Source organism: Phalaenopsis equestris, unplaced genomic scaffold (genome assembly GCF_001263595.1).
Source record: "Phalaenopsis equestris unplaced genomic scaffold, ASM126359v1 Scaffold000002, whole genome shotgun sequence".
Taxonomy (NCBI): domain Eukaryota; kingdom Viridiplantae; phylum Streptophyta; class Magnoliopsida; order Asparagales; family Orchidaceae; genus Phalaenopsis; species Phalaenopsis equestris.
The window spans coordinates 14841012-14902983 of record NW_018164444.1 but is presented as its reverse complement, the minus strand read 5'-3'; the positions used below and the strand labels follow the sequence as shown (position 1 = coordinate 14902983).

Genomic DNA, 61972 nt, shown 5'->3' with positions numbered 1-61972 from the left:
TATATATATATATATATATATAGTAATTAGAATGACTCATTGATGGATTATTGCGTGATGTTGAAGAATAGGAGGACCTATGATATTTAATTGTATATTTTGAGGAGTTGGGAGCTTATTGCGGTTTGCTGAATTGCCCAAAAGGTATAGTCTCCAAATTAGGTATGGGTTGTGAATTTGTGATGAGGATATAGAGAGTTATTTTGTTTGGAAGATTTACATACATAACAGTCAATTCTTATGTATTTACATATCCAACACCTAAACTTCAATTTTCACATACATATCATCTTACATATGCATGAAAAGATGTATTTCACTTTTTAAAATTAAAATGATGGTATCTTTTATATGATATGAAAGATTTTGGTGGCATACATGTAAACTGTTGGGTGATGTGGAGACCCGGTCCACCGAATTTAATTAGCTTCTTAATTAAGTATCTCACCTACCGCTCACATACCGCTCACCTACCACACCTACCTAACCTACCTACCGCTCACATACCGCTCACCTACCACACCTACCACACCTACCTACCGCTCACCTACCACATCCCACCTACCGGTCACCTACCTCCCACCTACCGCTCTCATGATTTCTATAAATAGTCTCTTTTGGTTTAAAGAAAATGCAAGCCAAGCAAAGCCAAGCCAAGTCCTCTTGAGAGCTAAGAGAAATAGAGGAAGAGGGAGAGAGGAGAGAAGAAAATAGATATTTTCTGGTAAATGTTGAGGCGCTCGACGGTGTAACTCCTCGAAGAAATAAATCCTCTGCAGCTCCGTGAACGTAAGCAAATTTGCCGAACCACATAAATCCTCTAGTAAATGTTGTGTCGCTCTGGTGTTTTGCGTGCAATTTTTTCTCATTCAGTTTTTCACTTTATTGTCGTTGTTTTTCACAACAATTGGTATCAGAGCTTTGGTTCGGATCTAAAGAAGAACGATCTAAGGAAGCTAAAGAAGAACGATGAGCGGAGACAAAGTGATGACATCGGGGATCGAGAAGTTCAATGACATAGATTTTGCTTATTGGAGGATGCAGACAGAGAACTATCTCTATGGGAAGAAACTTCATCTTCCGTTACTGAAAAAACAACCAAAAAAGATAGACGAGGCGGAATGCAATATGTTGGATCGACAGGTTCTGGGGGTTATACGATTAACTTTTTCGAGATCGGTTGCCCACAACTTCATCAAGGAGAGGACTACTGCAGATCTCATTGTGGCTTTATCAGGAATGTATGAAAAAACATCGACGAATAACAAGGTGCAATTGATGAAAAAGTTATTATTCAACTTGAAGATTATTCAACTTGAAGATGATGGAATGTGTCTCTGTTGCTCAACACCTGAATGATTTCAATACATTCACATCGTCTGTTGAAATTGATTTTAATGATGAGATACGTGCGCTAATATTATTGGCTTCATTGTGAAATATATGAGAAGCTATGAGGATGACTGTTAGTAGTTATGCAGGTAAATCTAAGCTAAAATATGATGATATTCATGATTTGATTTTGGTTGAGGAGGTGCGCAATAAAGATTATGGTGAGACCTCGGATTCAAGTTCAGCGCTGAATGTTGATTCTAGAGGGAGATCACATGACAAAAACTCAAACAGAGGAAGATCAAATTCAAAGTCTGGTCAGCAAGCAACCTATTGGAATTATGGCAAGACTGACAACATAAAAAAGAACTGCAGGAATTCTAAGAAGAAGGAGAATGATGGCGCTAATGTTGTAACTGAAGAAATACATGATGCATTATTGCTGACAATTCACAGTTATGTTGATTTATCAGTTATGTTGATGATTGGATACTGGATTCAAGGGCTTCCTTCCATACATCTTCCCACCAGGAGTTAATGCAAAATTATGTTGCAGGTAACTTTGGGAAGGTACATCTGGATGATGGAAAAGCTCTGAACGTGGTAGAGATGGAAGACGTTGAGCACTCCCTAATAAGAACAAATGAACAATGCAAAAGGTCAGACACATTCCTGAGTTGAAGAAAAACTTCATCTCTGTTGGGCAGCTCAATAAGAGTGGTCATTCAGTGATGTTCTCAGATAGCACCTGGAAGGTTACCAAATGAGCATTAATATTAGCTCGGGGTAAGAAAACTGACACACTATATATACTACAGGTTTACTCAGACGAGGACACATGAGTCAGATATGCATTATGAGGAAGCAGAATAAGGTCAATTTCCTGAAAAGTGTAGAGCCCCAAAGACAGGAAAACTGGACCTTTTACAGACAAATGGTGGAGAACCATAGAGTTATGAAGAAATCTTGCAAGATGAGAATTCGAGCAAGTGAGAGCTTTTAAAAAAGGAGGAGACGAATTCCCTATTAGGGAATCAAACTTGGGAGCTAGCAGTTCTTCCACCAAGAAAGAAGAGCTTGCACAACAAGTGGGTGTACCGGGTGAAGACTGTGCTTGGTGCCAGTAAGAGGTACAAGGCTAAACTTGTTGAAAAGGGCTTTCAACAGGGGCAGAACATTGCTCATGCAGTGGGAGTTATAAGCAGATACAAGAGTAACCCAAGAAAGAGGTTGGAGGTATGGTTGGAGGTATAATGTTACGTTGACGGTGATATGTCAACTGAGGGTGTTACTAGTAAGAAGCTGAAGTTGTGCTCAACTTCAGTTGGTCTTCTAACATGAAGATAGAAGCTTCGAGTTGCAGATGTGGAGGATATCATGTTTGAGGAAAATGTCGGTATAGCTAGTAGGTGATGCATTCAATGTCTCAGTCTCAAAGTGGTAGAATTGTTGGGTAATGTGGAGACCCGATCTACCGAATTTAATTAGCTTCTTAATTAAGTATCCCACCTACCATTCACCTACCACAACTCACCTACCTGTCACCTCCCAAAAGAGCCCTTATGGGTGGTGGGCAGCCCAGAACTTAAATACTGCTTTTCGACCCTACACCTAGCCAATGTGGGACTATTTGTCCGTGACATTCTCCTCCACCCAATCACGTGACGCCCTCGTCACGGATCGGCTCCACCGAGGGTCCCACTGGACCATGGAGAGTCCACACACCTGGCAGGCAGTAATCTGCTCTGATACCACTTGTCACCTCCCAAAAGAGCCCTTAAGAGATGTGGGCAGCCCAGGACTTAAATACTGTTTTTCGGCCCTACACCTAACCAATGTGGGACTATTTGTCCGTGACATACCACTCACCTACCACATCCCACCTACCGCTCACCTACCTCCCACCTACCGCTCTCATGATTTCTATAAATAGTTTCTTTTGGTTTAAGGGAATGCAAGCTAAGCAAGGCCAAACCAAGTCCTCTTGAGAGCTAAGAGAAATATAGGAAGAGAGAGAGAGAGAGGAAGGGAGAGAAAAAAATAGAGATTTTATTGTAAACGTCAAGGCGCTCGACAGTGTAATTCCTCAAAGAAATAAATCTTCTGCAGCTCCGTGGACATAGACAAATTTGCCGAACCACTTAAATCTGTGTGTCGCTCTGATGTTTTTTTACGTGTAATTTTTTCTCATTCCATTTTTCATTTTATTATTGTCGTTTTTCACAACAGTAAACAAAACAAAATTTTGCGCTTAGATATAAATGCATAAGAATTGGGTCATGTGTATGCAAGAACCCCCTTTTGTTTTTACGATGTTTTATATTACTTAAGCAATAGATGCAAGAAAACAAAGAAAATAATCTGCAGTTAATACTTAAAAAGCATTGTTTCATGCTGAAAATTTCACGACATGAGAGTGAAAATTTTAAATCTTAGCGTTGCTTGAAAATCTAACACATATAAATACTAGAAAAGTAGCACGATGAGACATTATAATTTTTATGTGAAAAAATCCATAAAAGAGAAAAATCAACGGACTTAACTCATTCAGAGTATTACACCATGTGATTGTAAGTATGCAGATCTATTATTCTCCTTAATTAGAGAAGATACAATTACAATGTTGATGAATACAAATGTGCAATAGTAGATCAACTATAATAGCCATAGTTTGGATATAATAAATGCAATTGATCATGAAAGTTGTAGTCTGTGTCTATAATAGTGGCAGTTGGTCATAGATATTGCAATTATAAGTTATAACAGTAGTCATTAGCCATAAAGGCTTTAATTAGTTGATGCACAAACAATAATTGGTCACAAAAGTCATGGTTGGAAGTTGTAGTCGTAGTGGCTGCCATATAAGCCGTAGTTGGTTACAGTAATACGTCAGCTGACCACAAAAGCAATAGTTAAAAGTTGTAACAGTACCAGTTAGCCACAAATGTTGTAGTTGGTTCATGTACAAGTAGTAGTGGGCCACAAAGGGCGGAGGCAGTGAATGTAATAGTGTCAATTGGCTACAAAGGTTGTGGTTGGAAGATGATTCAATAGCAGTTTGCCACATAAGCCATAGTTGGTGGTTGAACACCTTATATTAAGACGAGGGTATAATTTGATACCAGAGACAATATTTGTTGGTACAAAATAAAAAAAAGATACATATATTTAAAAAAAAACATCATATTTTGGCTACGTTGGTCATTAAAAGTGGTGGTTGCTAGCAGATGGTTGACGATGGCGGATGGAGACGGGCAACGACCATTATATGTTACAACCATATTTAAGACAACATTTACAAGTAATGGTTAGTGATAAGTAGTGACATTTGACGGTGACTGATAGGTGGCTGACGAGCGGTGGTCAATGGTGGTCGGCGGGTATAGAGGGCATAAGTTATATATCGTTGGATCATATGTTACAACCACATTCAAGATACAATGTTAGCAAGCAGGGGTCACCAACAACGATGAGCAGGAGCGGCCAGCCAACGGTGGTTGACTGTGAGTAGTGATTACGGGGGTCAAAAGTTATCGTCAGATTTCTAGTCTGGAAGACGCTCTATAATTCTTTCCCTTCTTCTCGCCCCCTCAATTGAAGAGAGAGGGTTTATTTATAGGCTCTAGGGGAACAACATGTTGGTCCTTTTGCAAATAATTTCCCGACTCAACTATTTAATCAAACAATCCATATTGAACCCCATTGATCATAGGGTGTATTTTAATGATTTGAGAGCCTTCATGACATTGGTTTTAAGCGAGCTTAGGTTATTTAGATTCCTCTAATCGATACAGTCGATTTAAATATAAATATGTCAAATTCATGATTCATTTGACGATCCAAAACCTCCAAATTAGTTTAATGACTTGATTTGGGCTTTGATTGGACTCATTTCAAACTAATTTGGGTATCATCGTGTTTGCCATGTATAAACGATCAACTTGATTATTATGAACTTCCCGAAGTCAGAAACTTAAATAATTCTGAATTTCAATATGAAACATTCATTTCTTAAAAGTGCTTCAAGATTCATGCTAGATGAAAAAATATTATTGATGATGCATCAATTATTATGCTAATTAAATAAAAAGTTTGATCTTGAATAAAACATAAGTTTTTTTGCTTCTTTAAAATAATAAAAATATTTAAAATAGAAGAAATATATATTTGAAATTCTTTTTTATAAATAAATAAATTGATAAATAATAAATAAATATATGCTTGTATATGCACACCCATACGATCACACAAACCATAAAATTGTGAAATGATGATTTAATCAAACAGCTCAATGTGATTTAATATAATATTATACAAGATTACTAAGTTTCAATATATCGCACAAAAAAATTGCTAAAATTATGCTTGATTAGCATAGTTTTGTACATTAAAACAAAAAGAGAAAATTAAATGCATAAAACATACCAATATACCATACAATTTTGATGTATATAAGATACTTATATTTGCAAGATGTCATAAATTTATCCATGTAAACATATATATATATTTAAAAAATAATCATAAAAGATTTAAATGCTAAATATAAAAAATTAGGTGTTAGATACAGAAATATATAATAATTATACGGTGAACATGTGAATGGTGCTGTAAAAGTATATGAATGTGTAGGATAATTATACGATGAACATGTGACTGCTGCTATAAAAGTATATGAATGTGTAGGCATGGAGTTCAATTTATACTAAGGAAAGGTTCTCCAAGCTGGGTAAGCTTGCCAACCATAGGTGCTGGACTGGAACGTTGTGAGATAGAGACAGCTGAGGCAAAGAGACAGAAGACTGTCTCAGCTGATTTTCTACTTGCATAGCTAGTTAATCTCAGCCACACACCTCTATCAGGCCTTCTCAAAGACAGATTTTGCTGATCCATAAAACTAAAAGTGCTAATAGTGTTTCATCTCTCTAACTTCTGCCGTCCTTCTTTTCTCCTGTTCTTCTTGGCCTTAATCCTCTATTTATGCAATTCCTCTGAAACTCTTTTATTGATACTTCGGTACCCAATGAATCTCTCCGCTCTCTTTTATCCATGCCAGCTCCCCGCTGGAAGCATAGTTTCTGGATGCACGAGCCAGTCTCCACTTTCTTCCTCAAGATTACTCCGTGGTTTTCATTCAGAAACTTATCAGCATCAACATGGGAAGGTAAAGGTAGGGTTTTTTTTTTCCCCTTCTTTTTTAACTCAGAAAATGTATTTCCATCTTATATCTTTTTCTTAGTTGTATCGCCATCATTGGTACTTCAATTTCTGCTAAGAAGTCTCCTTTCTCTCCAAATTGGAGAATAATGAGGTGGCTTTTTCATTTTAGCTGGAAAATAATGGGTATCAGATAAGCTATTGAGAATTGTGATGGTTAGATGGGTTTTTTCCTTTTGAAATTCTGATAAATATGGATTGGTTCTTCTGGCTACCAGGAAATGAAAAAGGCGTATGTCCGTGCAGCACTGTCAGATTCAGGAGAATACTACTCGCAGAAGCCACCCACCCCCCTACTGGATACAATTAACTATCCCATCCATATGAAAAATCTTTCCATGAAGGTCAGACAAAGATCCTCTCAAACACCTTTAAAGAGTTTTCCTCTGGTTATGTGAGAGGTAATCTTAACTGTTTTTTCCTATGATTTCAGGAGCTCAAGCAACTATCAGATGAGCTAAGGTCTGATGTCATCTTCAATGTATCTAAGACAGGCGGCCACCTCGGTTCTAGTCTTGGTGTGGTGGAGCTGACTGTGGCTCTCCATTATGTCTTCAATGCTCCCATGGACAAGATAGTATGGGATGTTGGCCATCAGGTACAGTTAATAATAGTAGTAGGAAATCTAGTTACAAAACAGTAGCCTTGTTTCCAGGCCATTGTTTGATCTTAAATATATCTGTATGTTGGATGTAGTCCTACCCACACAAAATCTTGACAGGTAGGAGGGACAAGATGCCGACTTTGAGGCAGACCAATGGATTATCTGGATTCACTAAGCGTTCAGAGAGTGAATATGATTCCTTTGGCACCGGTCATAGTTCTACCAGCATTTCAGCAGCTCTTGGTAACATGCAATTCTGAACCCCTTCTTATATGCAGTTCTATCAGTTATTTTTTTTCAGCATTTTTTGAAAAAAAAATATTTATCTTCCTTTATGAGAATCTTTTTATTTTTGCATTAGGGTTGCAATTCTTTACAGGAAAATCATAGTGAAATATGAACAGGTGATAACTTGGCAGAGCCAGCAATTGGATGAAATTGTATATTTTTTTGTATTGGTCTTCTTTTCTATTTCTCTAATATTTTTCACACTCATTGCTTAATTAAGTTTTTGCCTATTCCTCAATATAGGATGTTTTAAATCATTTTAAAAAATTACTATCGCTCTATGCAAAAGGAGATGAGGGGTTTTGACTGCTTGAAGATGAGAAGTGATGGAATAAGAAGAACAATGCATATGATCTAATCCGAAGTTTATTTTTTATTCATTGTATTTAGTTTTCTGAGCAGGGATGGCAGTAGGAAGAGATCTAATGGGGAGGAAGAACAATGTGATTGCAGTGATTGGGGATGGAGCAATGACGGCAGGGCAAGCTTATGAAGCAATGAACAATGCTGGGTATCTTGACTCTGACATGATTGTTATACTTAATGACAATAAGCAGGTATCCCTTCCCACTGCTAATCTTGACGGACCAATACCACCCGTAGGAGCTCTAAGCAGTGCCCTCAGTAAACTGCAATCAAGCAGACCTCTTAGAGAGCTGAGGGAGGTAGCCAAGGTAAGTGATCTTTGAATCAGTAATCTTAGGCGAGCTAAGCTCATTTATTTTGTACATGATTTCATACACACCCAATTAAAACTTAGCTTGCATCATCTGGTTAGAAGACCATGCAATCTAATTTCCAATATACATGAAGTATGATTAAAATGTTAATAAAACTGTTTAAAGAGGATATAATGGTTTGTAAATACATGGATGTTGAATAATGCGCTCACATGTGTCTCGTGATAGTCAACATATTTAATCTCTAGCAAATGCATGCAAATGCTATCGCCAATCTTGTATGCGGCAAGTTAGCTTTATTAGTACGCATGGGCATTTATGATAGGCATACTTATAAAAAAGGACTTCTAAATCAGCAACAAGTCCCATAACCTGGTTTGATACATTAGTTGGAATATTGATTTCCCATACTTGTGATCCATTGCATCTTTATATTCTATGATCAAGTCGTGCATTTTGTGCTTTGCTTGGGCATCAAAACTAGTTGTCGGTGTTTTAGCATGCTACCAGAAACTACTATAATTTTAGTGAGTTTAAATTCCTAATGAAAATTAGTATTAGAGCTTAGTTGGATATTCTTTGTTGGTTGAGGGTTTGCCTTTGGTCCATGCACACCACAAGACCATCTTTACCTGGAACCTTTATTATGCCAAATGGGTGGGAACACTACCCATTTTACTGTTGATCTGGAGCTAATAGAGGTGGCGGATTAAGAGAAACTTTTACTAGGAAGGAAGCATCTGAAGCTTGTAGGTGACCACTAATTATGGCTCTGTTTGGCGCAACTGCAGCTTCTCAGCTTTTCAGCTGCAGCTGCGCTGCCCCAAAAAGCTGCTGCGAAGAAGCAGTCTGGTTGTTTGTTACAGCTGTGTGACAGTTGTTTCTGGAAAAATGACTATTCTGCCACTGTTTAGTTAAACTGTTTGGAACAGAACAATGACAGTCTTATATATGATATAACAGAAATAGAAATTCACTTTACAAGATAAAAATGTAAAAAATAGACTTCTACAATTTTTAGCTAATCCCAGAAGCCATAAATTTGATACATATAAGGAAAAAGTTCAAATAAAAATTGGTGCATTTCACTTTTAAAATATACATTTATAAAATATGCATGAAATGGTGCATTTAAATTTTAAAATGTAGGTGAGATTGATATTCTTCCTATAATATTAAAGTTTTGAGTGTTATGCATGTAAATATTAGAATTTAGGTGTTACATATGTAAAAACGTAAGAATTGTGTGGTATGCATGTAAATGCCCCCAAATAAAAAACAACACGAAACACATGGTATAAAGAGCCGAAGAAGCTAAAACACATCTCCAGGATCACATCCACATTCCCATAAAAATCCATCAAATGAAAGATCTAATTTTATGCAACAAAAAATGCCTCTTTGAGTAACAATTCGATGCATAATCTACAAAGAGTATTCCTCCAAGTGCAATAAAATAAATTGATGCCAATTCCTTCATGCATTGAATTTTTATAACAAAGTTTATATCACAATTTTTAATTAAGAACTACTAACAGAAACAATGTTGAGCTCAATAGCTTTGAAAACATGAGTAATATCAGCAATGGAAGACAGAATAGCTGATGTGCTGAAGCCCAATATCATAAAAGAAGCCCACCAAATAACCAAGCCTATTTTAATAGTTCCAACAAATAATATGAAATAAAAATAATATCAAATATAATGAAAGATTAAACAAGCACAAAAGAGATGTGTATAAGAAAATCAGGTGGTGCATATATGAAAGGACAGAAATGGGTATAAGGATTTTGGTAAAAGAGGAGCTTAATGGTTGGAGCCCTAACAATTTTCGAGGGACATCCATCGGCAACCGTCAGTATCATGTACGGGAGACCCAACACATGGTAAAAAAACTTACAGCAGGGCAATCAGGAGGATAATTCTCAATGCATATTACACAATTCTTATATATTTACATATCTAACACCTAAACATTCATGTTTGCATGCATACCACACAAATCTTTAACATCATATCAAAAGCACTGCCAAAGATTTGTGTGGTATGCAAGCAAACATGCAATAAACCAAGCATAGTTCATAAATTCCCAGAGAAAACTTTTTCCTGTATGTCAATCTAAATAACTACACGTAGCCATGCACATCTCCAAGGGCATATGGTGCAGTTCCATTGAATTCATTCCTGAACATTTCTACTTACCCATTACTCCACTAGGCCCGAAATTGAACAAAATAAAACAGAGAAGCCATAAAAAGCTTCTCCTATTCAGCAAGTTTGGTGCAGTCAGATATCCATTAAACAAATGAAGACATTTCTTAAATATTAATTCAATATTAAACAATCAACATTAGCTCATTAAAAAATCAGATATCCATTCATTCCACCACTGTTTGGATCAAAGGAAAAGATTGATAGATAAATATAGAAATAAGGACTAAAGACTAAAGGCTCACCAAATAATCCATTTTTATACATCAAACTTCATACGTGTATGACAATTTAGAAAGCATTCACTAAGTGTTACATTGGATACAAAGAAAGCCTAGTGTCAATAGGAAACCACATTAAAATTCATAGCTAAAAATGCCTTAGAACAGATGACCAATCATTTCAGTGGAAAACAAATCAATTTTTCATAAATTTTAGCTAAGTCCAGAACAAATGGGTTGTTAGCAAAAGTAAATTTTCACCTGTCAACTTTCAGCTGCAGCAAAAAACAAATTTACATTTAGGAAAGAAGGTCCTAAATATATACATTGAAATACCAAAATGTCACCTACAATTAGGAAAACTAGAAGTGCACCAAATACTTTGAAAGAATGTCATACTTTGAAAGAAGGTCCTTTTATGATGTCCATAATAAATGTTTATTCAAATCCAAAATAAACATGATTTATCATCCATAAACGCTACTTTAATCCAATCATGCTCCTACTATTGCATCAGTTATCCGTTCCCGCAATTCTGTCATTTCGCTTTTCACTTGCTCCTTCCCCGTCTACAGTACAGGTGGTGGAAGCCTCATTCTCCACTTCTGTGAACGACTGACCTATACGATATTCAAAAACTTCTACAGACACATTTTCGTCATACTCTTCCGCCAAATGAAAGTCGATATCGTAAGTCGATATCGTTACGGATATCGTTACGTGAATGATGTCTTCTAATGTAATTATGGAGGGTCATTGTAGCAAACACAATTTGCACCTGCTTGGAGAAATTGAATGGAGGCGTATCACGGATTATCATCCATTTCTTTTTTCACACACCAAAAGTCCTCTCAATTACGCCACGTAACGATGAATGTCTTTTATTAAACATTTTCTTTCTGCCTCGTGTAATGTTGTTTGTACGTGCAAAATCTGGTATGTGATATCTCGTATCAGGAAATGAGTTTAGATACTCTCGTTGCAATGGGTAACCAACATCGACCAAATAGTATTTGCCTGATAAATCAAATAATTAATATTAAGATTCAAGTTGGTAATTCAATGATCTCAATCCCGAGCATACCTGTAGGTGGATGTGAAAATTTGGTATTTGGATTTCGCGTCGCAGATTTAAAAACTCGACTGTCATGTGCACTGCCCTCCCAACCAGCCTTAGCAAAAGTGAAACACAGATTGAAGTCACAAACGACCATGACATTTTGGGTGGGGCTACCACAACGACCGATAAATGCAACCTTATCATTATTTGGGATACGTGCGTCAACATGTGTTCCATCAATCGCGCCGATGCAGTCCTATTTGAGTTAATGTTAGTATCGACATATCATTGGAAACTCTAACAAAATTAACTATATTGCATTTGATTGAATACCTTGAAGAAGGGCATATATCGCGCATCCTTCGATATCTCAGCAGGTGTTTGCTCGAACTTATAATCTATGGGTCTAATGACATGATAGGACATGCTAACAAGTGCGCTCAAACCAATTGAGAAGTACCTGCTTATTGTTTCGATGAGTGCTGAAACCGCTTCATCGCTCCTCGCATTAACTCATTGTGGGATAATATAAATAGTGTTATTGCGAGCACCTCATGTGGAGTGGTCCTCGAAGATCCATGAAGACCGTGAGCTCCTACAAGTAATTCCAGGAGATCGATAAATATTGTCTTTCTCATTCGAAACATATAAAATCTTGTTGGGTGCCCCGTAAGCAACTCTAAAACACATTTATCGCCAATATATGAAGATGTCATGCATGGCGACCGATCAATGTACGTGTTGTAGTACTCGTGCATCAAACATATTACCGTCAGAAACATGTCTCTCCGCTTTCTTCTTCGTGAGTCCATGTGATCCTCTATTTTTCTTATTCTATTTGCATCCATGGTGATCATTATCCCTAAATATAAATAGGATGACAAGTGCATGAGAGTTTGAGACAAAAAAAAGATGTTTGCATATAATTAGAAGGGTACAACAAAGTCCACAAGTACAACTCTAGAAAGAAATAAACAAATAATGCAATGAAAATATTCTAGTTAAAATAAAATAAAATAACTTAAATGCTCAAGTGATCATAAAAGATAATGCAGTAGAAATGTTCTAATGATGAAAAATATAAAACATCTCAATTGTTCAAGCGATTATAAAAACGCCGAATAAATGCCACTCTGCGGACGGCAGACATCTTCACAAAGATATCTTTACGAATCGGGTCCTCTATTAATTCTGCTGCGAATAGATATAAATCATCTGCATAAATTTCGGCTGTAGCGCTTAAGATTTCAAGTGCCTCCTCGATAGTGCTTGAATGAGAAGCCTGACATTCTGCCTTGAAACAAGAAACCACCTCGGATAGCTCAATTCTGAGGGAAGAAACATCAGATTTTCTTTTACCAAAAACCTTTGGACGTTTGGAACGGGAAATTGTTTCATATTCATTCTGATCCGGGTTGGGGACGTCAATGAAATCAACTGAATCTCCGGGGGTTTCCAAATTCACGACACTGCTCATAGGTCCCTGTGGAAACCACGCCTTCAAACATGCGATCGAGTTTCTCCTCAAATTCAGGTTCTATACTAGAAAACTTAAACTTCTTTGCAGCGGGCACCACCTACATGGAAATTGATAAACACCTAATTAATAATAAACATATGAAGATACAAAATTACAAAGTGTATAAAAAATTCTCACCGCAAGTCTGTTAGCCCACCATTCATCAGGTGCATCAACTGTTCGTTTCACTGGATCCCAACCCAGACCCATAGATCCCCTCTTCAATTCTTTTCAAATTTTACAGTCCTTCTTCAGTTGGTCTCACTTGTTCTTCATTTGCAACTTGTCGTACTCCCTGTCTGTACATTCCTTGAAACATCTGATAATATTTTGCCACCCTTCTTTATTGAAAAAGGTCGTAGGCCTATTTCTCCATTCAATCTCTTTAAGGCAAAGATCGCAAAATAGTATTTTTGTTTCTTTTTCCCACAATGCCAGTGTAGCAACCTCTTTAGATTTATTATTTATGTTATGACTAAATCAAAACAAAGCCATAAAACGTAAAATTAAAATCAATTACAAAGTAAAAAATCAAATCAATCTTGTGCAAATATCAATTACTATACTTCTGTGCAACATATCAATGAGAGAAATATAAGAAATGTCCCATAAATGGGAAGCTCTCAAAAATAGAATATAGAATATGTCAAATTGTAGAAAAACATTGGTTATAATGTTAGTCCAAACAATTTATGATCCAATAAATGAGAAGCTCTGCTCTAGCAGAAAGAGAAAAAAAACTAGTGTTTGTACAAAAACTATTCAAATAGAAAAATTAAATTATGTGCAACATATCAATGGTAGAAATATAAGAAATGTCCATGAGTGCAAATTTCAACTGGAATCAGGCATGAAAGGTTTGTGAAACTAATAAGAGTTATCAAGGATAAAACATATTGTAGAGAAGGTAGATGGGATAAAATCACAATCATGCTAGCAATCCAATACCATTTAAATTATAAAAAAAAAGATAAAATAAATACATAAACAAAAGACTTGTCCTGTTTAGCGGATCCATATAAGTACCAAAGAACTATAGAGAGAACATATCTAGCACTCTATCATGCAAGTTTGATAAATTTTGAAATTAGAGTAAAAATCATAAGTTCTAGTTCATGCAAGTATATATCTAATATTTTCTTTTGATGTTAATTGCAGCTGTTATTCATCCATTTTGCAGAGCACATTGTCTAAATAAAAGAACAACAACAAAATATGGGCTAAAAATTTGGGAGGAGAAATACCAGCTTCAGGTTTCGGTTTTTAGCGGGGCGGAACAGGGCAAGCTGCTTCCATCTAGGGCTGTTAATTTGGCTCGTTGTTCGTGAACAGCTCGTGTTCGGCTCGTTAAGCCGGCCGCGCGTGCTCGGCTCGTTCGTTAAGTCTAACGAGCCGAACACGAATAAGCTCGAAATGTAAACAAGCCGAACACTAACAACAATTTGTTCGCTCGTGTTCGGCTCGAAATGGCTCGAAAAAAAAATTATATAACAATATATTACTTATATTATTTATATAATAATATATTATATATATTTATGTGTAAGTTTAAATCATAACACCTCATGTGACAATGTGGTTAGTGTATTCTTTTGTATATATTTAATCCAGGTTCGAATCCCACACTTTACATCTATTTTTCTCAATTTTAGTTTAACGAGCCAATTTCGAGCCGAACACGAGCCGAACACGAACACACTGTTCACGAGCCGATTTCGAACACGAGCCGATTTCGAACACGAGCTATTTCGAACGAGCCGAACACGAGCCAAGCCTGAGCTCGCTCAAGCTCGGCTCGTTTACAGCCCTACTTCCATCAGCACAAAACACCCGAGCGACGACGGTGGAAGGCGAGCAGCGGCCGGCCTAGCAGAGGGAGGAGAAGGGGGAGTCTTCGCGAAGGGAGCAACGAGCAGGGGCTTCAGAGCGGGACGATCGAGAGGGCCGATCGAGCAAGAAGGGGTGATTTCCCGAACAGGAGGAGGAGAAGGGGAGTCTTCGCGAAGGGAGCAACGAGCAGGGGCTTCAGAGCGGAACAATCGAGCGGGGCGGCGGTTTCCCGAACATGGGGAGGAGCAGGGGGAGTCTTCGCGAAGGGAGGAAGAAGCAGCGGTTTCCCGAATTAGGTTAGGGTTCATTGCGGGGATTTGGAGCGGGGCAAATGAGCGGGGATTTGGAGCGGGGCAAACGAGCCTTTACTGCTCGACTTTACTCCACGAGAAAGCCAGGCCACGGGGTCGACCCCGCGGCCGGCTTTCTTCCTTTTTAGCGGCAATCGAACGCTGCCGCGGAAGAAAAGCACGCAAATTTTTTTTTAACATTCCGGTTTGGGGCCGCGACGCTCGAAAAATGCAGCCCCAAACAGAGCCTAATTCTTGTTATTTAGCAAAGCCCCAGTGTCTTCTATAAATACCCATTGCAATATCATATGAATAATTCTTTTGCTATTTTCTGAGGCCAAGACCCTTTTGCAGAGATCTCTGACAACTAATCCAATATGCCTGAGCTTGGTGAAGGCAGGCCTTCCTATTGGAGATTGGCTAATGTCTCCCGATCTACCTTATTAGAAGCATCTCATCACCCTAGTTTTTATGTAACTCGTAGATGCAGAAAGCTTTTGGTATTAGCACTAAATACTTGTTCAGCTGATTTGAAATAAGTCAAAATGGACTTTGACATGGGACATGTGAGGTGCCTTCAGATACATGCATGTTTTGTGTTAAAAAACAAAGTTAATTTGTTGGTGATTTTATGCTTCCAACCACGATATGATGATGCTACAAATGCCTTGAATGCTGCATTCCCTGTTCTAAAAGCTTCTCTTTTTTTTTTCTTAAACCTTTCCAGTAAGTGAATTATAAGTCCAATCTTTCAATTCTTTCAGGGGGTCACAAAGCAGATTGGTGGATCTATGCATGAATTTGCGGCAAAAGTTGATGAATATGCTCGAGGAATGATCAGCGGATCCAACTCATCCCTGTTCGAAGAGCTAGGGCTCTACTACATAGGACCAGTTGATGGCCATAATTTGGATGATCTAATCACCATTCTTAAGGAAGTGAAAAGCACCAAAACAACTGGACCAGTTTTAATTCATGTTGTGACCGAGAAAGGAAGAGGGTATCCTTACGCTGAGAGAGCAGCAGATAAGTATCATGGTATTGTCGCCAAAGAAGTTTAGTCAATATTACTTTGATTGGAAATATGCAATGACAGCGCCATTTCTTTCTTTCTTAAAGGTGTGGCCAAATTTGATCCAGCTACAGGGAAGCAATTCAAAGGAAGTGCCAAGACTCAGTCTTATACCAATTACTTTGCTGAGGCTCTTATAGCAGAAGCAGAAGCGGACAAGAACATTGTTGCAATACATGCTGCTATGGGCGGGGGAACAGGACTCAACTACTTCCTCCGCCGCTTTCCAAACCGTTGCTTTGATGTGGGAATTGCAGAGCAGCATGCTGTCACTTTTGCTGCTGGCTTAGCTTGTGAGGGATTAAAGCCATTTTGTGCAATCTACTCTTCTTTCCTTCAGCGAGCTTATGATCAGGTTAAGGGAACCTTCTCTTTTCTCCACAAATTAGTTCTTCCTATGTTCATCAGTTGTTTCTTAATAAATTCAACTGTGGCAAGCAACATAAACTTGATTTATTCTCAAAGAAAAAAAGAGGTCAAATAGACAGATCTTGCTGTTGTTATAGGTGATACATGATGTGGACTTGCAGAAGCTCCCTGTGAGGTTTGCTTTAGACCGTGCGGGCCTTGTTGGGGCTGATGGACCTACACATTGTGGATCATTTGATGTAACTTACATGGCATGTTTGCCGAATATGATAGTGATGGCTCCTTCTGATGAGGCAGAACTGTTTCACATGGTGGCCACAGCAGCAGCTATTAATGACCGACCATCGTGTTTCCGATATCCAAGGGGAGATGGCATTGGAATTCCTCTGCCACCAGGAAACAAAGGTGTGCCGATTGAGGTAATTCTTAAGGAGAATCATGCAACTATTCTTCATCATTTATGTGTCTGAGCTTTGGCTAATGAGTATTTTGAAGTAAAATGGCATTTACGCCTAAATCTGTTTTTTCTATATATCATCTTGAAGAAATATGGCATTTACAAATTACTCCTAAATACATTTCTTCTAGAGATCTTTTTCAGTTCAATTACATTTTAGCTTGATTTTGCTGAATGCTTGAACAGATTTAAGTTGTATGTAATACATGAATTTTGCGCTGTTTTAGATTGACAATCTATTCACATAGTCAAGAAGAACACTGCTAAATTTCACTTCACTGTTCTTCATAAATTTCTTCTCTTTAGAAGTTCTCTCCATGGGCCTTCTTCAACTGCTTCTGTAAATCGGGCAGCCTCTTTCCCAAAAGTAAACCATGAAAATCCCAAGAAAGCCAGAAATAATATTTTTAGCAAATCCCATTAATTCCTCGATACTTTACCCAGCTAGAGGGGTTTGAAACATTAGAGGGTTTCATAGCTTTGATAAGATTCTTACTTGTAAAAACTTTATATTCTCTTATATGATCTTCTTCTGCGTTCTTGAAATAGAATCAGGCACCTCTCTTTGAATGAACATTTCTTCGATGTCTATCATCAGCTCTTTTACTCTAAAGTTGTCATTTCTTTCTTAAGTAACCCATCTCTTGCTCCATTGTGAATTATTTCTCATTTTTACTTTACTAGAACCCTTGGCTTCAAGATCAATCACTAATGGATATATTTGACTATGACCCTTCCAATATTTTTCATTTTCTTCTGCTAGCCCATCGTCACACCTAATGGTTGGTGGCTTCAAAACTTCATTGTAGATCTTACTCTTATTATTCTTCTCGACCAAACAACTATCAGTCACCACGAAGAATTCATCTACGTGGATGGTTTGAAAGATCCTTCTTTTAATTATTTTGTTCTCTTACATTTTCGTAACCTTGTTAAAGTTTCCTTGCAGGTTGGACATGGCACAAAAAAAAATTCATTAAATTTTAATAAATTCCTAGTTTCTTATTAGTGATGGCCTTAAGGCTACAAGCATTTTAGCCAAAAGAAACATCCTCACTTCTGATGCATGTGTTCTTTGTCACTCGGAAAATGTAATAAGGAATATTTCTTTTTTTTATTCTTCTCAACTGATTTTCTTAAAAAAATGGCTGCCTTAGATTTCTAATTTATTTTTCAGTCCAACCATACTAAAACTTCTGCAATATATAACTACTATGAAAAATACTTGCAAGATTTTGAAAAATGTTTTATCAAATTTCAATTAATTCTGTATTCTTGCATATTTAGAGAGAAGGAAATGAGAGGCCACAAGTTTGCTACCATCTCTACTTATATAAAATCAAAATGAATGTGTACAAAAGTATAAAAATTTTAAAATGGAAGCAACATCTGCATTTGATTATTGGATGACATTCAAAATTGATTTGATCCTAGTTTCGTGCATGTGGATGAGCGCACTTTGAGTGTGTTTCCAATTATTTAGTTTCTGATGTCTATAGTGCTGCCATTATGGATAAAGCTTTTCCTTCATTTTATTGCTTATTGCTTATCCATGTGATGGACTATGGTTGTAGTTCCTTGTTAGAATAGAACCAGTGTAATCGTATTGATGCAATGAGGCTATAAATACCCATTACATGACTTACTAGTAAAGAAATAAATAAAAAAAGAATAAAAGGAAAAAAAAATAAAGTACATAAAAACAAATCCAAGCAATTAATACAAAATTCTGCATATTAATATTCTAATATTATAATACTTCTTAATTTGAAGCATAAATGTTAGTCATGTTTAACTTAGATTTAAAATTATCGACAGTGGCTAAGAAATGTTCTTTGTGAGAATATCTATCAGCTGGTCACTAGACTGCACAAGTGAAGCACAAACTTTTTTGGACTCGAGCTTTTCCTTAATGAAATATCAGTCAATCTCAATATGCTTAATGCGATAATGCTGGGTCGGGCCGGGTTGTAAGTAATGTTAATGACAGCCTTGTTATCACAGAACAACTGTAAGGGAGCGTAAACTCTCATACGTTGTTCGTGGAGCATGATGCATAACCAGAGAGCTTCACAAATTCCCAGGGACATTGACCGAAATTCAATTTTTGCACTGCTCCTAGCAACTACAAGCTTCTTGCTTTTTTCCACATGATCATGTTTCCCCACAAATAAGCAATACTCCGAGGTAGATCGTCGATCATGGGCGGACCCGACCTAATCTGCGTCTGTGTAAATTGGAATAGAACGAGAGGTGTGACAGGAAAAAAAATAAAGCTGAGGTCGGTGTCTTTTAAATAGTGGAGAATCCGGTGGACAGCTTGAAGGTGGTGCTCATAGGGATCATGCATGAATTAACTGATTGTCCCAACTGTAAGACATGTCTGAGTGCGTATGGGTAAGGTAGATGAGTTTCCTCATAAGGCGCTAGTGAGTTTTGTTTACAGGAGCTGCATTGAGAACATTAAGAAGTTTTTCATTTGGATATATTGGGACAACCACTTGTTTGCACAGGAGAAGATTGTTTTCTATCAAAAAGGTCAATCAAATATTTCCACTGAGACAGACAAATACTCCGAGATGACCGAGCAACTTTCAAGTACTGGAGAGATCCCAAGTCCTTCATTTCAAAGGAAACTGCAAGGATGCCTTTCATAGACTCCAATGCTGGTATATCATTACCCGTGAGAACAATAGCGTCAATATAGACAATAAGGATAGTTAACTAACCACTGGAGGAATACTGAAAGAAGAGAGTGTGATCCAATTGAACCTGAGTGAATCTTGGCCTACCACACCTTTGTAAATTTCTTGAACCATGTCGTGGTGATCGCTTCAATCCATAGAGGGATTTTCGCAGTCTACATGGGAGGCAATGGAGTGAAGCCCGGAGGAAGAGTCATGTATACCTCCTTTGTAGGATCGCTATTCATGAACACATTCTTAACTTCAAGCTGAAATAAGGGTCAATCACGATTCACTGCAAGGGATAAGAGGACCCGAATGATGTTTAATTTAGCAACTGGAGCAAATGTCTCCTCATAGTCAACTCCGTAGGTTTGTGATAAGGCTGTTAAAAAAACTCGTTTTTCGCGAACAGCTTGTGTTCGGTTCGTTAAGTAGCTCGTGTTCGGCTCGTTCGTAAACGAGCCGAACACGAACAACTCTTTGTTTGCTTGTGTTAGGCTCCTTTTAACTCGAAATAAAAAAAAATTATAATTATTTATATAAAAATATATTACACATATTATTTATATAATAATATATTATGTATATTTATATGTAAGTTTAAATCGTAATTGCTCTTGTGGTAATGTGGTTATGTGTCTTGTTTTGCATACATTTGGTTCAGGTTCGAATCCAGCACTCTACATCTATTTTTTCAGTTTAATTTTAACGAGTCAATTTTGAGTGGAACACGAGCCGAACACGAACACGAATATTTAAATCGAGCTAAAAACGAACACACTGTTCACAATCCGTTTTCAAATGCGAGCCGATTTCGAACACGAACAATTTCGAACAAGTCGAACACGAGCCCAGCTTGAGCTCGCTCAAGCTTGGCCCGTTTACAACCCTAGTTTGTGAGTACCCTGTGGCGACCACTCACACCTTATTGCGTTCAAAAGATTCATTAGATTTAAACTTGATGCTAAAAATCCATTGACATCCCACTGCTTTATTGCCCTAAGGAAGATCAACAATGTCCCAAGTATAGTTCTGCTTAAGGACATTCATCTCCTCAATGACGACAACTTTCCAGGCTGGGTCTACTAAGATAACCTCAATAGTAGATGAAAGCTGGTGATTGGTCAGGCCCGTAACAAATGCTCTGTAGGTTGACGATAATCTACTGAAAGAAGCATAGTTTGTCATTGGATAAATGATCCTACGATAATGTGTTTGTCACAATTGTGTTAGTCCTGATAATAGCACTGGAAATCTTGATTCGTTTATCAACAAATTAATTAAATTCTTGAAATATTTTTGCATATCATGATTTCTTACGCAAGTATACATATCGTTTCAGTAATATATGACTCTAAAAAAGTCTGAGATGTCGAACACACATGGAACAATGGAAACCTAAATAGGACAATGTTCTAGTCTACAAAATTTGTTCTTAGTTTGAAATTTTGAGTTACTTTAGTTATGCTATCAATCCTACCATAATATTATAAAATTATTTCTATAGAAATTCTAACTATGCTATGAAAATTTATTTTTACCAAGTGCTAAGAGTGTTATTCCTTGTGGTGATTATAGTATAATGTAGATGTGAAAGAAATACAAAATAAAGTAAAGCATGTGATAAATAGGAGCATAAATCTTGCTTATCCTCTTCCGAGCTTGTAAATAAGTTATGATTAACTTAAGTAATTGGCTTAGACTGTCACCCTAGAAACCTCTAAGTTAAGCACCAATAAACTTTCCCTAACATTTACATCTCTCTATAAGTTACTTTGATTCATACATCATAGTTCAATGTGATTTCCTAGTCGTTTATGCCATAGCTCTTTTGAGTTCCTTATGGGTTAACAACATGTTTTAACAAATCAGTTTGGACATATTGAAAAGTAAATTAAGTTCAAAAGGAAACCAACTTAAATATAGACAAAAGACTATTTCAAATTCAATTCAATAATCCTACATGTTTACTATATCACCACAAAGAAAAGCAAGGGATTCTACTCAGAATTCATGGATAAAACACAACAAACATTTATTGAATTAAAGAGATTCAACATACAAGAGTATTACAAACAAAAATCACAGATAAACTTATTTCTCTCCCTCAATCGTATTGGGAATGTTTTACCCAAATCTTTTGCTCCTTTCCTGCAACTCTTTACACAATAGTAAATACAAATCACATTACTCTCACTCTAGACTTGCATAGAGCAAGCCTAAGAACTCTCACATTAATGGAGGAAAATCTCTCTCAAAACTCCCTCTCTAATTCAAGTGTTGCTCCAAAGGTCTTCTTTCTTCTCTTTGGGCGTTTCTCCCTTATTTTCTTCTGTAAGTGCTCTTTAATAACTTTAAAAAACTGTCTTGAGTCGCCCAAAAACCGCCTCGAAGTGATGGCTGAAACTGCTCATAAACGTGCAGAATTCGGTACTGCCACCTAGGCACCGCAATATCTGGCACCATATCCTTGGACTTTAGGACTGGGGCAATGACACCCAGTGTTGTTGCCTAAGCGTCAACCCCTCAGGTTGCTCTTTGGTGTTTGGCGCCTAGGCGCCACTCTGATTTGGCGCCATAGCCTTGCCTTTAATGGATTGGCACCTAGGCGCCAAGTTCCTGACGCAATGGTCTTGACCTTTGGTTGGCTGGACTGGTGCCATGACCTTAGTTGTTGTGGACTGCGCCTAGGCACCTTGGTTCTGGCGTTGTGACATTATCTTCACGAAATCTACTTTTTTTTCAAATTCTCTCTTTTTCGCTTCATGTTCCTTTAACTTCGTTTCATTACTAATACCTGTTAAACCTGCAAGAAAAACATTAAATTAATTTTTTTTAAAGTACAATTTTATCCAAAAAATTTCATGCAATCTTTTCACACATCATTAAAGAGAGCATGTTTGATTTCATACTTTATTAAAGGAACTTGCCTCATTTGGAGTAGTAGTGCTTGGGATGTTGTTTGTAGGAGATTCAGGGTCCATCAAGTGGTTAGCGAGCTCCAGAGTAGGTGTATCAGAACGAGTGTGTCGGGTGTAGACACGAAGAGTTGGAGGATGTTTTGGTGGAATCAAAGGGACAAAGGGCTTCTTGGTGGTAGGAGAAGTAAGTGGAACCAAAGGAATGAAGGGTTCCTCCATGATAGGTGACGTGGGGGAACATCTACAGGGGTTGGGTGAGGAAGAGTGAGTGTCTAAGAACTCTAGCTCCTCATCACTAGAGGTTGAGGTTGGAAAGTAGAGAATACTTAAAAAAAAAAAGCATTGACACTCACATAAACCTTATTCGTGGTAGGGTCAAGACACCGATACCTCTTTTGAGTGACAGAATATCCTAGGAAAACACATTTTATAGACCTGAAATCAAGTTTGCTCCGAGTTGGGGCTGTGTTCCGAATAAAGTTGTGCACCCACAAAATTTTGAAATTTCAAGTGGAGTAGACTCAATTGTTAGGAAAACACGATCTCAAGATGACAAAAGGGGTATGAAAGGTGTGAATTTTTTAGGCAACTCTACTGATGAGATAAGTGGCAATAAGAATGAAATCATTCCGGAAATGTTTTGAGGCATCAGAATGAAACATAATAGAGCGAGTAACATCGAGGAGATGTCGATTTTTTCTCTCTGCTACCCCATTTTGTTGAGGAGTGTTGGTACAAGAGCTATGATGGATGATGCTTTTACCAATAATTCTTTTAATATAGAGTTTAAAAATTCACGACCATTGTCAGTTCAGAGGACTTGAATAAGAGTTTTGATTTTAGTCAAAATGAAGGTGTTAAAGTTTTTGAAAGTGATGACAACTTCAAATTTATGTTTTAAAATATAGACTCATATAATTCAAGTATGGTCATCAATCAAAATAAAGAACCATCATTTATTGGTGTAGTTAGGACTACAAGAAAGTCCTCATAAGTCACTGTGAATAAGAGAGAAATGAGTAGAAGGTTTAATTGTGGAGTGGATAAGAAACGCGATGATGTTTATCTAACTAACGGATTCTACATTTAAAACTAGAATGATTTTTATTAGTAAGCATCAACAGATACTATTACTTTAAGTATTGAAAATTAGGATGACCCAAATGATAGTGTACCAACATAATAGGACATTCAATTGACTCAGATAAATTGCATCTACTGGGTGGAATGTCCACATTCTTCGTGTTTTTCTCTTGGAAGAAGTTGAGCCCACAAACACGCTTAGTAGTTTCAATCATCCTCCTCGAACGATGATCCCGAAAGACACGGACATCAGAGGAAAAATAAGCAATGCAATCCATGTTGTATGTCTGTTTATTGACAGATAAAATGTTATATTTCAGCAAATGTACATATAACACTAATTTCAGAGTTAGACTTGTTAAAATAGCAAATCCTTTGCCATCAATGAAACTTTGGGACCCATTAATATTTTAACAGTATTTTTCTCTGAGCAAGAATAATATGTCGAGAAAGAGAATTTAGTCATATGGTCTGTGGCACCTAAATCAATGATCCATGAATTTGAAGGATCAAAAGAAGTGAGTGTCATAGGATTGGTACGAGGGGTGTAAACGAGTCAAGCAGAGCTTGAGCCGCGCTCTGCTTGAGCTTGAGCTTAATTAATTTTATCGAGCTCGAGCTCGAGCTCTAGCTTAAGTCTATGAGTTTGAGCTGGCTCGCGAGCCGACTTTTTTAATATGAAAGACAGAAAATGATATTAATTTTAAATAACTTTATAATAAGTTGATAAATATAATGAATAATTAGGAGATAAATATTAAGAAATCACCTAATATACAATAAATAATATTATTTTGTTAATATTTTTAATGCCTTAAAGATAAAATTTTGAAATTTAATATATTTTGAGTGTATTTTATGTAAATATTTTTTTAAACGAGCTGACTCACGAACTAACGAGTCGAGTCGGGGTTGACTTGAGCTTGGCTTGTTAGCTCATCGAGTTCGGTTCACGAGCCACTTATTGAGCCTCAAGCTTGAGCTTGAGCTTAATTAATTTTATCGAGCTCGAGCTCGAGCTCTAGCTTAAGTCTATGAGTTTGAGCTGGCTCGCGAGCCGACTTTTTTAATATGAAAGACAGAAAATGATATTAATTTTAAATAACTTTATAATAAGTTGATAAATATAATGAATAATTAGGAGATAAATATTAAGAAATTACCTAATATACAATAAGTAATATTATTTTGTTAATATTTTTAATGCCTTAAAGATAAAATTTTGAAATTTAATATATTTTGAGTGTATTTTATGTAAATATTTTTTTAAACGAGCTGACTCACGAACTAACGAGTCGAGTCGGGGTTGACTTGAGCTTGGCTTGTTAGCTCATCGAGTTCGGTTCACGAGCCACTTATTGAGCCGAGCTCGAGCTGGCTCACGAGTCAACTTAACTCACTTGCACCCCTACTTGTTACTTTGACGAACGTGGGAGGTTGACAGGCCAGAAGCGAGCGTATTGGATCCAAGCAGCTTGATTAAGTCCTCTATTTGGCTTTTATTAGAATTCGAGGATTCTGGATTATTCTGGATAGAGGCCTGTTGTACTTTGTTGGATTCAGAAGTTGTAGCGAGACCTTTGGTAGTTGAAGATTTGTCCGAAGGTTTGGATGCAGGTTTCGTGTGGAGCTTTCAACATTTATCATGAGTATGGTTAGACTTGTGACAGTAATCGCAAGTGGGGTGATCAACCCGGGGTTGAGCACTATTAGGGACCAAGGCGGATACTTCAGTAGATGGAGTGGATACACCAAGCATGACAAGTCTCCGATTCTCTTCGCGGTGTATCTTAGTGAAAGCAATGCTAGTAGAATGAAGAGGAGCTCAGCCAGGATACGGCCCTGGACTACGTCCAGATCTTTGTTGACGACTGCCAAAAATTAGAGCATGCGGTTTTTTTCTACAATTTTCTGGAAGAGAGAAGTCGACCGAAGATTCCCAAGTATAGTCATAATATAGGTCACATTTCATCCATAATGCAATTATATCATTGTAGTACTGGGCCACAGTCTTCGATCCTTGTTCTGCCTCACAAACTTTCTTAAATACTTCATATAGTTGGCTGGAATTCCCTACATCTGAGTAGGTATCACTGACTGTCGTCCAGAGGGCACTACAGGAACATGTATGATTGACCAATCACAATATTCATGGAGTTGATCAATCACGACATGACCATGAAATTCTCCGCTTCCCAATTTCTATATGTTGGGTTTGTCTTTGGAGGTTCACGAATCACACCATTGAGATGATCGAATTTCCCACGCCATCTGATGAACAAAGACACAAATTGGGACCATTTGAGAAAGTTATCATCGTTTAGTTTATGGGTTGTAATCAAGAAGTTCATATTATTTTTCTGTCCTCTGGTCTGCAGAGGAACGAAGGTTGTAATTGATCCTCCGGTAGAATCAAGAACATCTTCTGGAGACGACTCAGTGCTAGAGGAGTTGGTTGTGACTCTGATTGAGCCAAATGAGTTGTTAGGCTATTGAGACATCGTAAAGTTCCAACTGAAACTAGAGGGAAGCCAGTCAGTTAGTCAGGGTTTCCGACGGCTGGAAGGTGGACCAGAAGATCAGGACAAAGGTTCTGGATGGTAATCGGCTGGCTAGGAGGTAATTTGGCAGTTGGGGAATCAAGGGCGGCCAGATTGGGGCGGCCTGATTTGGGGCGGCCTGATTTGGGGCGGGTCAATCACAAGAAGCAGACGGGTTGGCTGGGAGGTGATCTGGCAGATCCTGAAGCAGTCCTAGCCAACTAAAGAGAAGGGGCGGCCAAAGGGACCTAGCAGTCCTAGCAGAGGGGTTCCGACAAGTAGAAGGGACTTGGACTGGCCAGCCGGCAGTAAGGAGAGGCCAGACGGCAGCTAGTTTAGGACCATGACTCTGATACCATGTTACAATAGAACCAAGGTAATCTGATTGATGCAAAGAGGGATATAAATACCCATTACAGTATCTACTAGTAAGGAAACTAATAAAAATAGAATAAAGGAAAAAAGGAAAGTAAGTAAAAGCAAATCAAACCAATTAATACAAAATTCTGCATATTTATATTCCAATATTCTAACACTCCTTTTGATTATCTGGAACTCTGGATGACACTACTCTGTTGTCTTTGTGCAACAAATTCAATAGTTTTTGAGTTTTTTGTTTCAACAGGTTTCTGCTTTCTCCTCTCTCTGAGTTAATTTAGAAAATATTATTTTGTTGGTACCTTTTGCAAGCTAGGGACCTCTAAAATTAGATCCAATTACCTTTTCTCCACATTTATTCTCCTCAGGAATGACATACTGACTTCATTAGAATATCGCTTTATTTTTAGTGCGATCGGACTATGATGCTATGGCTCTTTGGACTATTTGACATCTGGGTAACACTATGATGATTCATCATAATTTATGTTTTTCTTTTAGGTGCAACCAAATGGGTTTCCTAACTCTGTTGATCACCCATTCTGCATACCAAACCTTTTTTTAGTACTGGTGATCTTTGATCGCATTCCCTTTCTCTTTTTTTTTTCAGTTTTAAGGATTTTATATTATTTGCATTGTTGGTTTTGATTATATATCCTTGGTGAGTAATACATGAGCATATTTTTTATTGGAATGTTTTTGAATTGAGCAGACTAAAGCCGGACACAAGTTCAATTTTTTTGAATTACCCCAAGTTTGTAGTGTGCTCTTCTTGGGTTATGAAATTATAATTCCCTTCGCAAGATTTCCAAGAAATAATGATTTATACATTTTTGCCAAACCCATTGAAGCCCTCCACAAATGTACCAAAAAACTATTTGATGCAGCACTTCGGAACCATTTGAAGTTGATTGAACAAATTTGTACTGGCAATGACAGGTTGGTAAAGGTAGGATTTTGAGGGAGGGTGAGGCTGTAGCTCTTCTAGGATATGGAACAGCAGTTCAAAGTTGTTTAGCTGCTGCTCGTCTTGTGGAACACCATGGCCTAAAGCTAACCGTAGCAGATGCCCGCTTCTGCAAACCGCTGGACCAAGCTCTGATTCGCAGCCTCGCAAAATCACACCAGGTTTTGATAACAGTTGAAGAAGGATCAATTGGTGGCTTTGGCTCACATGTTGCTCAGTTCATGGCTCTTGACGGCCTTCTGGATGGCACAACAAAGGTAAAATCTTTATGGGCCTTGCACACCAGTCAAAAAAGATGAATAAATGAAAATGATTTTGAATTTGGCTGTATGTATGAGTGCAGTGGAGGCCATTGGTTCTTCCGGATCGATATATAGAGCATGGATCGCCTGGTGATCAATTGTGTGAGGCAGGTCTGACACCCTCCCATATTGCTGCTACTGCACTTAATGTTGCTGGGAAGAAAATGGAGGCTTTGGAAATCATGTCATATCAATTAAACAAGTCATCTTCAAAGAACACAGTTTGAGAAAGATGTATGTCTCAGGATTTCTTATTGATAGATTTTGGATGCCAAAGCTTTGACATTTTTGTTGGAGTGAGGTGAGTGATTATTGACGAATTGGTTATCATCTGCATGACAATGATAATCAATGCTTGGCAATCATTGAATTGAATTTACCTCTCCTTGGAGCGATATGAATATTTCCTACATCGTTTTTTGCTTTTTAATTTTCTTAAAATTTTAGATAAAACTGCCCTAATTATTTGTATGAGGTTATTTTAGTCTCAGAGTTTATAAAAGTGTTAAAATAATCCTAAGCTCTTCAAATTGGGGGCTGAAATATTTCTTGTAGTGAACTATTAGAGTTCAATTTTAAAGTAGTTGGAGATTATTTTGGCACTTAACTGATATATTTATGTTTGACGCATTCAAATAATTGAGAATTTGAAAGCAATCTTTTAAATAATAAATTTTAAACTTTGATAAAGTCATCCAAAAGTTCGATTTCAACAAACTTACTGTCAAATTGACCGGCTCGATAAGTTGGGCCTAACGATATCAAAATTTGTCTAATTCGAGTCAAATCAAGTTCAGATAAAGACATTAAACCTCTTTAGAAACTTTCTAAACATATTTGAAAGATCAAACAGACTCTGAATCAGACGAGTTCATAATCGAGTCAAACGTTTCGACAAGACCAATCCAATGAGTCCAAAATCACTTAATTCTGATATCGTTAAGGCATTCACATGTCCATAAAAAAAACTGTCCGATCGAGAGAATCTCTACGGAACAGTCTGATGAGAATGAATGATTCTTATTCCTTCATTAATAATAATTGCATATGGGATTCTAAAATAGAGCCATACCTTTTTCATCAAAGGGGAGGAGAGCTTGAAGCTTGGTGAATTAACTGCAATCCAGCATCACACTTACAGCCGTCGACACAGCCGACCATCGTCGACCATCACTCGTCGATCGCCGTTGATCACTAGCCGTCGATCGCCGCCGACCACTCTCGGCTGCTGTCAATAACATCAATCGCCACTCACCTCTTACGACAAGTTCATATGTACATCAACTTTATAAATCAAAAGACTTAGATTGTTTCTCTCTTCATCTAATAGATAATAACCATGAATGTCCATCGTGGAGCTAATTATATCTAAATGTTAATCATATAAAAAAAATTATTGATAAAGGCTAAAATACATCTTCCGGGTCTATAAATATAACTTTTTAACCATATTAAAAATTTTAATGCTCTGCCATTAATAAAAAAATTATCTAATAAAAAGCAATATCAAAAGTATCGCACAACATGATAGTAGTCATGTCAAACGCTACTACTTGCAGAAAATATGATGCTGATCTCCCATCAACAATTGTCCAATCAATCAATATGATGGATGGATTTCACTATGTCATTAAGGTCTTAAAATTCACTAAGATATATAGGCATCATGAAAGCTCAAATAATAAAGAAAGACAAAAACATTTTCTCTTTATCAATATCATCCATGCTAAAAATTATGTACAAATAAATCTATTCCTCTAAAAAAATAATTGAAGAAATAAAGAATTGGATCCAGCTAAGCAAAAGCATATTTAACTCCATGATGACTTCTTTTATCTCGTCAAATCTCAACAAAATCAACAAAATGTTAATATTAAAATTTATCCTCTATCGAACTAGAAGCCAATATTTATGAGAATGGGTGTGATGAAAAAGCCTGACATTGGAGTCAATTTTATTATATGCTATTATTAAAGAAATGGAATACACAAAAAAAAAAAAAAAAAAAAAAAAAAAACTCTTATTTCAAAATTAAGATAAATTAAAATAGTCACTCTTGAGCTTCGCCGGTGCCAAGCGATTGGCACCAACAAGCCGGTCATGGAAGGAAGTAGAACTGGTTTTTGAGAATATTATAGATAAAATGCTTGGCTGCGAAGACGAAGGATGACTGCAGAAAGTTCTGCTCCATCAGCTCCATGATTTAAGGAAGATCTAGAAAAGTATTTTCCTCCCTCCCTCAAAGGCCAAAGTTGATCGATGAAGAAGATTTGAAGGGTGGAAGTTCTAATTTTTCTTTCCGGCTCCTACATTTGAGGCTCTCCCTCACACATGGAAAGGCTAATGTGTGACTAAACATATTCATAATTTCATCAAGCTATTGCATTGAAATGATACCTCGAACTCATAAAAAATGAAATTAGTGTGTTTTTCTTCTCCTTTTTATCTCATTATTTTCCAGCTTTCCTCTCTATTTCAATTCCTTCAACCTCCTTCAATCCTTCATATAAATGTATATATCTATATATATATATATATATATATATATATATATATATATAATATATATATAGTAAGAAAAGAATAATATAGCATTTCTCATTCTACTAGCTACAAGAGGTACTAATTGTATAGACTATACAACACACTCAATTAGTGGCCTAAGATTAGAAAGTAAAATCAATATGGTGAATATATAAGAAGAGAATTATCAAGTAATCTATGGATGAATTTGTTGAAAACATATATCTCCTACTTGATCTTGTTATTTCCATGTCTGGTAATGAATCATGACCATTGATTTCAAATTATTAAGTTAAGATGTCCTTCAGCTTATTATCTCTTATTCATTATTTCGTTAAGGTGCATCATCAACATATACAATCAAGATGATAATTTTATCATTAGATGATGTCTCTGTAAATGTAAATTATTAGAATGCCCTTGAGAGTACTCATATCTTTTAATCATCATAGTAAATTAATTGAACCAGAATCTTAGTAATTATTTTAAGCCATATGAAAATTACTCAAGCAAACTTAGTCGCAACTTTGTAAGAGGTTATCATATAAATTTCATCTCCTAAGTTCCCATTTAAAAAGATAATTTTTTTACTTAGTCAATGATGTGCCAAACTAAATTTAGAGAAAAAAAACTCTCAAATATCACTCATCTTAGTAATTGAGGCAAAAATTTGCTGGATAATCAATTTAATAAGTTTGAGTGAACCTTTTTGTGACTAATCATAGTGTTGATTTTTAGAATTCAGTGGAATAATATTATTGATATGAAATAAGAGTATAAATAACATTTACATGAATCCTAGAATAAGAAAGACAACAAAAAAAGAAATAACATAAAATGAAATATATAATACATATATCTCCAATTAATCAATTCCTATTAATTACTTTGAGATAAAAGAAACAATATAAAACATAAAATAAGGCAATAACTCTAATCAAAGAAAATAAGTTTAACATTCATAACTTCTAATATTTCCTATAGAACTTTTAAAACTCTCCCTCAAGTTGAAACATGATTGAAAAACATGCTCAACTTAAAATTGAAAACATCAAACAATGGGCAGAAAAATTCTTTGTGAGATGGAACTTGAAGTCTCCATCCCGTACTTAATAATCAACCCCAAGAGTATTTAGTTGACTGCAGTTGTCTTTGATTGCATTTTCTGAAGTGTCTGTAGGTATGCAGAAGACTTCTACGAGTATTGTTGCAGGGAAGTATACAACCAACAAGAAAAGTTGCAAGGGTATGACCCGCAGAAAAAGGAAAAGCTCATGAGGTAGACTTTGCTAGAAGAAAAGCTTCAGAGGAGGGTCTGATACAGAAAAAAAACCCCGGGGGAGGGCCTATTATAGGAAAAGTTATAGAGAAGGGTCTGTTGCAGGAAAGATTTCAGAGAAGGGTCTGATGCAGGAAAAAATTTCGAAAGGGGGCCTAATACAAGGAAAGGCTCCAGAAGAGAGCGTGCTGCACGAAAAGGCTTTAGAGAGGGTTTGTTGTAGGAAAAGGCCCCAAAGGAGGACCTGCTGTAGAAATAGCTAAGAAGGACCTGATACAGGAAAAAAAATTTAGAGGAGGGCCTGATGCAGGAAAAGACACCGGAGGAGAGTCTGCTGCAGGAAGAATTCTGGTGGGCTTGTTAGGAAAAAAGCTTCAGAGGGTCTGATGCAAGAAAAGACTTTGGAGGAGAGCCTACTGCAGGAAGAATTTCGGTGAAGGATCTGTTGCAGGAAAACCACTGGAGGAGGGCCTGATACATAAAAAAACTCCGAAGGAAAGCTTGCTGCAGAAAAAAGTTCTAGAGAAGGCCTGTTGTAGAAAAAGTTCTGGAAGGCCTGCTGCAGAGAGAATTCCATAGGAGGGCCGGCTGCAAGGCAATTTCTGGCGGTAAAGGAGGACAGAAGAAGGCCAGCATATGGAATAACACCTATAACAAACGGAAGCTAGCCCTCATCGATGACGAGAAATATAGGAGCGGACATTCTCAAGTATGAATCTGGAATGTATTCAGGCCTTCAGTTTCCAGACTGAACATAATCGATAGTGAAAGAAGATAGTTTCGACCAGTGATGGAGGTCATCCTTGCTCACAACAATGTATTCACTGTCGTTGTTGTTTAATTTCTTACATATTACATATTTCTGCATGACCATAACCGATTTAGCTTCTAAATTAAGGTTTGGATAAGCGCTGCAATTCTGGCAAAGATGAGCGTCACATGAACAACTTGAGGGTGAGGGGTCATTTCCCTCCCAGAAGACACCAAAGCTCCAAATCCCAAGCTTGATACATTTCTTTGCTTTTTTACATTTTAAAACCTTATAAGCTGAGAAGAGGACATAAGGTGATTCAATAGTCTCTTCTACAACAAACTTAGGCTGTAAAAGAATTGGAGCACTTCCATTTGTGAAATTTGGCGGTGAAAACATTGGTAGAGATTAATCGGATGAGAAGACAATTGGCTGTGAACTAGAAGATGACGTCTGGAAGGGAACAATTGCTGGAAGGACTAGTGGCTGAACCTTCAGGAGCGCGGCTGAAGAAAAACTTGCAGGGAAGCCGACAGTTGAACGAAAACAGAAAAGACTACTGGGAATTGGTAAGAGAATCAACAGGAAAGAAGATGGGGCCGACAACGACAAAAAAAAAAAAAAAAAAAAAAAAAAAAGAAACCTTAAGGGAAGATGTCTGTGGCTAGGCAACAATACAAAGATTGTCAGCTACAAGGAATATGAGGTTTTTGGCGACAGGAGACTAAGGTTCGCTTCAAAGCTCTGATACCATGTTGATTTTTAGAATTCAGGATAATGATATTATTGATATGAAATATGTGTATAAATAACCCTTACATGAATCATAAAATAGAAAAAAAACAATAAAAAGAAACAAAATAGGAAAGAAAAAATGTAATATGTATATCTTCAATTAATCAATTCATATTAATTACTTGAATATAAAATAAACAACATGAAGCATAAAATGGGAATGGAAATAATTATAATCCATAGAAATAAGTTAAATACTCATAACTTCTAACCGATATAAATTATTTCATGATATAACTTCTAGCACGTAGTATAAATCAATACTTCTACATATTTGTGTTTCATGTTGAAGATCCATTTGCATGCAAAATTTCTTCCCTTCAAGAATAATTGAAAGTTTTCTTGTATCATTTCTTTTAAAGGCTTGGATTTTTCCCCATTCATGAATCCCAAGTATTCTTGAATATTATTTAAAATGTTCATGCCGAAAAGATTCATAATAAAGTCATAAACTTCTATTGATATGATCATAAAAAAAAGGATATAAATCACTTGACATTTGGGATATTATTATTAAGATCCCCAAATGGCACTATGCATGACAACAAAAGGTTGTATGAATGGCCATAGTAAGCATTTTGAGTATATTTAGATAAATGACAAATTTTGCACTAGAATATTTCAGAAATTTTATTGATGAATAGGAGGGGAATTATTCTTAAGGTGCAGCAGATTTGGATGACCAAAGTAAAAGAGCCAAAACATTATTATACTACTATTATAAGAAGATACATAAAAACCATGTTACACATGCCTTCTGGGATTTTCTTTAACATTGGCACAAGCTAGTATTTTCCTTAGCATTGCCGATTATCATTCTTGAGATCATATCATAAATTTTCACAATGAGTAAGAAGCTTAATAGCACAATTCATAACTTTGATAATTTTGTTAATTGATAATAGCTTATACGAAGTCTAGAAACCATGAGAACAAAGTTAAAAATCAAAGAGCTTGTGATGCTCATAGTGCCGATGGCGATTATCAGAGAGAGTGATCCATAAAAAATTCTGATGCATAGTTTATTAAATGAGAATGAGGGCTGTAAAATTAGGGGTTGTTCCATGCCATATAATATGAGGCAACAAGCTCCACAATCCAGGATTCTGCATTTTTTTTTTTTTTTTTTTTTTTTTTTTTTTTTTGCACACTGACATTCCAAAACATACATTTTTGGGCAACTTCAACTATATTGATTTTGAAGCGTTACAAGGAATTGATTTGAGATGAAAAAATGACAAATTGGAGAAGGTTTCTTGAATATCATTATTTCATAAGATCTCGACTTACAGAACAGGATGGCACCAAAAACGTAGCTGTTTTCCACACGTTTAACCATCATCATTGTTATATCACGTAAAGGAAAACGAGACGAGAATTAAAAGTTTAGGAGAAAAATTAATAGCGGAGGGCAAGGGGCCATAATCAATCTTATGGACGAGGAAAAACAATAACGAAATCAAGCATGATCAATTACAATAATTCATTGAATGAATGCAATACTTGATTCCATTCCAAATTTAGCTATTTGCTGGCGAACAGCAATGACTGGTAGCAGCTGGTGGCAAGCAAGCAGAGCAAGGAGTAGCAATGGATCAGTTAGTAGAATTCTTACAAAAGAAAATTTACATACATATCACACAATTCTTATGTATTTACGTATGTAGCACTTACACTTCTAAGAAATTAGTTATAGTAGAATTATTATGCGATGCCAACGATTTGAATGATATGCATGTAAATATGAAAGTTTAGGTGTTAGGGGAATGGTGTGGTATGTACGTAAATGCCCCTTCTTAAAATGATTGGATTGCTGGGACAGCGCAGGACAGCAAATGGATGGGGTGCTGCAATTAATAGTGTCCTAGTTGTAGTTTTCATAATTTCTTCCTACTTTTAAGAGGTGCTGCTCAGCTTTTAAGGCTCTCAAATCTGATTTCAGGATTTTTATAAGCCACGAAAATTACTTAAGGGCGTTTGGCTGCCTATAAGATCTAGATTAAATAAGATTGAATAAATTAAATAAATTCAGATTTATCAAATTCAAAATAGTGTTTGATTCCATTTAAGATTAAATCTATTAAATTTGTTTACCGTATTTGGCAACACTCCATTCCAGTGATTTTCTTCTTAAAATAAATCCGTTCAATTCATGTAATAATCAGATTTAATAAATTTGTATTTATGCTAAAAAAATAACATAAGGATAATGGAAATTAGCAAAGTACAGATTTAGTTTCTACGATTTTTTTGTTTAGCTGGATTTGCCAAAGTATTCCGACCTTTAACGTACAAAATTCAATACTTAGCATGCAATACATGCACGGATAATGAGTTAATAACTCTAAAATTAACTCTCAACTCATTTTCAAGCTTCCAAAACGAGAAGCTTGAAACCTACACTAGCCATGTAATTCATGTGCATTCATAGTCGACAAATACAATAACCAACATATTTGACAATGCCGTACACATGTAATTTTGTGGCACATCAATAAGCTTGTGGTCAAACAGTTGAAGTTCTGCATCAAGCACATATAAATAATCTTTGAAGCGTCCAAGAAATTTGGACCTAGAGATGAATCCAATAAAATGTGCTCAAATAAATTCCTAAGCCTTTCGGGGTCATAGGGACACTAAAATAAACCCTTCAAAGATTAGGAGGATTTACATACATATCACAGAATTTTATGCATTAAAATAGTAAGCACTTCTATATTTACTAATATATCAGTTTTGTTTCAAAATCACATCAAAACATATGCATAAAAAAGTGCATTACACTCTACATAAATTAATGTTAGTGGCACTTCTAATATGATTTAGAGATATGGTGCCGTATAAATATTTAAGAAATTCAGATATATACTTAAGAATTAAGTGGTGCATATATAAATCCCCTTAAAGATTGAAGTCATCATTGCGTGTCGCAGCAAAAATATTTAAAGCAATTTTGATTCATCCAAAACCGCTTGTCTATATTTGTTAGTTCATGTCCTGCTTGTCATTAAGGCACCACTCTTTTGTGAGGTTGTTAAAAATAGATTTCCCGTTCAAATGAAATAAGGTGTCTAAAGCTGTGCCCCATGGCATTAAGCATTACACGCAACATCCGAACCCAATAGCTTTAATTCTTAGGAAGCTCATAATCCTCTATTATATATATCAGAAAAGTTGCTCGAAGCTCTGCTGATAAAAAAGAACAAGGGATAAAGAGTAATTTACTATACCAACATATGCCTCATTGTGGAGCTGAGTTATGAGATAACAAGATAATCATTGATTAGCACAGAAGTTTATGGCCTAAAAGCCACCATATTATTTTCTCATAAGACAAGCCTAATACCAGAATTCAATCTCCTATGCTTTTTGTTCTGTTTGGGGCACCTGCAACTCTTTAAAGAAGTAACTATGAAAACGCTGCAGAATAAATGCTTTTAAAAAAAATGCGGAGGCTATTAAAATTTATTTTATTTTCAAAAAAAAACTGACTGCAAATTTCTGGTTGTCACCACACTTTAGCAGCTCTGGCTGAAAAAACCAATTTTCTACCACATAAATTTCTAAAAAGCAGCAATAAAGCAGTTCCCCAAATAGAATTGTGGTGACGGTTTGAAAAATAAAGCGAGCATAAAGTTGTCCCAAATAGAACCTAAAACTATATATTTCAATGTCTAGCTACTGCAATTTGGAATTCCATTTGGTGATCCACCGGGATACCTTCATATGCCTGAGAAGTGGTAAGGCAGGATAGGAATTCTTCAATAGTTCCCACCTTCTTCATTTGTTCCTTCTAATTAGAGCTCAGAGTCTCTTCGTCTCTACTCGAAGTGTCTTAAATCTCCTCCGATCCTATTCCAATTCCGTTTGCGCTCTTTGGAGATCTTCTCTCATCTTGACATCAAATTCATGAATCATTCCAGTGGCTCACTTAAAGGTTGTGTGTTGCTTTGCAATCAAGCGGGTCTCTCTTGAGCCTAGACTTATCAAACATCAACAACTTCACTTGTCGCTTGAGAATGACCTTTTGATTGGCATACTCTGTCATGGTGCTTTGGAGATCAACCTTATCTCCCTCTCCCTTGAGCACTTTCAGTTATGATCACAGTTAAATAAGAGAAGCCTCTTGAAGAGAAGCTTTCTCTTTCAAATTGGCACAAACTAAGTCAAACTCTTAGTTTTCCCTCATAAGGGCCCGATGGGATGCACCAACTATATAAGTACATTGCCAAGTCACCGTTATACTCTCCATCAATGGGATATGGTGGTTTTCTCGCTTAAGGTGTTCGCTGACTCTCTCAGCTTAAGGAGTATGCCCCGTCAGGGAGCCAATCTTCGGTCAAACCGAGCAATGATCGGCTCCTATCTTGATTCGTCATCACTATCCCACCTTCCATGGCAAGATTAATCGAAAGTATTTCCGCCAAAAGAATTTCATGTGAATTGTCCGACTCTTCAAAGTCTCTTCAGGTTTGCGCCTTAGCCGGCGTGTCTCAACTAAGAGTCTGTTTGGGACAGCTGCAGCTTATGGAATAATTTGCTGATAAGCTGATTAAAAATAATCTGTTGATAAACTAGGTGCGGTGACTATTACAAATTTTTATTTTTTTGGAAAAACCAGACCACAGCTAGAAAGCTGTCACCGCACCTAGATAAGTGCGGTGTGAAAACGTTATTTTCAGCGTTTTGAAAACGCATAAGCTGCCAAAAAACAGTTTACCCAAACAAGAAAAATGCATTTTCAAAATGACACCACCGCACCAAATAAGCTGCCCCAAACGGGCCCTAAGTCTATATTCCCAACAACTTTTTCCTTACCTTTTGACACGGGTTGTGCATCTCAACTTGCCTAAAAACTAGCAAAGGCCCCCCCTATCAACACCCCAGCATGTGCAGCTCAAGCCGCCTCATAGTGTGGAAGTACTTGTGGAATGAGCTCCTCCTCGACATCGCAGAAAAAGTAGAAGCCCTCCTTGACATCACTTACCACTAGCGTCAAAAGCCTGTGGCGTTAGCAGGCTTGGAAAGGGTTTGGATGGTAGCAATCGGGTCGTACAATCACACCCGACTAACTTATGCTTTTCATCTATGGGCAAGTAGTAAGAATCATGGTGCTAATCAACCAATTAATCAGTGAAAAACTTAAGAAGACCATCAACTTCAACACGAATGAAAAACATTTACCTTTTAACATCTCTTTGAGGAAGACAGGTGACGTGAAGCAGGTGATATCAATTTGCACCTTTTTCAAAGCCCAAAAGCTCTTCTCATCTTCAATAGTCAGCAACAAGAGACTGAGCATCTCCCTTTCTAATCGTTGCAACTCGGTTGGAATGTTCCAACCACTTCTAGTGCGACCAAAGCATAATCGGTTCTTCCAATTGGTAGACATTTTTCTATCAAGGACTAATGTCTTCAACTGAGCAAAATATACCACCATGCAATCATTTTAAACCTTTAGGTAGAAAGCATGATTGGAACAAATTGGTGGATCAGAACAAAGATTTTGAATGGACAATGTCATAAAACTCGCAATCGAGCTAGGACTATCAAAAATAAACCCAAAAAATTCAGGATATCCACTAGTTCCACGCACAAAAGGACCCAGAAACCTGACTGAAATTGCTCGAAATATACACAAATCTCGTGCTCATGAAGGGTGTTGGGAGTCTCCTCCTTCCTCACAAGTCCCAAGGTCGCGACATTGTCAAAAATACACTTGGATTGAGCCTCCACTAATAGCTTGTCATCCATCCAGGAACCCTTCTGATGCCTCGCCAAAGAGATGAACAACCTTCTCTTCTCCAAAGCATACAAATCATCAAGAATCTTCTAAAACAAAGAACATGATGAAAGAGAATGCGCTCGAAAGAAGTAAACAAAAAGAATAACTCTATTCTTTCACCCTATAAGGTATATAAATGCAACAACCTGACCTCGGTACGCATAACAGGAAGTCCAATGGGTACTAACCTCAATGAAATTATAAATTATCAAGTATAAAATAACATCTATAGCAAACTCTCAGAAACCGAAAAGCAGTTTAAGTCAACACCCAGAAAAAGTATTTCATTTCAAAGAAATAGATCTTCACAAAATATAAAGTCTTGATACACAGAGACAACCGAATTACCGAATGCATTCCTACAGATAAAAAAGGAATAAATCATTTGTCATAACTTTCTCCATATTAATGGTTCTCGATCGAAGAAGGCATCAAAGTATTAGTTGATTAGGCAACCACAAAATTGTTAGGGTTATTGACGCGGGGGATATGAAGGACCAATCTGATTACGAGGGTTGCCACTCCTCTCTCTCCCTTCTCTCCCCTTCCCCGCTTTCCTTCTTAGCATCTTCCTAATATGCCTTTCCAACTCAAAATTTCTGAATATTTTATTCCTTTCCTAAATCTAAATTTCTATTATAGTATATTTCCTAAACTGAATTCCAAATCATAATTTTTTATTACTTTATTCCTTTCATAAATCTAAATTTCCAAATAAAGATTTTTAAATATTTTATTCCTCTTTCCTCAATCAGAAATTCTGATTTGATTCTTCTTTCTTATTTTAAGCATTGTCTAAAATAAAGTCCTAGCCTCATTATAAATAGAGGATGATGTGCTTAGAGTTAGTGGTCTTCTTTTGATATCTGAATTCAGGTCTTAGCCTCTGTATTTCCCTTCGAGGGTTGTATTTAATGTCGAGGTAGTGCTTCGGCTGTCCCTCGTCCAAGATGGTGATTCTGTCAACGGGTTCGTGTGGTGATTCGGCTGCAGCTCGACTCCGTCGAGATATTTATCTATCCTTCCACCCTGCCTACTGCTGTCCACCCACTTCCCAGCCTTACACCAGGCCACCGCACCTCTTCCCCAACAACCGTTGACTACTGTCCTTCCTCCAACCGCTCCCAGCAGCTTCATGGTCGGCCTCCCTGCTGCTATTCCCTGTCTCTTGCACATCCAACAGTCCCTCTGACTCCTCCCAACAGCCACAATAACCCTTCCCGACATTCTCTAGGCTGACCTACCTCTTCCCGCTATTGCGACTCCAGCATCCCCAGAAGCTCCCAGACTTCCCCCTCCCTGCACCCAACCAATTGAAGCCCAGCTTCTTCCTCCCTCCAACTTGTTGTCAGCCTTTTCCCAGCAAGGTCGCAGCTCTTCATACTCCTACACTTCGGATTTCCTGCTCGTCATGTTTGTTTGTGTCGTCCTTGTTGTGTTGTGTGTTTGTTATTATCTTGTACCGTTGTTTTGAGCTGTTGTTCTTTGTAATTGAGTCTCCATTATAACCTCTTTTAGAGTCGGCAATAATATTTGTATTTTAGAGTCGTGGTTTGGGTCAACTCTGGTATCATTTGGTATGAGAACTAGCTCAACCGTAGTCCCATCCTAGAGATTTCTAGGGTCCGCCCCTACCCAATCCACCACACCAAAGTTTTTTTTCTTTTCTTTCTTTCATTTATTTTTTCTCTTCTTTTTTTGTTCCTTCTTTTCTTTCCTTCCACAGATCTCAAACCGTCAATCATGTCGCCAAAGAGATCTATGCCCAAGTCTACTTGGAACGAGATACAGTGAGAGCTCCACCTCCTTCAGCGGAGGCTTATGGATATTGAAGAGGAAATTTAGTGGAATGTTACCCTCGACCGTGATCTAAAAGGTCGAAGGGAACAACGAGAAAATATGAGGATGGAGCGATAAAACGAAGCGCTAGTTCCTACCTACTACCACCAAAAGTTGCAGACGCAAGCTTCCGAAGTGAAAATACTGCATCACCAAGCGACCCCCATTGCTACTCTCCAGCAAAACAAATTCGCAAGTCTATCACAACCAGAAGATGTTGCAAGTGCCCACAGATTTGGAAATGTTGAAGCAGAATGCACAACCAGGTAAGTGATCTACTTCACCGAGCAGAGCATCATAGAAAAGTTGAATAAAAACACCGCAAACACTGAAGAGCAATTCAAACAAGAATTCCACCTGATGATGTCTTTCCCTGTGAAACTCCCTTAATCATAGATTCATCCAATGCATTTCCTTCATGTGATAAAAAAGAACATGCGATTTTTTATGAGATTGTGGTTCTTGCTATTCTAGAAAATGATGAACTTTTTGTTGAGAGATAAAATCACGTAGACAAGAAAAAGTTAGAATTTAAAATTTCAGTGGAAGGCTTAGTAACAATCGACCAATAACATCACAAGCGGCAATACTTCCAGCACTCACCCCAGTGTTCCATATGAAGAGATGAAAGACCAGTGTTAAGCTCTTGTTATTAGAACACAGCGGAAGAAGTCGGTTCTCCAAAACTTCAAGAATTGGAAGGAATACCAGAAACATAATAAGAATCACCCATCATGTCATAAATGAGAAGCATATGAGATATTTATTTATTCGAAATTTGGCTCAGGAGAACCTGCGTGGTGGTATACCTCTAGCTCAGATTATTCCAAACCAAAACATATTGATATGGAGGTATGTTCGCAAGTGAAAAAAGCTCCTCAGATGCTTTGGTAGATGGTGCAGTCGCCAATGGGATTCAGGGGAGGCTGACAACGACACGGAAGCTTCGAATAATGATGTTGAAGCTCCCTCAACCTTGAGAGACTGATGCAGGGCTATAGAGGACCAATCGGTCCTTAAAGGAAGGGAGGTCGCCACTCCTCCCTTACCCTTCTCTCCCCTTCTCCTCTTTTCTTCTTAGCACATTTCTAATATAAATCTTTCCAAATCTGAGTATTTTTATTCCTCTTTCCTAAATCTGAATTTCCAAATCATAATTTTTGAATACTTTATTCCTCTTTCCTAAATTTAAATTTCCATTATAATCATTTTCCTAAATTGAATTTCCAAATAAAATTTTCTGAATATTTTAGTCCTCTTTCCTAAATCTGAAATCCTGATTTGTTTATTCTTTCTTATTTTAAGTATTGTCTAAAATAAAGTTTCAGCCTCTTTATAAATAGGGGATGATGTACTTAGATTTAGGGGTCTTGCTTCGATATCTAAATTCAGGTTTTAGCTCAAGTATTTTCCCTTCGAGACTTGTATTCAACGTCGAGATAGTGTTTCGGCTATCTCTCGTCCGAGATGGTGATCGTCTCCACGAGTCTAGGTGGTGTTTTGGTTGTAGCTCGACCTCGCCAAGATATTTATCTAGCCTTCCCCCCTTCCTACTGTTGTCAACCTGCTTTCCAGCCCTACAACAGGCCACCACACCCCTTGCCCAACAATCGTTGGCTGCTGTCCTGCCTCTAAACGCTTCCAGCAGCTTCCCCGTCTCCTGCACAACCAACAGTCCCTTCGGCTCCTCCCAGCAGCCGCAATACCCCTTTCCGGCATTCTCTGGGTTGACCTACCTCTTCCCTTTGTTGTTCCTTGATTCCAACATCCCCAGCAGCTCTCACCCTCGTAGACTGTCGTCCAACCTCCTTCCAACGCCCAACTAGCAGTAGCCCAGAGCTTATTCCTTCATCCTGCTGCCAGCCTTTTCCCAGCAAAATCACAACTCTCCATACACCTCCACTCCGAATTTCCTGCTCGTCATGTTTGTTTGTGTCGTCCTTATTGTATGTGTGTTTGCTTTTATCCAATACCGTTGTTTTGGATAGTTGTTCTTTGTACTTGGGTCTCCATTGTAACCTCATTTAGAGTCAACAATAATATTCGTATTTTAGAATCGTGGTTTGGGTCAACTCCGGTATCAGTTATCTAGCTTCAGGGGTTGTCGAGAGGCTAATTCAGCCTATATGACCTTCATTTTTTGGAGGATTATAGCAATTTCTTTTTCGGATTCAACCATCGGCTCAAAGGATTTCAAATCCGTAACTAGCTCCCTAGTTTCCAAACTAGCTATGTGCTCCCGCACGTCAAAGTGTGCACCTTCTACTGAGTCTAGGAGGTCCATTAAACCAACACGATCTTCCAAATAAGAGGTGATATCAGTTACAACACATGAACTCAACAATATCCATTCAGTCGAAGCGAGATTCTCTCTGGCCTCCCCTTTAGCCGCAAGAACATCGACAAAATTGGTAGCTTCAGGTGGAATTCTGACCATCATCCATTCCAGAATATTCAATGATTTGATCATTTGTCATCTTTGAAAGCAACAAGATATCGTATTCGGCAAGAAAATAATTCTCAGACTAACGAAATCTCGTTATAATACCTTCCAAAGGTAGACCATCTTCTTGGTGCAAGACTTTGCCCTTGACAGAACAAGTCCTAGGAAAATCTTCCTTGTTGATAAAAGCTCTCTACAAACAACTTTGAAAGAAAATTGTTGCTCATTCATCTTACCTGCATTTTTCACAAGAAAATCGCGAAGTCTTGCCATGGAAGCAATGGTTTAAAAGCTTAGAAAGATAAATTATAACATCCTCACCAGCATAGTCAGGCTCGACAAAAATTATTATACTAGGCTCTCATTCCCTGTTCACATCAGAAAGTTGATCTTTTGTCGGATCATTCAAATCTAGAGGAATCTTCCCTAGTGAACGAGATTTGGAGTGAGGTGGCGTTATCTCATCTATCAAAATGGTTCATTGTATCTCCTCCGTGGTGGAACTAAAGAACCTATGACTTCGACAAAAAAACCTGAAGGACCCTCTACCAGAACATCTTCAATCTCGCAAAGCTTTGCTCCCTTCGGAAGTCTTCTTCTAAGCTCAAGTTAACCAACTGCTTATTGTGGTGGAAGTTCTCTTCAAGGCGGGATCGTTAAACCTTCATCTCAGTTACCAGGGTCTTGATCATCACGAAAATAGAATTATCAAATGAACGTCTCAAACTTACTAATCGAAAGCACTCTCTTCTCTAGAAAAACAAAACCCACAATTCTCTTATAACACTTCTTATACCCTAAAGGGAGTATACTCTTAAAAGTTTAATAACTGTTGCAATCAATGTTATTCACGACTTTCAACTTATTTTGTAGTTTTCCTTTTTGGGCAAATCAAATGGTGTAACAACAAAAAACCCAAATACATGTCTTGACCACGTACAATTTCATCAATCAAATCAACCAAGTTGAATCTTTTTAATCATGGAGTTCGTATTCAAGGAATCTCAGAGGGATGAACCAAAGAATCGGAAAAACATTTTCCCATAGAAGAGCCAAGGCTCCCAAGGATGAAGTGGATCTCCCTCACCATAATAAATCAAGAGACTACTCCCTATAGGCAAAGCACAAAAGTGCCCCCAAGTGAAGGTTAGTCCCGGTTCATTAATGAGTGGGAACGATCTAATTCCTCATACAAAAATTTGATCTGCTCTCGAGTCAAAAAGGTCCATTTTCGAATCATATTGATTTCTCACCTCGAAGATCTTTGTTCAGAGTCATTAAGCTCAACAAAAGCCAATGACCCTGCAACTGTACACAATCGAAAGATCTCCATTCTCTTATTTTTCTCATAGAACCTGATCGAAGAATCAAGAAAATTGGGAACTAAATGTATACACAAATGTGGTCATATGCCTAAATAAGGGCTTTCTATGTGTATTCTAACACAAAAACTAATACGTTGAAGTGAGCCCACCAGCCGAAGTAGTTGAATCGAGCCCACCTACTGAATTGCCCAAATTGAGCCTTACCTGCCAAAGTGGCCAATTTTGCCTCACGCGTGAAGGTGACCTTTCCCACCTAGGGAGAGACAACTACTACGAAAGACTATCATTAATTTCAAGGATGCTCCATCATTCTTTAAAGACATCGATTGACATCCATATCACGGTCATTTCATCAAAACATCATTGATGGGTGGCATACTTACATTTTCTATTATTTTTTCCTTATTGTATAAAAGAGAAGTCAAGATGTGATGAGAGAATCCTTGATATTTTTTGAAATTCTCTCTCTCTCTCTCGCTCCCCCCCCCCCCCCCCCCCCCCCCCTGCCTAAAGAAAAAAATGCAATTCGGGAAACCTCTCCTGAGCCGTTTTTTTCGACTTGTCTGGTTCAAGCTCAATACACAATCACTTAGACCTTCTCTCAAACCTCGCATAAATCTCTCTCTTCTGCTCTCTTACACAAATACAAGGTGTTTACCGGGCTGTATATACTCGCTATCGATACAGAACTTCACGTCCTAAAAGGATTCAACACCAACTAATGATGGAATCACATCCATTCCAATGGATATCCAAAGATAAAATCCACATACACAACAACACAGGCATCAATAACCAAGTGAAACATTAAAAAGCCGTTTCTAAACAGTCTAATTTTTCAGGTTTTAATCCTCCTATGTTTTACTAATATGGATTTAGACTAAATCGTAACTAAACATGTTAACAAAACTGTACCCAGTTCAATCCAACCAAGCGATATTGTAGAAGGACCAATGATCATATAGACAAACTTTTAATTTGTATAAAAACCAAAAGATCCAATTAAACAAGTAATCAACTGAAAAGGCAGTGCAGAGAGTCAAATTGGATATACCAAAAGCAAATATTAAAGAAATGCAAATCCCATGGCATACTCTTCATGAAAACATTGGTCTGTCCGTCCAAGCCCCTGAAACATGTCCATTCTCACAAACGTAAGCTCGTACAACAGGCTCTCCATCATCATGGAACCCAAACACTGTCCTCAGGCAGAAAGCAGAATGAAGATCCCAAATTTCTTTACAATCACAGAAGGCACAGTTCAGCTCAATCTTGCTCCGTTTGCTTTCATTTATGGTTCTCCAAACCCTAGAGCGCTTGAAATTCTTAAATAGGCCCCTAAATAGCTTATAATTCCGCTTCTCTTCAACATGGATACATCCAGGCCACTCACAGATGTAAAGGGAATCATCCCTGAATCTATTAGCCAGCAACTTGCTACCTTGTTCCCTGCTGAGATTCCAAGCTCCAGAGGCTAAATGGGCAGTCACTGGGCTGCTGTAAACACCATCGATCTTTCTCTTCTTTGAAACATCCTGGTAACTTGTACGAGGCATTGCGCCCCATGCATTTTCATTTTCAGGTGGAGAAGGAGTTGGATCATGAGTTTCGGATATATCATAGATGGTATCAAAGTAGAGATCATCAAATAAAGACCAGCAATCAGAAGGAGAAATGGAAGGCGGCGTAGTTGTCGTGCTGGTGGTGGTGATGGTAGCTGCCTCGGCAAAGGCGGTAGGAAGGGGCGGCGCTGGCGACCGGCGGATGTAATCCTCGTCCGGACCGATCTCTCGTTCGAGTCCGAAGTCGGAGTTTTCGAGTAGTACTCCAGCGCGAAGAAGGCCAGGACAGCAGACGGAGAGCTTGTGAAGGGCAGCCCAGCCTCCTGGAGGACCGGATGGGGGGTTCTTGCCCAGGTCGGAGGCTAGGGATGGTGAGGAGCGGAAGCACTTCTCTCGGTAGCAGACGTTGCGTAAGAGGGAGGCGAAGCGGGTGGAGACACAAGCGAGTCGAGCCCAGTCGCGAGGGTCGGACTCCAGGTTTGCGAGGATGTTGAGGATGATATCGTCTGAAAGGACCACAAAGAGCCCTCCGACGACGGGGGAACAAGTGGTATCTGTGGCTTGTTCTGCCTTGCAGCATTCCATGATGGGACTGGATTCGCTTTCTGCGAAAAAACAGCCAAAAGCGGCTTACAAAAACCTAGAGCGCTTGATCTCAAATGAAAATTAAGAAAATTAATTCGATCGAAAAGCCGGAAGAGAGATGAAATGTTTGTTTGGATGATCCATGAACAGCGAGAAAGCAAAGGGCGTCTCGCATGCTCTGGGAACGATCAATAGAGAGGAAACTGAAGAAGAAAAGAGGATTTAAGATGACTGAATCTGATTCTCGATCTAGTGGAGGAGGCGAGCTTTAGTGGTGATGAGAGAGAGGGCGGTGGAGGGTTTTGTGGAGGAGAAGCGTCGGCGGAGGTTGCCACAGTGAAAGGGGACGACATTTAAACATATTTCTGTCCTTTTTTACAAAACTAACATCTCCCCTCTCTTCTCTCTCCTCTCCAGCTGTACTGTGGAGGTCGTTTTGCCAGGTGTGTGACAAGCATATTTTCATCTGGCATTGAGATTCGTGCACAGCCAATTCTGGTGTTCCGCTCACCCTGCCTCCGGAATTTTAAACTCACCTCGCTTGAGATTCACAACTTCTTAGTAGAGTGACGTTTCACCTTAAATCCCACTTCTAAATTCTAATAGAGAAAATTTTCATATGGTCTTCCGCCCAACTTAAGTTCAGACGACGAGATTTTTGTTTCACTGTGAAGCGAGGACTTAGCTCGTGTTCAGACGTAAATTTTTTTTCCTTTTAATGGGAAATAAATTGAATATTCAGAGGACGAATACGATACATGTTTGAGATAAAAAAATATGTAAAATAATAAAATTTCCAATCTTTACAATCACTTCCTTATAAGAAAAGGTATCAATTAAATCAGTGATACTTCATTATCACTATAATTTTAAATATTTTAAATTCCTTAAGAATTAAAAGTCCCTTATGTAACTTTTATATACTTTCTCTTAAAAGCTTAAAATTAATTTTTAAGATGTGGATTATATGATGTTTGTGGATAATTACCTTCTCACAAAATTAATATCTTAACAAAATTTAGCAATGTTTCATCATCATCATCCAAGATTTCTACTTTTTAAATTTTGGGCTTGTAATTTTTTTTTTTTTTAATTCGGTCTTGGGGGGTTTAAATTGATGCAATTGGACTTTGAATTTAAATTTAAGGCATTAAGGAGAGTTTTTTGTATTCCTAATATCACTAAAGACTAATTGAAATTTAGTCTTTAAAGATAATTTGGTTTTGCTCAAATGGCCCGTAATAAACCTTTTGATTGAAAGGATTTGACCAAGCCTTTAGGCGAGCGTGATTGAGTCTAAACTTCCTTCTATAAGGTATAATTTGAGTAATTTGGATGAAATTTGATTAATTGTGACCTTGATGGGTCATTTGGGAAATTGGAATTGACCAAGGACTTAGAGATCCTGCATTGGTTCAATGATGGTCTGTGGTGATCCTTAAACATGTTGGGAATATTATAAATCAAAATTTTGAGAAAATGAGATACTTTATTTTAATAGGTCTTATAGAGTCATCAACTTTGATTTGGTCAAACATGATTAACCAACCTCCTTGGCTCAAGAGAAAATCCAAGAGAGGATTTGGAGCCACTAGAATGGGCCAAAGGAATTACAAGTAATTTTAGGTTCACCAAGTCTTAATAGGATGCCTAAGGCTTTAAGTGGGTCTAAATGGGTTTGGTCTTAATTAAATTTCATGGTTTAAACATAACCTTGCCACTCACCCTCTAATTTTATTTAGCAATCTAGAGTTTAATCATAGCTCATTTAAGCCCAATGGAAGGAGGGATAAAGTTAGATTAGTCATTTACAAAAATTTATAGAAGACTACCCATGGCTCACTGGGAATGAAACCGGGTTTGAGAGTGGTGGTTGCATATATGGTTGATTTTGTCAATCTTATTAGAAAATGAGATCAACTCTGATTTGGGAATTCTGCCAACAACTATTCTTGCTAAAATACATGTAGATATTCATAATGTCATTTATATTTTTTTCTCCGAGTAAATAGGTTACATATATTGTAAATAGGAACTAAAGGGTTGAAATAACATTAATTCGACTATGAGATAAAAAATTGGTTGAATTTTGGTTGATGTTGTGAAAAATTTAATTCCTAGGAAATGAAAGAATAAAAATAAAAATAAATAAACACATATTAATTAAATTAAATTAATTAAATAATTATATAAAATTCAGCTATTCATAAAAAAATTATTTCAATTCAGAATGTCTCGGAAATTTTAGGGTCTATTTAAAACTAAAATTTAAACATCCTTTTAAAATCTCATAGCATATGGAGATCATTTTAATTTATTGTGAATCTTTAATTTAAAAATACATTAAAAAAACAAATAATTACAAATAAATAAATAAATAAATATACAAAAAAATCATAAAAAAATTAAAAATATACTTGATACTATTGATAACTTCCAGAAACAATTCCAATACATTTTGAAAATATTTAACCCAATACATACAAATTGCTTTGAAAGTTTAGAATTACTTCATTCTTAACTATAAAAATTCATAAAATGTATAAAATTCCTTAAATTTCGTATTATTTGAGTTCTTAAGATCCTCAATTACTTCTTCAAGTAGTTTGTGGTATTTTATAAGACTTTGATATTGGTTAAATACATGTTTATGATTTATAAGCACGTGTACATTATTTAATTAATATTATAATAAATTCAAATAAAGACAAAACTCCATAAAAATTTACAAAATATTTAAAACACTTAAATAAACATTTCGTACACAAAATTGAACATTAAGAATAATAAAAGCCACAATTTGAATAATAAGACCTAGTTTAAACTTTGCCCATACACATGCTACGTATAGTGCCATGTCACCGACTAGTTTTAAGAATAACTCGATGTGAGATTAAATTGACATGTTTTATGTGTTTTTATTTCGATTATTTTGTTTGCTTGTTAGACATATTAGTATTGACATCCATTTTTTATGCGACATACACAGAACATCCTTTTTGAATGCACAACACGTGCTACGTCGCTGACTGTAGTTTTAAGAATAGTTTGATGTGAGATTAGATTGATGTGTTTTATGTGTTTTTATTTTGATTATTGTGTATGCTTGTTAAACATATTAGTGTTGGCATCCATTTTTAATGCAACATACACGGGATATCCTTGTTGAATGCATGACATTGTAATTAAGGTCTACACCATCATAGCCATGCCCCGAGTCGATCATGGCTAGGTCATCATTATTCTGGTATCCTCCAAGTTGACATTTGTTCATGTGACAAAGAGTTGCATCCTGTTGATATTGACATTCCCGTGGCGTAAACTATTGATTAGAGTACCCACACCATGTTCGGACCATAAGTCCAACGCTCTGCTCGATGATACGTAGACGGCTCGACCTCTCAAAATTTTTTTAGACACATTTATGGTCCCTACGGAGGTCCAAGGATCATGACCTGCTCACATTCGATCCTCCAGATGTCCCACGAGGCCTAGAACCCCCTTGGGGAGCTTCTCCAGAAGCCCAATTTTCTTAGGGTCCATCTTGATCACCCCTAAACCGGGAATGGCCATGCCGAGACCTCACCGAAGAACACAAAGAGTTGTAGTCGGCGTGATCACGCCAACCAAACAGATGCCACACCATAATTACGGTGCAACATGAGAGTAACTACGCCCAAATCTTAGCAGACACCAAAGTTCATCGATCGGTGTGACCACACCCGCAAGTGGCGTGGCCACGCCGCCCAAACATAGCGTCTGATGTAATTATGCGAGGCCTCGGGTGTGGTCATGTCGGGCCTCCAACTGCTATGCTTTGAATAGTTGCGTGGCCACACATGCCAAATGCAGCGTGGCCACGCCGCCTGGACCGATTCGCAAATTTTGACCCATTCGATTCCCGTTGGGATGGTTGTTCCTTCTTATTTTGCTTGATTTTTTATCCAAATAAGGCATAGGAGATATTTTTGGCGCATTCCATATTGGGAAAGTAGCTTTGAACCCTTGGGAAAACCCCCTTTGTCTGAATAACCCATTGAGAAGAGGTTATTTGAGCTAATCGACGCCCATTGATTGAGGAGGAGAGCTTGGAGCAAGGGGAGGTTTCAGGGAGCCTCCAGGGAGAATTCTTGAGGGATTCATCTTTTTTTCTCAATGAGAAGTCAATGCAAGTTGTTCTTCTCCATTTTCTCATCTTTCCTTCCATTTTTCTGATCGTCTTCCTCGTCTCCAACGACATTCCGACGAGCTGACGAGGAAAGCTTCTTCATTATTTTGGGGAAGGTAAACTCAAAAAAATTCCTCATTCTCTCCGGTGAAGAGAGCTTCCTCACCACTTGGGAAAACAGTTGTTTTCCTCATCTCCAATGACATTCTCACGAGCCGACGAGGAAAGCTCCCTCACATCTTTGGAGAAGGCAAACTCCCTCAAGGTAGTCACTCTCTTCGATTAGGAGAGCTTCTTCCAGAATGAACGTTGAACTTCAATCAAACATCGTAGCGGCGAGACTTCTCAAACTTTCATTCCTTCTTTCATTAGAGCCCCTAGGTCTAGATGTTAGATAAATTAAGTTAGGATTTTGATTTTCTAGAGGAAACCACAGAGGTTTAGGAGCCTTTGTGTTTCCCCTGTGAATCCATGATAAAAACCCATCTTTTTCGTTTCTAGCACAAAATCTCTACGTCTGGGGTCGTCGTAACAATGCGTTGCGTCGGTGATTTCATCCCCACGACAGAGGGAAATCTGTCGTTTGGGCGAAGAGGTGTAGTTTCTTTGTATCTCATGAAGGATTTTGATGCAGTGCGATATTCCTTACATCCGTGTGGTTCACGAGCCACTGGCCTAGAATAGAATATCCAATATGAGTTCTTATTCTAGAACAAGTTTGGGATGCTTGATGTAAGACTTGCCCCTCTTTTATCACTAGATTTCTCATTTCTTCTATCTAATGGCGCACATATTCCCTGGTAACATCTATCGTTATCACTTACAACATTGAAATGATGCTAAAGAGGATATTGTCTTCAAAATTTGAGTGTGATATTCACGCTCAACACACCTTGCAGAACGTTGGATCCATTTTTGGGATATAGGATCTCCTACTATTCGTGATATCACATAATCCAATATAAGATCCTGAATTTCTTTTGTATTTAGAGGGAAAGACAAAAAACAGAAAAAGGGGTAAGAAGGTCCCAACGGGAGAGAGTCCTCCCTTGCCTTGTGCCTTTTCTTACCCGTAAAAAGAATTGCCCCCATCACCTTGATGTGAGGGAGGATTTTAATGAGGATAATATGTTTGCTAAGGGGGACAGTTTGATGTTGGCGATGTGATAGGTGTCTTTTCTCTCGGTCGATGGATTTTGTCTTGGAAATTCTCAAATGCATTTATTTTTAGCTAGGCGTCGCTTTCATCTGGACTGAAGTACTTCGGACTACTGAAGACGAAGTGGTCTTTTTGGCGAGCGAATATGTTTGAAAATAAATAAATAAATAAAAAGGGACCGGTTCGGATGATCAAAGCTCCGGTGCTTTAAGCAGAAAGGGGTATGGGTTCAAGTCCCCGTATTTGTATATATATATAGACAGATTATTTAATGACATGATTCTTTCATTAATTATTATGAGAAAACTCTACATGGAAAAATACCTAAATACATAGAAGACTAAAAATAGGAAGCTAAACTAATAATAATAATTGGGCTTTTTTTTCTCTCTATTATAGTACATACATATTGATTTAGTTAAAGATCTGAAATCAACCGTATTCATTCGGTGTTACAAGAACAAAATCGTGAGTTGATCTCGTTAAACAGTGACACAGAGGCTTGAGCGGTGGTAAATGACATATTTATAGGAGTTGCTGAATGTTCTTTGGTGAGATGTCTGCTGCATTCCCATGGACAAGTTTCTTCGCAACTATCAAATTAGCTGCCTCTGTTGGATGATATGGATCCCAATATACATACTTTGAACGGTCTCCGCAAAGGCTGGATGCTGGGCCACATGCAATCATGCCCCCATGAACCCCTCCATTGCCACAACAAGCATCTACTGCTGTTTCAAACCCTGTCATGTGATCATGATTATTAAACTTATTAGATGTTTTGTAAGAAGAACACAAAATATGAAATCTAACCTACCGTAGGATTTATGATTTGTGATGACGTCCATGAACAGATCATACAAGTTGGCATAAAGTAAATTTGATCCAGGCAGGATTTGATTAAGTTCAGAAAGCAATTGACGCAATTGCCTATTATACATGGTAGCCAACTGGTTAGGCAACGCAGCACAACCTGTTTCGTCAACTGGTGCTACGGATGTTTGATAAGGAATGCATCCAATTGGCACTATATTTCCCATCACTATTTTCCTTGCATCAAGGTAGTAAAGCCTCTGCATTTATCCACAGGTTTTGGACACCATTAATTAAACTCTACAAAGAAGGAAAGATGACTTTCTAAATTCATTTACTGGTAATGCTTTGATTTGTCTCTGTTTTTAAGCATAAAAAAAGTAAAGCTTGAATTTATCAACTAGAACACAATTAGCCTGCCTGCGGACATCTGGTTTTTTTGAAAACAGTAGAGAGCATGAATGCAGGGAGATGAGCTTACAGTGAGCTGTTCTCTTAGCGCAATCATGAGACCATTTGTGTATGTATCTGGTTGTTCAAAATCTGTTATGAAAGTCAGGTAGTTGTTGAGGAAGTCATTTGCTCCGATGGTGATTGAGAAAATTGCGTTTTGCACTAGCTCCCTGGCTTCATCCTTCCCTAAGAATTCATCCAATTGTTGCCTGGTGCTATTAAAGTAATCAATTTGAACGTCCATTCCTAGTCGGCTCACCTGTATGCATGAAATCAAACTCAGAAGTTAAACTTAAATAAAAAAGATGCATTTCTAATATGTTGGAATATGTTGGACAATCGTAAATATAAAAAAAAAAAAAAGCCAAGCAGATGTTCTCTTATTTCTATTATGGAGAAAGCAGGAAGCAAAGCAGAAGCGTAAGTACATATAGCGCCCCAGTTTTATTCAATATTCCCCCTGCTCCAGATGCATAATTGACCCCATTCAGCAGAGCAGCACCGGCTGTATATCGATCCAAAAATGGAGGTGCATAATTTCGCTGTCCTACTTCTTCCCCTGAAGCACAACAGGAAAAATCAAACTTCGATGCACCATCAAGATTATGCAACATATAAATGTCTTATTCTTTCAAGCTTTTGTCACCCAATTCTGACCTAATGTAGAAGCAACATAAGCTGTGACAGAAGCAAAAACTGACCGATAATATCAGCCATGGTCCTGCCGTTTGTGAATCGACCGGTGGGCATGCCACCGGAGGCCTTGAAGTCGATGCCATTAGGAAAGTGATTTGCCTTTGAGAGCGTAGTTAACAAGTAGTTGTTGTTTCCAGAGTCAACATGAGAATCACCAAAGACGAATATGGCAGGCGGCCGATCTCTTGCTCCTCCAGCCAAAACTATGGTGGAAAAGAGAGAGGGCAGCAGCAACAATGGCATGAACATTTTATGGAGAGTAGGGGGAATGAGAGCTTGGATCAGGCAGAAGGTAGAAATAAGTTGAGAGAGTTTATAGGCCTCTAAATCTTCATAGTAGATAAGAGATTTGACGTGCATGGGTGCATGGATGACGCTAGTAAAGATGGTAGGTTTGAACTTTTTGCGTGGGCTGTATAGAATAGTGTTTGCTTTAATTGCTGTTGCATTTTAAGAATGCAGCTTAGTGGTAAGTCAATCAGCTGTTGGGAATTAAGAGGAAGAAATGTCATTGACGCTGAAGAGGCTAGGCAGGAATAACGTATGATGTTCTCCTTTTTTTTTCATTACATTTACTGTGTATGAGTTCTTACTTTTTTAGATTGGAGAAAGAACGATTAAAAAGGTTTTTTTTTTTTTTTTAATGTTTGGTAGCGTATTATTAATTGGATTTAATCATGAATTTAATTTAAATCCATTCAAATATAAAAAAAAAATAAAAATTTAAATCCAAAATATCGTTAAGTGTAATTTTTTTGCATTTTGTCTTTCACTTCTCACATCCCTTTATTTTCAGGATGTAAATCCAAATTTCATAAATTCGAATGTGGTTCACTCTCAATATCTTTTGTCACAACAACGTCACAATAAGGATCAAATAAATCCAAATTTATAGGATTTTATGAATTCCATCAAGCAAAAATCAAATTTGCAACTAAACACTGCATTAACATGAATGTAAAATATAACACATCAATTATTTTTATTTTTTTTACAGAAATAATTTTTTGATTTTTTTATCTAAACTTTCATTTTCATTTTCCTACCTCATTCGGGCAATTTAATCAATCTTGTTAAACAAGGCAAACAATTGACAATTCAAGGAAGAAAAGTTAGACTTCATTTTTGGCACAAGTCAAGACCGTCAATTATTGCTCATCACACCGCGAAATCTAGAACTCCCTTTCTTGCTCAGCAAGTCATCTTGTGCCAACTTATTGTTGGCATTTTCGAAACCCCCAAGATAAGTATGTGCAAATCTTATCGGGGATATATCTATATCTACACAATCAGTGTCACTGTTTTCTTAGTGTAGTTAAAATAAAAAGGGAATAAATTGAGACCATCTGGAATAAACATTCTGAATTATAACTTTTTTATTAGTATATGTTATATTTTTTATACTAAAACTCTAAAAAAAAAAAAAAAAAAAACCCATGAACAAAAAAAAAAAAAAAAGGATATTTTAAAATATGTCCATTTGCGCCTCCACCAAAAACACTTTTCTCTTACAACGTTGAGCAGGTTGAAACTATTATATTTGGGATATAACATATGTTTTGTAATTGCTGTAATGAGATGAAAGATACAAATGTTTTGTAATCGATGTCACTTACTAATTTACTATCATTTTTCATTAAACAATCTCACATTTTCTTAAAGGATTTTTCTGGAGGAGAATCGAGAAATGGTTGACATACATTTACAGATAACTAGTGCTATAATAGAGATGATACATGGTATTTTAGATGAATACATTTTATTGATGATGATATATTATTTCGAGGCCAATGTTTGATAGATTCTACACTGATCGTCAGTGTGTTCAGGATGCGTTGACCGGTCATCCAATGAGATCATATAATCGTTTTTGGGTTCCAACATAGTTTTAATATAGTTGAGAGATTTATTGATTAATAGATGACTACGGGCTGATACTAAGAATATGGATGTTGCAGAACAATTAGAAATTTTTCTTCGAGGCATCGTATGTGCTCATAGTTATAGTCAACTCTGTAAATTTTTCTAGCACTCATTTAAAGTAGTATCTAGATACTTCAATATAGTGTTACGAGCAATTGTATCACCATGAAAAGAATTCATTAAGTTGCCCTAGACAAAAGTGAATTCATACAGACAACTGCATGGTTTTATTCATATTTTTAACGCTATAGAGGCAATTGATGGAGCTTACATCCCTGCAGTAGATAATAGAGATGCAAAAAAAATGTACAGCAACAAAAAAAAAAAAATTACGTCACAAAAAGTAATGGCTGCAGTTACGTTTGATCATCAATTTGTTTTCATTGCCACCGGTTGAGAATGCTCTACTGCAGATATGGGGCTATTACGATGATCAGTAGAGCAGGGGAAATTTACAGTTCATAAAAATAAATATTATTTGATTGATTCGGAGTATGCAAATACAGAGAAGATGATGACACTTTTTCAAATGATATCATTGTTATTTAAGTGATTGTCGTACAACCACGACCCTTAGATATTCAAGCCCATATGAATTATCCAATCATCGACACACATAACTACGCAATGTTGTTGAAAGAATTTTCGGATTTTGAAAAGAAAGATTTGCGCAAGTTTTCAATTAAGGTACAAGCCGATATTGAGCTGGCTTTGTGAAGTTTTGCACAATTTCATTGAATATTATCATGAGAGTGATACATATTTTGACATGTCCCAAGCTGAGATGGAGCATGATAGTCGGCTAGATGAGGTTACGGACACTTATGAAAACCCTGAATTGCATGAAACAATTAGTGAGAGGTTTTGAGAGAAGCAGTACAAGACGAAATTACAAAAAAAGTATGGGCAGCACATGTAAGCTTCACTATTCTTTGTTGTTGATTCTAGGTAAATAACCCAGAGATGTTGATTAAGCTGAGTAACTGTTTAATTTCAAACGAATAAGATATGTTTATCAATCATTGCTCCACTAACATACAACAATCCATAATCATTCCTATCACCCGCAAAACCATTCAACTTATGTTGAATGCATTTCTTGAGTTTAAACTCTTTAGTTTGGCATCATTGTTGAACTCTTCTTATTTTTTATTTTTTGAACTTGTGTTGTAACATAAATTATAATGCTGAAGCAGAATGCAATTAAGTTGTTATTAGCCTGATGCTTGAATCATATTCTTACAGGTTATTGGTGGGAAGTAATTTTCTTATTTCCATAAAAATCCCTTTGCATTTCCATTACATACATACCACTCGATCATATTCTTACAAGAACACGAGAACCCTAGACATGAATACGGGAAGATACGGACATGTGACTCGCTGTTATTATTAAAAATATAAGATAGGAATGCAACACGACATAAAAGTATAATATATAAAGACATTTAAGCACATAACCACCCAAATCATAAGTATTTACATATAAAAAAGTTTACTTTTTACAGTTATCACATCTGAATCTTTCATTACACATCTAAGATACAGCTATTTTAACATTTCAGAATTGAAATATAAATTTTTTTATGCACAGGTAACGTAAAATATATATAAAAAATAAAGTTTTCTCTGTTGAATACGTAAATAAATAAAAGTTGATAAAAAAAAGATAATTAGACATTTAATTGCATTAACTTTAAACGCTAATGAAAAGCTAAGAGATCCATCGATAGATTTTATTTATAACAAAAAAAGTAAGCATTTAAGTGTCTTATTTTACAATAATATAAGTTTTATTTTTAAATAAAAAATAGAATAATTGTATTAAATTTTAATCTTTAAAATATATTTGTTTAAAAATATTCTTTGAAAAATTTAATACAATGACTTATGATATTTGTGTCCTTTTTTTAATATTTTTTAATTGAGATATTTTTATGTCGTATTATGTGTGTCTGATATTGCACCCTTTAATCAGGTATGAACGAGGTCTTCATAATTCAATGTATATTTAATAAAAATTAAATTAAACATTTATTTAGAATTAGAAATGTTTTTTTTTATTTCACATTAAAATGAAATAAAAAAAAAAGAAAGATTAGAAGAGCCAAAATTCATCTGCGATATCAAATAATTTCTTGAACGATATTGAAATATTATGGTGCAATGAAAAGAGTTAAAATTTTTATTAAAATAAATTAAAAAAAATCTGTGATATTATTTTTTATTAATTCTTATCTTATAAATATTTTATGAGGAGATAATTTACATCAGAATTCGGAAAGCACTTAGTTTTCAAGGGAGGCTTCCAGGGCCGCGAGACGCAAAATGTCCGCTTTCTCCCTCCCTAATCCCAATCCCTCCAAAAATCTCCCCTTTCGCATGGGCATAGGCCCTTCCAGTCCCAACCTCGCAGCAAATCAAAGCTCCTACTTTTATAGCGCCCCCAAAGGCCCAAACTACGGTCTCCGTTTGTTTCCCCTGCGAAATAATGGTCTCCGCCGACGCCGATTCTGTCCTCTGCGACTCTTGCGACTCAGAGTGTGCGGTGGTCTTCTGTCGCGCCGACTCTGCGCGCCTTTGCCTCGCCTGCGACCGCGAGGTCCACGCCGCCAACACAGTCTCCTCCCGACACAACCGTTCTCTTCTTTGCGACAGCTGCGCCTCTGCCCCGGCAACCATTTTCTGCCCTACTTCTCCCCACCGTCTCGTCCTCTGCTCCAGCTGCGATTTCAACGCCCACCAGGTTGACGACCACCGACACGACCGCCGCGCCGTCGATCCATTCACTGGCTGCCCCGCTGGCGCTGTCCTTGCTGCCGCCCTTGGAATTGGAGACGACAAGGCTACACTCCCCAACAAGGTCGAAGAGGACTGGGCTTGGGAGGTGCCGCTTGTGTTTAGCTGGGATGATCTGCTTTTACAGCCTACAACTACTTCTTTCCATGGGTTTCAGGCTATGGGAATCCCTCCGCCCCAAAAGGTAATCCAGTTATAGTAAAGCCTGAGATGATTAAAACCTGAATATTTTGCCATGACAAATGTCAATTTTGCTGAATCTCAATGAACTGTTTGACTATTTACGTCAGTATCTAAGATTTGTGAGACCGATAAATCCTTAAAAGCATTAAATTCTGGGAATGCTGGGATTCAATAAATTCTGGATTTATTCAATAATGGTGATGAAACTGATTTTATCAAAATAGCAAGATTTGAAGTATAAAATATTCTATTTTGCAGGATTTCTATATCTTCCTTTAATTCTGCCTCAAATGTGACACCAAGAGGCTGTTGTTTCTAGAAATAGGATTTAATTCAACCATGCAACTATTCTGACCATCTTGGATTGCCTATTCGCCAGGATAAGAATACTTCCTGTGGGAAACGTGAGGAAGAGATACACCGCCAGTTTCGTAAACTGATTGTCAATGAGGCTGATGGTTTTGATTGCAGCGAGGAGAATGTGCCAGTTAAGGAATCCAAATCTTTGCTGCAGGAGAATCCTCAACTAGGAAAGCTAGATAATGAGTATGGTTATCTTCCAGTATTTGTGGAAGTACCTAGCTGTGAGGTCTGCTTTTTACTGTCTTAATGATTTTATTTCTTCCATAATTTCTTACTTTTCTGTATTGCAAATGCTGCTGATATGTATTTTGAGTGCATGTTACTCCAAGTTAGTAGGATTTAATATTTTTGAGATGTTTAGTTTCGGTACACGCTTATCAAATTACTTTGCATTGTTGTGATGGCACATGCAGGCGTTCAATCGCAAATTTATACATGTCCGTGTATTTATGTTTATATATTGATATGCTTTTATACAGCTTTATGCATATTAGAATGTACGATTTAAGAGAAACTAGAAATTCTGAAGAGCAAGAAATTAAAAAAAGGCAAGTTTTAGATTTTTTTTTAAGGTCTTCTTTTTTCGGCCAAAGCATCAAATTTGATTATTTTATGTGAGCTCTTTTGTTGCTAAATGCTGCCTTATCTCCATCCAACGGATTAAGTCAGACTTATATAAATATTTTTATTACTTAAATTGTTTTCACTTCTTCTGATGCAGAAAATGTACCTTTCATTTGAGGAATAAAAAAAAATGTTGAACTCAGTTAATTTGATGCCCATGACCGTCTCACCACTATAGTCATTTTTATTAATTCATATGACAAAGCAAGAATAAAAAATGTACAATTATGTATTTGGGTGTGATATGAATTAAAATATGCAAGGCAGATCTTATTATTTTTTCTGCTTACATGTTTTGGCATGATAGAAGCTGCCACAATCTTTCTTTAATCCTTTTTCCTGTCTTGAATCATTATGCTCTTAACCTGATGCTAATTTTTTTCAGTTTCCAATACTAGTTTACTAAATTTGGTTAAGTTAATCTTGTCTTGTTCTGAATTTTTTTTTTTCTTGAAAGCCTTACCTAAATTTGTGTATATGATATTTGAAAATAAGTAGGAACTAAAATGGATTTAGAAGGGACATGGTGTCATCAGTCGCCTTGTCCTTGCTAGTTTGGGTAGGCTTTATAAAATGGCATTATTGATTTATTTCTGTTGATTATTGAATTAGTTATTTAATCTATTTTGAGCAATTTATTTTGCATAACCTCTTCCTATCCTTGATTTATCCATTTTCCCCTAATCCTTGGACATTAATGGTATCTAACCATTTTTCTTGTACAGCTTCTGCCCCTTCTTTTACATGCCATCAAATCACCTGAGCCATTATGCTAATCCCTCTATCGCTTTGATATAATTTATGTTCAAAGATTTTGTCCTAATTTTGCAGCAAATTCATATTAAAATTGTTAAATTTATCAAGTTCATTTTGACTGTCAATTATTTTCTTACTACAAATGCAGATCTATATAACATACTTTTGAGGCCTTCTTCCTTTTTTTTTAAATATGTACAATATGCTTGAGCTCATCACACCCAAATTTGCTTCAGCACAAAAGATAATATTACGTTTTTAAATATTTTAGGATTTAATTTAAGTTTACTGCATTATCTTTTTGGGTAATGTTGTTTAGAATGAATTATTTAGGTTCATATTTAGTTTTGAATAGAATTAGATTTGATTTTAGATTAGTTGGTTTACCTTTATAATCATATTCTTATAAAAAGAATTCATGGCTTGTAATAATTGAATATATTGAAATTAAATATTTCTATCTCATTCTTTCTCCTATTCTTTTAAATTGTAGCTCTTAGATTCTTTCTTTTTTTATCTTTATTTCCCTTGGATCTTGATTTGTCGAACACATTTTGAATTTGATCTTACCATTGCAGTGTGTGTTTGCTTGCAGGATTGCACTCACATGCATCGGATCAACAAAGACCACAGAATTTTCATTTAGACCACTACTGTCCCCTAGGGCATTGAGCCTGCTACTTGGTTTGTTAATTTAATTGGTAAAAAAAGGGAAATAAGAGGATGCGCCATTACCAAATTGACATCAATAAAACTCTCAGGAATCATTAATTTCTTAAGCCTTAATCTCAGCATGTCAGCATGTATGAATTTCTTGTATGTTTCCATGCCATACGTACAACCATGGAAAATGACATGTTTAACATGTGTGGCTTAAACTTGGGGTAACAGTTGATGGATAAACCCCTTAACATAGAAGTCATAGCTCTAACAAACTATGTTCGTTTTGGGAAATCAGACAAAAATGAGGGAGAGAGAAGAATAAAGGTGGGAAAACTCGGGAAACGTTGTTGTTGGCATACAATTAGATAGGCAGAGATGCAACCATGCGTCTCATGCAAAAGAAACTACTGGCAAATGAAATTAAATTCATTTGCCAAAACGAACAACTATTAAGTTT

General features: G+C 37.0%; 5 protein-coding genes across 7 annotated transcripts in view; 2 read left to right on the top strand and 3 right to left on the bottom strand.

The window, feature by feature from the left end:
- The first annotated feature begins 6052 nt into the window (after positions 1–6052).
- On the top strand, positions 6053–28489 carry LOC110023198 (probable 1-deoxy-D-xylulose-5-phosphate synthase, chloroplastic). 2 transcript variants are annotated; one of them, XM_020722503.1, is made up of 10 exons: positions 6053–6496; positions 6768–6893; positions 6983–7147; positions 7246–7396; positions 7844–8115; positions 16017–16290; positions 16372–16679; positions 16831–17112; positions 27699–27983; positions 28070–28489. In XM_020722503.1, exons 1-10 carry the CDS (start codon positions 6356–6358, stop codon positions 28253–28255), a joined length of 2190 nt encoding a protein of 729 aa, XP_020578162.1. In that variant the 5' UTR covers positions 6053–6355; the 3' UTR covers positions 28256–28489. The 2 variants fall into 2 exon arrangements, with proteins under 2 accessions (XP_020578162.1, XP_020578153.1); XM_020722494.1 differs by having other exon boundaries at positions 6053–6502.
- LOC110023209 (putative nuclease HARBI1) lies at positions 11578–12081 on the bottom strand. Its single transcript, XM_020722516.1, has 2 exons — positions 11947–12081; positions 11578–11869 (listed from the first exon to the last, which is right to left on the bottom strand). Exons 1-2 carry the CDS (start codon positions 12037–12039, stop codon positions 11600–11602), a joined length of 363 nt encoding a protein of 120 aa, XP_020578175.1. The 5' UTR covers positions 12040–12081; the 3' UTR covers positions 11578–11599.
- Positions 28490–45771: 17282 nt separating the features above from the next.
- Positions 45772–47260, bottom strand: LOC110028262 (phytochrome A-associated F-box protein-like). The gene has a single exon (XM_020730036.1). It carries the CDS (start codon positions 46913–46915, stop codon positions 45866–45868), a length of 1050 nt encoding a protein of 349 aa, XP_020585695.1. The 5' UTR covers positions 46916–47260; the 3' UTR covers positions 45772–45865.
- Positions 47261–52621: 5361 nt separating this feature from the next.
- Positions 52622–54641, bottom strand: LOC110024812 (GDSL esterase/lipase At2g23540-like). Its single transcript, XM_020724976.1, has 5 exons — positions 54210–54641; positions 53937–54067; positions 53537–53767; positions 53060–53315; positions 52622–52985 (listed from the first exon to the last, which is right to left on the bottom strand). Exons 1-5 carry the CDS (start codon positions 54562–54564, stop codon positions 52768–52770), a joined length of 1191 nt encoding a protein of 396 aa, XP_020580635.1. The 5' UTR covers positions 54565–54641; the 3' UTR covers positions 52622–52767.
- A 3797-nt stretch (positions 54642–58438) lies between these two features.
- Positions 58439–61972, top strand: part of LOC110024797 (zinc finger protein CONSTANS-LIKE 15-like) — a 10257-nt gene continuing 6723 nt past the window's right edge. Inside the window, exons 1-2 of one of the 2 annotated variants that reach the window (XM_020724966.1) lie at positions 58439–59110; positions 59489–59698. In XM_020724966.1, the coding sequence (XP_020580625.1) occupies positions 58619–59110; positions 59489–59698 (702 nt within the window). In that variant the 5' untranslated portion in view covers positions 58439–58618. The remainder of the gene's footprint in view (positions 59111–59488; positions 59699–61972) is intronic. The other variant, XM_020724959.1, reaches the window with a different exon arrangement.

Coding starts and splice junctions, on each gene's coding strand:
- LOC110028262 (XM_020730036.1), bottom strand. CDS start 46,915: ATGGAATGCTGCAAGGCAGAACAAGCCACAGATACCACTTGTTCCCCC.
- LOC110023198 (XM_020722494.1), top strand. CDS start 6,356: ATGAATCTCTCCGCTCTCTTTTATCCATGCCAGCTCCCCGCTGGAAGC. Junction 8,116..16,016: donor AGCTGAGGGAGGTAGCCAAG/GTAAGTGATCTT, acceptor CAATTCTTTCAG/GGGGTCACAAAGCAGATTGG. Junction 17,113..27,698: donor ACAAAGGTGTGCCGATTGAG/GTAATTCTTAAG, acceptor TGGCAATGACAG/GTTGGTAAAGGTAGGATTTT.
- LOC110024812 (XM_020724976.1), bottom strand. CDS start 54,564: ATGCACGTCAAATCTCTTATCTACTATGAAGATTTAGAGGCCTATAAA. Junction 53,768..53,936: donor ATAAAACTGGGGCGCTATAT/GTACTTACGCTT, acceptor TCATGCATACAG/GTGAGCCGACTAGGAATGGA. Junction 53,316..53,536: donor CGCTAAGAGAACAGCTCACT/GTAAGCTCATCT, acceptor GGATAAATGCAG/AGGCTTTACTACCTTGATGC.
- LOC110023209 (XM_020722516.1), bottom strand. CDS start 12,039: ATGTCCTATCATGTCATTAGACCCATAGATTATAAGTTCGAGCAAACA. Junction 11,870..11,946: donor GATATATGCCCTTCTTCAAG/GTATTCAATCAA, acceptor TAACTCAAATAG/GACTGCATCGGCGCGATTGA.